Source organism: Leptodactylus fuscus, chromosome 3 (genome assembly GCF_031893055.1).
Source record: "Leptodactylus fuscus isolate aLepFus1 chromosome 3, aLepFus1.hap2, whole genome shotgun sequence".
Classification (NCBI taxonomy): Eukaryota; Metazoa; Chordata; class Amphibia; order Anura; family Leptodactylidae; genus Leptodactylus; species Leptodactylus fuscus.
In genome coordinates this window covers 170,837,618-170,909,706 of record NC_134267.1, presented here as the reverse complement: position 1 = coordinate 170,909,706, position 72,089 = coordinate 170,837,618, and the positions used below count along the sequence as shown (strand labels likewise).

Sequence of the window (72,089 nt, the reverse complement as noted above, 5' to 3'; positions counted from 1 at the left end):
AACAGAAGCTGAACTTCTACAGGTGACCACCACTAACGTCTTTAGTTAGTTTGATTATAGAGGTTGTATTATGCAATGGATTGTGGACCTGCTGTGCCAATTAACCCCGTTACTCCGGGCTACTCCTGAGGGCGTTGTATGAGAGACCACCAGGTCATTACTTCTAAGACTAGTCCCATTCTAGGTGGCATTTGACCCAAAAGACCTTAGAGATGCTGGTGCAAAGCAGCAGAAAGTCAGTCAAGGAATAGTTGAATTCAGTCAAGTAAAGAATGATGGAATCCGGTCCTAGGTCGGGGAAAGGCAGCAGAGATGCAGAGTCGTAAACAGACAAAGGATCAGGGCAGGCAACTCAGATTCACAAGTAGAGTACAGGCAGAGGTCATACACCGGTAGCAGAATAGGATGAAAAATGGAGTCAAAGAACAGGCCAAGGTCCGTAACCCCAATCAAAAAGTAAATCTAGAACAAAACCCTTGTAGAAATTTAGAACACCAGCTCCAATATTCCTTGGGTGCTATGGTGAGAGCTAAGTGGATATAAAAAGACTTACTGGGATAGTTTGGAAGGACCCACAGGTTTGCACGTAACCCCCAACTTGCTGAGAGGGAGGTTGCGCCTGTCCTAAGGACTGCACAGGAGCAACAGCATAGAGAATCAGAATTGTATGGTGTGAACCAGAGGTATACCCATGACTGAGTATACAGCGAGAGAAGGTACGCTTGTAAATGCAGAGTGCCAGTGTTGCACTACATTTTCACAGACTGACCTAAAATTCCCATCTCTACTTTTTTTTGTTATAGTAAGCCAGTAATAATCACATCTGATGGAAATTACACTCTGCAAGACCCACCGTATTGACTTACAATGGCGTCTATTTTGGGTTCTATTATGGAATCCACCGTTTTGAAGAAACAGTAAAACACTACATGCCACACAGTACTTGCCATGAATTCTGAAACAGTTGTTCAGTTCATGTAACTGTTGGCGAATTGAATAGTTGTTTGAATAAACGTTACAAAATTGTGAGTGGCTTCTCTAACAATATGGGTCCGTTCACACGGAGGAAAATGGTGAGGAATTTGGTGTGGAATTTTAGCGCTGAAAAAAAAGCCTTCCATTAGCGGAAAAAGGAACCCATTGAAGTCAACGGGAGGCTTTTTTTGCAGCACCAAAATTCCACACCAAATTCCTCACCATGTTCCTCCGTGTGAATGGACCCTATGTGAGGGCCTTAAAGAGATCCTGTCCTTGCCTCCACCATTTACAACTCTTCGTTTATTTCCACTGATTCTGGCACGGTTGTAATTTTTTCTCTAGCTTTCACCATTCCTAAGCAACCTATGCTTATTTTCATGACACATATGCTAGTTAGTTTCTCCTCTTCAGCTTGGGACCACCCACTTGACAGTAGAGAGCCTAATCTGTATACTGGGTGTTGAAACTAATTGTATGGGCTGTTCAGTATATGTGCCAGAATCAGTGGGGGCACCTATTTAATTATGTATAACATATAACGTGTAAAGGTGACATTGTATGTGTTCTTAATTTATTTTGGGACCTATTTATGTAAAAAAGACAGTTCTGGAGGACTCTGGGTCATCCCGAAGTGCTTAGCTGCGTAATATGACATTTTTTCACCTTGCTTTGGCTACATAGAGCGCAAAGTATAAAGTGGTGTTTTTTTTGTAACTGTTCCATGGTACTTGGATATACAGATGTAGAAATATTTAACCCTGCAGCTCTGCTATCACTTTCTGACTAGTGGGGGTTGTTCCTCTGCGGACCCCTCCAATATTGAGAATTATAGGGTCACAGCCCTGCTTTAGTGCTTTATTACCTTCATTACAGTGTGGCTCCATTCAGTTTGGTGAACAGGAGTGCCACTGTGCAGGAAGAAAACTTAGAAAGGAAAAAAGTGCCCCCCCCCCAATCAGAAAGTGGCAATATTGGAATACCCCTTTATTTTCTGCTGCACCAACATATTCTGCTGCTCTGTACTTTCAGCCCCAAGTTGTCCACCACAATGTAACATTCACATATCAGACACAGGCAGAACAAAATCCATACAAATGTTTCCCCTGCTTGGAACAACCCCAAACTTACTGGCATGCTATCGATAGTGGCATTTATTTCTATGGGGGGATGGAGGGCTGACAGTCTCCCTCTAGTGTGCACTCCTATAAAGGTATTTTAAGGGGATTCTTGTAAGCGAATCATACTTTGATTCCTTTTTGATATGGCAAAACGAAATGAAAAAGGTTGCATGACAAAGTTGCTTCAAGGTTAAGTCAATGCCTAAGAAGACATCTGGTTGCCTGCACGTGATGATGGTTATGTAACCGTCTCTCGATAAAAAGCGTATTTCAGCAGGATCCACCATTAATATAGTGCGATGATTGCAGATGCTGAAATGAGAACATTTTTTTTAAATGTTGGAACCCAGACAGACCCTGTCCCTGTTATGGCCCATTCTGTCTTTACGTGGGGCCGGTCTGGCATTACAAAACATGACAAGCATTCTGTTCCACATTTTCAGGAAAGCTTTTGAATTACCGATCGGCTTGCACAATGTACTGAAAAACAGATGACTTTCAAATAATATCTTTTCAGCAGATGCTTTCATGTAAAGAAAGGCCGTCATCTCATTCAGGCTTTCCACACTGTAATCATTTGTCTATAATCTTTCTTATGAGAAAAAGCCCCTTGAATGAGAATTTCATTATCTGAATATTTGCACGTGTTTCTTATCACATCAGGAGCAGGATTTTTTTTCATTATTTTCTAAAGGTATTTTGTGAGTATTCCAGGACATGTGAGTGATGTGAATGTAATAGTGATTGGTGTTTCGAGAACAATGCCTTATTTATGTATTTCCCACTAAAGAACGCTGGTGACTTAATTCATTTTTCACCCAAATTCCTTCTTGACTTCACAATAGGTCTAAGGATATATAGTCCCTATGACTAACACTATACTACAATCACATATCTGTAATAATTTATTAAAACAATGGCTTTGAGCACTATATCACTAATACTTGGCAGACAATGCAGCTCTTTTCAACTGGAATGTATTGTGTCGTATCCAGAAGCAGCAGCCATATATACAGTGTATAAATATGTATGTCAGGAAGAAAGATATTGTGATTTCTAAGAGTACATTGCATGTGTGGATAACATGAAATATGTATATGGGGTTACATAAGGTAAATCTATGAAGATATGTGCTTTAATCCTTACATTCTTCACTGGTTCAGTCATAGGAATATCTTGAAAACATCAAATTAGAATTATGTAGTCAATTTTGTGGTTTGCTTATGATGTGTGGAGAGACGGGATAAGCAGAAGCTCTACTCTGTGTATAATGCAGCAAGGATGAAAAAATGAAGCCATCTGCATTGCATACTAGACTACTGCGCGAACACTAGACAATGCACGACTACCGGAGATGCACAGATTGTCTCCTACTGCTTCAGTAATAATAGTCCTTTATTCTATTACTGATAGGACCCAATAAGTAACAGGTTATCGGTCATTCTGGGGTATAGGACAATGAGACAGAAGTGTATTATAATAACATCAATGGATATGGCAGTACTTTGACTTCATCATAGCTTAAAGGTCTACACAAACCAACAGTTACTCATCTAATCAATATTTTATGGCTAAATTATTTCTTATTATGGTCTAGTGGCACAAAAGGCCATGTCAGAAAATGTGTATTACGTGGTGGCTACACAGCCCCATACACAGCAAGCTGTGATGCACTTTATGACACCTTTCTATTGCCAGATAACCTTTACAACTATTTGTACTATAGTATCTCTTCTGTGGGATCACACCAGACAGGATAGCCTTTGTACCCGACATTCATCATTGTAGATACTTACCAATCGGTAATCATGTCACTACGTGGCACGCTGGGATGCACTTTGTATTGGCATCTTTCTATAGCCAAATAACCTTTTCAGCTATTTGTACTATAGTGTGTCTTCTGTGGGATCGCACCAGACAGGATAGCCTTGCATCCACCATTTGTCACTGCAGGTACATACCAATACATAATCTGAAAATGTGTATTACATGTCACAATGTGGCACCTGGATTGTTCTGACACCTTTTTATAGCCATTCAACTTTTTCAGCAATTTCTGCTACAGTAGCTTTGCTGTGGCATCACACATATGGTCTAACCTTTGTACCCCTTATACATCATTTTAGGTACTTACCAATACATACCAGGAGCATCCAACAAGAGCTGCGGTTTTTAAAATGTTCTCACCCTGTTTTTTAGCCACAACAATTTGGTGCTTGTTAAAATTGTTCAAATCCTCAGGCTTGCCCATTTTTCTTGCTTCTAGCACATCATCTTCAAGGACTGACTGTTCACTTGTTGCTTTAACAGGTTTTATTGTCACAAAATAGTCAATGTTACCCCCTTCACCTGTCAGCAAATTTAAATATATATATATATATATATATATATATATATATATATATATATATTTGTTGTAAAAGGATAGAACATTGTATGGTTATGTGATGTGTTCACTTGTATGGGACATATCTTGACTTACATTAGAAAGGCTGAACAGTTGCACCAGACCAGAGACCCAGATTGTTACTCCTATGACTAAAATTGAGCTTAGATATACATATCATGGTTGATATACTTACTACTAGGATCCTATGGTGTGATGAAAATGCAATACTTTATGTGTAATTATAATATTCATGTAATCTTAAAGTAATGACACATTGTGAGATTAAAGATTTCTGCAGGAATTAATGTAAACCTGTCAAGTGACTTATATTGCTTTGTCTGATAGAACAGTACAATAGACGGAGAGAAGCTGAGCTGTGTCATATATAGTTTTATAGGAGTCAAAATCCGAGTAAATCATGACAGGACTGGACTCCTAGCAAGACAGTAAGAGTCCTGCTTACCCCACCTACAAATAGTGATTGACAGCCTTGCCCTGGACGCACTGACACAGTGGAAGGTGTCAATCATCTGCTGTGGGCAGGGTAAGTAGGACTCTCACTTTCTCCTCTCTGAGTCCTTTCAGGATTTACTCTGCTTTTAATTTAGAAATCCTGCTTAAAATCATATAAATCTGGCAGCACGTTGTCTCAGTGGCTAGCATTGTAGCGTTGGAGTCCTGGGTTTGAATCCTGCCAAGGACAATATCTGCAGTTTGTATGTTCTCCCCGTGTTTGCATGGGTTTCCTCCCACACTCCAAAGACATACTCATAAGGGGAAAAACAAAATCATATAAACCTATACATCCCCGAGCTCAGATTCTCCTGCTCTCAGATGGGCAGAATAAATCATCTGACAGGTTTGCTTTAAAAGTTCAGTGTAGAACCTGGACTTCAGTAGTGGTTATTCTGCCTGCTGCATGTTACAGAGGGGTAGAAAGCAGCACAGCTTTGTTCCAGTGGACATCAGCCTCGCCTCTAGACATGCCAGGCAGAATATCTTGGCTCCCGACAGGTGCCGCTTACTTTGGCATAAACCCTTGGCTATCACTATTAACACTGCCTGCCTACTGTTTAGACATCAGAGCAAGCAGTCAGTTTTTGTTCTTTTTCTTCCACGTAGAAGCAATTTGTAATCTGATTGTGTAATTATAGAATTGGACCCATTAATTATAACGGTTTTCTTTTCTCCAGATTTACAACAACAGTTGGAAACAGTAAGAACGGATTTCCATAATGTAACTAAAGAAATGCAACACCACAAGGATATTTCCATGTAAGCGGCTTTGCTTTCTTTTCCTAAACAAACACATCATATGACAATTTAGCACAACCGCTTCTCTCTGTTTGTGACAGGAGAGGGACGACCCCCTTAATAATATGTTGCAGCTGACTCGGAGATATCCGTTGCTTATGAAAGAAATAGCAGATGACATTGACAAAGGTCTGCAACGGTTACTTAGGGAATGTATCGAATACACTTTGTCATTTAACCCTTTCTACATATTATGCGATAGGGACTCCCTTGAGCCTGCTTTTGTTACAGGAAACTACAATACTAACATAACATCATTCAGCTCTCTTAAAGGGCCACTAACCACACATTTATAAAGCTCATAGAAGAAAATCCTTTAAAAGAGCTACAAATACTGTTTATAAGTATGTGATTGTTTTTGGTGATGATAAAGTATTGATTGTGAAGTAGTTGTTTCTATGGTTTTTTGTTAGTAATCCTTTGGGAAAAGATAACAAATATATAATAATATATTGGGGCAGATTTATTAAGACTGGTGTATCGTGCGCCAGTCTTAACAAAGGCCCCAACTAGCGTAGAGAAAGAAAGATTTGTGAATCTTCAGAAATCAGTCAGACACCCCTTCACCAGAATGGAATCTAAGACACCTAGGAGCTGATGTAGATTTCCATTATAGCTCAAACCGAAGGTGTGATTCTAGCTTTAACGGTTTTGCTGTACCTGCTGTTTAGATGCTTTTTTTTAATGCAGTTTTGTGGCCAGTATCAGGAGTGGGAGTCTATCACCAACAAAATAAGCCGATTATTTGCTGTTGTAGTGACTTTTAGTGGCATAATGAACATACCTTTCTTGTGTCAAAGTGCTACACTATTCCCGAGAAAATTAACTTTAACCCATATCAGAATGAGCTGTTTGAGTATGACCAAATTTGCTAAAATTTGTTTTCTCCTTTGACCAACACACAATGAGTAGGGTTGAGCCGATCTTGACTTTTCAGGATCGATTTTGAAATCCGATTTCCGATCATTTTTCATTCGAACCCGATCTCGATCCCAATTCCGATCCCAATGCAAGTCAATGAGATTTTTTTTACTAATCGTAGATCGGATTTTAAAAACAATCCTATTCCGTATACAGCATGGAATCTAACAAATGAACGCTTTAGTTGTTAGAATCCACGCTGTGTAGTGATTTTTTTTTTTAATCACTAAGTAGCCAGAGAATTTTTTTTCATCCTCTGGCTACTTAGTTCCTCCTGGTGTCCACTTACCTGCAGAGATGGCTGGTCCGGTGCCCGGTGTTCTCGTTCTTCTTCGCCTCGCTGCCCCCGTCTCCCAGGTTAGTGTTAAAGAGCTAGGAAGAAGGTGGAGCTTGTTGCTTAAGAGAGTGTGGGCGGGTACAAGGTGGGGAGACGTGACGTTTCCCCTCCCAGCATCCGCCCACACTCTCCTAACCCGCCCACACTCTCCTAACCTGGGAGGCGGGGGCAACGAGGCGAAGAAGAACAAGAACACCGGGCACTGGACCAGCCATCTCTGCAGGTAAGTAGCTACTAGAGATGTTAGCTACACTCACCGGCCACTTTATTAGGTACACCTGTCCAACTGCTCGTTAACACTTAATTTCTAATCAGCCAATCACATGGCGGCAACTCAGTGCATTTAGGCATGTAGACATGGTCAAGACAATCTCCTGCAGTTCAAACCGAGCATCAGTATGGGGAAGAAAGGTGATTTGAGTGCCTTTGAACGTGGCATGGTTGTTGGTGCCAGAAGGGCTGGTCTGAGTATATCAGAAACTGCTGATCTACTGGGATTTTCACGCACAACCATCTCTAGGGTTTACAGAGAATGGTCCGAAAAAGAAAAAACATCCAGTGAGCAGCAGTTCTGTGGGCGGAAATGCGTTGTTGATGCCAGAGGTCAGAGGAGAATGGCCAGACTGGTTCGAGCTGATAGAAAGGCAACAGTGACTCAAATAGCCACCCGTTACAACCAAGGTAGCCAGAAGAGCATCTCTGAACACACAGTACGTCGAACTTTGAGGCAGATGGGCTACAGCAGCAGAAGACCACACCGGGTGCCACTCCTTTCAGCTAAGAACAGGAAACTGAGGCTACAATTTGCACAAGCTCATCGAAATTGGACAATTGAAGATTGGAAAAATGTTGCCTGGTCTGATGAGTCTCGATTTCTGCTGCGACATTCGGATGGTAGGGTCAGAATTTGGCGTCAACAACATGAAAGCATGGATCCATCCTGCCTTGTATCAACGGTTCAGGCTGGTGGTGGTGGTGTCATGGTGTGGGGAATATTTTCTTGGCACTCTTTGGGCCCCTTGGTACCAATTGAGCATCGTTGCAACGCCAAAGCCTACCTGAGTATTGTTGCTGACCATGTCCATCCCTTTATGACCACAATGTACCCAACATCTGATGGCTACTTTCAGCAGGATAATGCAATGCCATGTCATAAAGCTGGAATCATCTCAGACTGGTTTCTTGAACATGACAATGAGTTCACTGTACTCCAATGGCCTCCACAGTCACCAGATCTCAATCCAATAGAGCATCTTTGGGATGTGGTGGAACGGGAGATTCGCATCATGGATGTGCAGCCGACAAATCTGCGGCAACTGTGTGATGCCATCATGTCAATATGGACCAAAATCTCTGAGGAATGGTTCCAGCACCTTGTTGAATCTATGCCACGAAGAATTGAGGCAGTTCTGAAGGCAAAAGGGGGTTGAACCCGTTACTAGCATGGTGTACCTAATAAAGAGGCCGGTGAGTGTAGTCTTCCATTAGAATGAATGGACGCAGCTGGCGCATAGGGGGTTAAGGCTGTGTCCCAGCTGCTTCCATTCATTCCTATGGAACCGCAACAGAGCCTTCACACTGAGTATACACTCCGCTCAGAATGAGCGGAGCGTATACTCAGTGTGAAGGCTAACATTGTTAGCTTTTCTCACAATGCTTGGCCAGTAGCAAAGCATTGTGGGAAATAATCACCGATCTCGATCCCACCTAAAAAGATCGTGTTCGGAATTCCGATCGCGATCGTGAACTTTTCTCGATCGCCGGTCGAAATCCGATCTTTTCCGAACACGATAGCTCAACCCTAACAATGGGATCTGTCAATCTGACAGGGGGCTGCATGGATGGCCACTACAGATGAAATCTGAAAGACATAGCCCCATCCTGGAAGCACCCAACAGCTAATTTCATAATGATTCATAGTTGATTTTCCTGGAAACATTGTTTCACTTAGATACAAGAAAGGTATGTTTACTATGTTACTAACTGTCCCTATCACAGCATATCAGTGGTTCAGAATCTATTGAATGGTTGTAGGCTTCCTTTAGAATAGTTATGCAAGAGTAAAGACCCAATCCCGTACCTGAACTTGAGGTCTAGCACATCCCCATACACAGGGGCATAACTTGAGGGGGTGCAGAGGGTGCAGTCGCACCAGGGCCCAGGTGCCATAGGGGGCCCATAAGCACTGTATTGAGATTGTAGCTTTCATCTGGCCCATAAGCCAAGGAGACTCACAGTTTACCCTAACCACACTAAGGTTTATTAAATTTAGGACCCATAACCATCACTATCAAGAATTTAGTGTAGGGATGAGGTAGGGTGCCCCAGACAAAAGATTGCACTGGCACCCACAAAACTTTGGTTACGCCACTGTGGGAGTTCTGATCTGGTTCTCACATGACCAAGAGCTTCCATTGTATTGATGTGATGAGTGAGTTCTGACTATAAGGCTAAGTTGAATAGTAAAGCCAGTCACCTTCTCTGTCATGGCGTATATAGAAAAAGGGCTTAGATACTGAATTAAGCTTTAGAGCCAGGCCCTATTCATCATGGATGGAAAGAGGACACTCTAGATTACAGGATCTGGTGCCAGAACTACATGTGAACTGTAGATGAAAGAGTCGATGTGTTACTGGGTCAAACCTTATTTCTGTATACCAATGGCACATGTGAAAGCACTCATAGTGTAAATTGGCAACATCTTTATCTTTACATGAGGCAAAAATTGCTTTGGGTCACATGTTAGTGTGACCATCGACTTTTTTGCAATATGCTGAGCTTTTCAGAGATGCTTGCAAAGTGTTTCCTTTGTGCATTTCTCAGTAGGCTTGTCTCTCAAGTCCACAAGTAGAAGATTGAATGCATGACAACCTGCAAATATTGTGAATGCATAGCAACGCCTCATTTGGAATGCTGATAAAATGACATTCTCTCATGAACACTTTAATCACTGGATTCTGATAACTTTTTAATGAAAGGCATTAAGTTCACATCCCAGGATGCTGGAGAGACTTTACGCATTAATACGGCAGATTTTATTCCCCTATTTCCTTGAGTGTTGCTGAAGGATTGCATACAGATTAAGAATATACTGTATGTGCCCACATACTAAATCATTGCGAACAAGACTTGCATTCATTTTGGGAATTATGAAACAAACATTTTTTTTTTCTTTTTAATATCTGGTAGCCTACTGGTAGACTACTGAAATGAGTACTAGATAAAGGTGAGGAAAATCTACTTTCCTGCCTGCATGATTTGTGCGGGCAGCACACGGCAAGCACACGGACCTCATTATAGTCTATGGGATCCATGTGCTTTTACTGCACAGCGCTTGGAGTTGTGTTTGGTTTACGTTTGGGGGGTCCCCATGCGGACTCCCCCAGATGGAATACCAACGCAGATGTGTACGAGGGGTAAGGCACCACTGTCAGGATATGAGTACTTTAATAAAATTTGTGTGTTTTCTGGTGGGGTTTGGTTGGGGATTTGGGCCAGTGTTCTGTGGCTCTCTGGTGGTTTTCTTGCCACTGGGCTATTCATTTTGGTGTTGAGTATCTGCCTTTAGTGTACACTTGAGGTTTTTTTGATTTGAGCCTCAGGTGTTTGTCATACTCATCATCCTATCAGATTATTCCTCGGTCTGCATAAGGCAGAGGGCTGGCTTCAGTCTTCACCGGTTTTCGTTGTGACCAACCTGAATTCGTGGCTTAGTGAGGAGGAGTTATTTGTGGAAGTTACACAGTTGTAGGAGCCGATTTGGAAGTGGTGTGAGTGTTGCCTTGTGTGAGAGTCTGGCTTTTCCCTCAACACTTCTACTCAACCCCTGTCCTATATTTTTTGGTTGCCTGACACTGTCTTGGGATTAGAGAGGTTTTGTTTTGGGTTCCAGGTTTATTTTTGCCCCTGTCTTGTGTTTTCCCTTTCCTCACTATTCCACTGCTCCTCTCCTCATACTCCTGTTGTGTGTTTATGTTTGTGTTGCATGTTTGTTTTCCAGCACGTCCCGCCCTAGTTGTTTCTTTACCAGCTACACCTGTTCTTCGCTAGGGGTGACCACCTTTAGTATCCCCAGTCCCTAGCCTCTTTTAGCTCTCTCCCTACCTATCGGTTAGGTCTTCACGTTTAGAGAACAAGAAGTTGTCGGGGCCAAGCTTAGCTTGGGAACAGCCGACCAACATCCTCAGGCAGGGCCTAGTCAGCTGTTGTAGCGCCAGGGAGAGTTTCCTTCCCCTTTTCCTTAGAGGTGCATGCTGCATTCCATATTCTGTTGCTTGGGCATAAACACAATCATGACAATCATTTAGCGAAATACAGCTAAAAAACACTGCGGAAATGCATTGCCTTTTTTTTTAAGCTGTGTTCTTTATTACGTTTTTGCTGTGTTTGCCTCTGCAGACCTTCTGCTCATGTTATACGTATATGGAAAAAGGTGGCATTTCCGCAGGTATGATCGACATGCTGTAATTTTCAAAAAGCGTGCGTTTTTGATAACTTAGCTTTTCCACTGCAGATTTTTTTCTACAGCGTATGGATGGGAATATCCAGACTCCTATATACTTTGCGGGTACTGTAAAACTCAATGTTTTTTTTTTTTTCCGCTGTGACAAAAATGCTGCAGCCTACAACTAATATCATCTGCCTTGGTAACTGTCGCAACCTGGTAAATCCCTAATCCAAATGATGACGATCAGCCATTTTCAGTCAACTAGCCAAACTTCTATATATAAGATGGGAGGAGAATAGGATTGGACGTGTTGGATTTCAACATGTCTGATCCTTTTTTTTTTCCTCCTCAGAGGAGACAAGCTGCCATAGGTTTCTGGCAGTGCTTTTATGCCTCTTCCCTGATCGATGCTGAGCACACTTGTGTAATAGGGGTCAGAAGGAGTAGCTATGGCTTCAAAAACCATTCAGTTAACAGCTTTATAAAACGTAGTATTGTATCTTTGCCATATTGTTATTTTGTCGCGTGCAGTTTCTTGGGAGGAGGTTTTGCTATTTTGTGCATTATTAACATCCACTTACTACTAAAAATCATCATGTCAATGCCTAACTATAAAACAGCCAAAATGAAGGGGTCTGAATAATACCTCCAAATGTAAAACAAATGTTAGAATATGGTTTTAACAGGAAATTTGGCTAGTGTATTTTTTCCATTTCTTCGGGTAAAGGCTGTCAAGGCTGGATATGTAGTAGTGACAACATCCTAAAACTGAACAGGAATGAGGGGCCATGCACATGAATGGGCTAGAACTGAACAAATGTGCAATGTAGTAAGTGACATCACTTGACATTTAGAAACAATGATTTTAGTATAAATGTAACTATATTATTTTTAGAATATTTATATGTAGATTTGCTACTCTATGTGCTGATAAATATACTGTCTGTGATGATATGGATATAATATTAGCCTCTGGTACATGGTGCCAGCCAAATAACTTTAAATCTTGATAAAATTGGTGTCTCAATTTTGACTCCTGATATTCTGCATTATTGAAAAGCCATAAAATAAAATGCTATTGTTAAAGAGTTAGAACCTTTAAGAAATACGTTATGACTTTGATTTAAGCAAAGGGGGGATTTCTTATTTCTTCTAATTCTAGCTTTCTTAGATTCTAGACTGATTTGTATTTCTTTGTTAGGTCTGTTACCTGATTTAATATTCATTGGTATGTTAATGTGAAGGAATGTAACTGTATATATTATGTATCTGTTACAAAAAATGGCTTGTATATGTGAATACAAGCCAGGACAATCTAGAGAAACTCTATTCATATGGTCTCCAGGAGTCAAAATCAACATGATGGAGAACACCGGGAGCAGCGCAGGGAAATCACAGATAATTTCTTGACTGCTTTGGTTTTGTAAATTGCAGGAGAAAAAAAATACTGCAAAAAAACCATCCCTAGTAATAGATTCCAACCCCGTGATTTTCTTAAGGTTATCTGGGGATACTTGGTAAAAAAGCACAGAACAAAGTCTACAGTTACAGGAATAAGAAGCATGTTGTATTTCAAGTAAAAGTAACCACTAGGCCAGGTTGGCTGCATTCTTTATTGTAATGAGTGCTGACAATCTGTGCAGTGATCCCCTCTACAGGGCCTTCAATGATCTTAGGTTGGAGATAGGGGCAAACATGCATCAGGTCCTCTTGCCCATGGCAGTTAGGAGTGTGATTATGTGATCCTGCACCTGAAGGGGGCACCATGTTAATCTTTAAATCGCACCTATGTATCCGTTGGTGGATCATAATGGTTCTTTAACTTTAGTTTAAAGTGGTTGTCTAGTTTAGAAATCAATCAATAGAGGATTCAGAATCTTTATCTTTTAACCAAATGAGTATAGAGAGGTTACAAAGAGCGCCTCTTTTCTTCTGCATTACATGGGTAGTATATATTCTTATTACTTCCTGTGGTAGTACTGCAGGGAATACAATACTTACTACCAAGCAATGTAGGTAGTAAGGGGGGCAGAGATGGGGGACATGAATCTGGGGGAAGAGATGGAGGGGAGATGAATCTGGGGGCAGAGATGGGAGGGACATGAATCTGGGGGCAGAGATGTAGAGGACATGAATCTGGGATTAAGCCTTGTAATGCTGCTAAATAAAGGTAAATGTAATACAGAATTGGTATGTCGCAAAATAAAGTAGTTTTAAAATGGCGGGGGGGGGGGGGGACACTTAGGCTATATGGGGCCCCAAAATTCCTGATGGCGGCCCTGGTTCCTAGGGTCCACCAGTAAAATTCATTCTAGGCTCCCAATGTACTGCTACATGCAAATGTTACATGATACCCACTCATAAAGGCCTTAAACTTCACTAGCACTCATTTTGCTTAGCCTTGCTTTGGTGTGTTTTGTTTTCTGTAGGCCCTGTCAATGGCCTGCTGAATGTCTCCTGCCTTGTACTAGGACTTTCTTCATTACATGAACCAGACATAATTCTCACACAGTTCCAGATCTCAGACATTATTCTTATAATACTAGACTGGCTAGGTTGTTAAATAGCCTATCTAGTTTAATAAGTGGCTGCTTAGGAAAATGCAGATCTATCTGTAGGCAGCTTGTGACAGAGTAGGAAGAGTTGAACAGACTGATGTTTAGTTTTTTGAGGAAAGATTCAGTGTAACCTGTTTATTGAAATTTCTGATCTTTCTATATACTAAGAAGTAGTCCAAGGTGGTCCAAGGAGACGGTCCAATCAATGATTGACAGCTATCTCGGTATACACAGTATTAAAGAGGAGTTTTAAGCCACGGATAGGAACGCCTCCTTGACTTCTTAACATAGATCCGAGATTTCTAAGAGTAAATGAAAAGTTATATAGATTTTTTTTTTTGTCTTGAAAACCAACACATCAATCTGCTCAGCTTCTTCTGCTCTAACAGATTGGACATTTTATATTACAGGTTCACTTTAACTACCGATCTGTATGTAGTACAATGAGTGCAGATGGTGGAGCGCTAGAGCCAGATTTCATTCGGATATCGCAGTCCCAGTATTTGAATACTGTTGAATATGGTAAATTTAGGAAGGTGTTTGAAAACCAGCACAGTAGCTGTAATGGCAGCCATATTGATTCTTACCCAGATTTCCTAATAGATACCTTAAGGGCACTCCCTGTTTGGCCCACATATTGTGTCTTGGAAGTATAGCACTTTGCCATGTAAATCTAAAGTATAACAATTACTGTCATCTTGCATACAGTATGTGGTATTCTTCATGGAGGAAAAGAAGATGTAAGTTCACATGACTTAGAAATCCAATGGCCACACTGTCAGTAACCAGGTTTTAGTTTAGTTTTTTCCCTGTTCTACAAAAACAAGCTCAGTGACAATAATGTACCCAGAATTGGTGCTTTTCTAGGACACCTTGTTCCCTGGGATAAGATAGCATTCATAGCTGGACCCTGCTAAAGAACGGGCGAAAAAGGTATAAATTAATGTAAGTTATGTCATGATATTATTTACTAAATGCTGTCCCTATTGCTTAGCCTCTGTTTCCCTCATTAACAAGATCTTCCTAAAGGAACAAGGCCGCTGTGCTGCCTTCTCTAACATGGAAAATGGGCATCTTCTTGCTTGCAAGTGTCCACGTGACCCTGCTGATTCCTTCATAAATGTCTTTAAATCCATGCAATTCCTCCTGAGGCAAACCCATTCACTGTATTGAGTTTTATCAATCACATGTCTAGGGTGACATGAGATCACCAACAGTAAAGAATTGCCCGCAGACTCCTTTTTATAACAGGCAACAACATCCTGCTTTTAGATCCCATCAAAGTGATGTCTAAAAAAGTAATTTTACAAGGATCAAAATTGGCTGTGAAAGTGAGAGTCATGATGTTAGAGTTAATGTATGGCACATATTCAAAAAAACTTTCAATGTCACTACAAAAAAGTATGAAATAATTTATGACCCTCCCAAACTATCTTATAGATGTAAAGAAAGGATTGCTAGGAGACCAAGTATATAATTCGCTGCACCTGCACATGTATTTGACTGCAAATCAGTAAAATTTCACCACCTAGACATCCCCATTATTGCCCCATTGGCTGCAAATAATATAATCATTAAAGGGGCTCTATCAGCAAAATCATGCTGATAGAGCCCCACATATGCGTGAATAGCCTTTAAAAAGGCTATTCAGGCACCGCTAAAGTTATATTAAACTACCCAAAAGTTTTAAAATAATACCCTAAAAAAGAATGTGATCTACGTACCCATCGTGCACTGCGCGCGGGCATTCAGGGTCCGCCTTCTTCTTCATCCACGCCTCCTCTTCCTGCGATGTCCTCGGGTCCCGTCTTCCTCCGGCGCTCGTGAACTGACATTGCTAAAAAAAAAAAAAAAAATGACCTGGGCGCATGCGCAGTAGCATGCTGCTTCTACTACGGCTACTGCGCATGCGTCCAGGCCATTTTTTTTTAGCAATGTCAGTTCGCGAGCGCCGGAGGAAGACAGGACCCGAGGACATCGCAGGAAGAGGAGGTGTGGATGAAGAAGACGGCAGACCCTGAATGCCCGCCTGCCGTGCACGATGGGTAAGTAGATCACATTCTTTTTTAGGGTATTATTTTAAAACTGGGGGGTAGTTTAATATAACTTTACCGGTGCCTGAATAGCCTTTTTAAAGGCTATTCACGCATATGTGGGGCTGAGGCAGCCCCGCCTGCCAGTGTCCGTAGATGACTCTCAGCCTGCGATGTGAAGAAGCAGACACCGGGGATCCCTGGGCAGCCACAGAACGCCGCTGTCTTGCTCTCGCGATCCGCCCGGCCACGCCCACAGACACGCCCATCCCGCCCACAAGCCCGCCCCACCCACAGGCCCGCCCTGGCCCCGCCGTAGTAGATCTTTTGCCTTGGTCAGCTAAAAAGTAGCTCACACACTGAAAAAGTGTGAGCACCCCTGCATTATACCTATAAGAAACATGCTGTATAATTGACATGCTGCGATTTCCAAAACTGCAATGTGCGAATCCCATACCCTTCACAGGGACTGTAAAATGCCGCATTTTTTGCCGGAGTGTTTACGCCATGTGAGGCCCCGGCCTACGTCAGGAAGATGAACTTGAGCAGTTACCAGCTCTTTTCAAGAGTTATAGCTGCAAACCTTCCTAAATATCGGATTTACTTATATGCCAAATTTAGGGTCAAATGGTTCAGAATTTTGGATGCCTGTAGAGGAGAAACAGACATACTTTATACTATAGATGGGGGATATAAAGTTACAATCTGTGCAACTGTTCTCATCTGCTCCGAGTACTACATCCAAGCATTATTGAGGTGAATGTTAGACGTGATATAACTTTGTGAATTGCCTAGAGAAATAAATCTTATATTCTGTATATATTGTTCTGCGGCCCCAGATGACTCTCTATAGGATCACCATAAGCTGTTAGTATAAATATATGGACTTCACCATGGCAACTGACAGGAGATAGACAGTGTTACAGCAGGCCTTTGCCTTGTAGTTATTTGCATGCCTCTTCCCATGTGTGCTGTCATTCCCTTCCTGGTCAACAAGTGATTAAAACCAATATTTGTTAGTTCTAGATACATCGCTCTGTTTAACCCCTTACAAGTCTATGTGGAAAATCTCCTGGTGGAAATAAACAAAGTGAACAAAATGTACTGAAAGGTGAACTCTAATTTGTTCCACAGGGAAGAGCGAATAATTGAGCTGGAGTCGGCAATTACTGATATTTCTTACTAGGACGTTCTTGGCTTGTTATCTGGGCTTAGTTGTTGTGTAGACTCACCGTATATGAAGCAGAGAAGCAAAGAATTGAGTGAACATTGTTTTCGGCTTCCTTTATACACACGTGTGTGCGCGTATATACACGCACACACACACACACACACTACCTGTACAGTGTTTTAAAAAAAAAAAAAAAAAATTGTAAAAGAATGCCATGAGTTTCAAGCATTTTTTTCCTCGCAAATTTGTTTGCATTGAGATATTCTGACACCCGGGGTTTTTAGATATTTCTGTGTACATAGCTGTTTAAGGGCTTTTTTGGGGGGCAAGACATATTTTTTTGTTATAACATTTTGGGAAATGTATAATTTTTATGTGTAATCGAGTTTTATTAAGGATTTTAGATAACAGGGAAAGGGGAAGATAAACCAAGGAAAACAAAATGTAACAAGGCAAAAGGCACGCAGACCTTGCAAGATAACAATGAGGCAAGGGGGAGCCTCCTGTCATGTTCAAGAAAAGATACATTAATTACACTGTAAGGCCTGAAATACAGAAACATGGCCATATAGCAGGGAGGGAGGAAAGAATGGACCAGGAACGAACACAGAGAAAGAACAAACGAAATAACCGATAAGGGAACAAAGACCAGGAAGACATAAAAGGAAAGACGGCAGGAGGGGGCCACACAGTGGCTCAGTGGTTAGCACTGCAGCCCTGCAGCGCTGGAGTCCCTGGTTCGAATCCAACCAAGGGCAAAAAAATAAAAACATCTGCAAGGAGTTTGTATGTTCTCCCCGTGTTTGCATGGATATCCATCCCATACCTGAAAGACATACTGATAGGGGAAAAATGTACATTGTTAACCCTATATGTAGGGCTCACAATCTACATAAAAAAATTAAAAAAGGAAAGACAGGAGGGAAGACCAAGACCTACGGGAGGAAATAGCAAGATCCTCCCCTCAGAAACAAAAGGAAAAAAATCCGATGACTCCTGAAACAGCACCCAGGGCCGCCAGATACCGTCAAACTTGGAGGGATCTGGTGTGTCCTGGGATTCCATTTTCCTTATGAGGAAAAGCTCCTGCAGGAATTCGACCAGGGAAGGCGGAGTAGTGCTGCGCCAATGCCTGGGGATGACGGCCCTGGCGGCTGTGAGAAAGTGTCGCAGGGGGTCCCTCTTTATAGCAGAGATCTGGGGGACGCGGAAACAACCTGACCACGCCCTGGAATACAAGGAAATTTATGATTTTTAGATCAATTTTTATTCCTTTTTTGGGGAAGTGAGGTGGTAAATAAAAATTCTGATTCAGACATTTTGATTGTTTTCATGCTACGGCATTCACCATATGGGATAAATAATTTTATATTTTAAAACTTTGAAAATTTTCAAGTTTAGCCATAAACCCTAGGCAAAGGCAAGCAAAACTCAATAGTAATCTAGCATTGGCAGGCATGGGAGCTTTCAGAAGGCCCCAGACTGTGATGATGATGATGGAAGAGTTCCCACAGTCTCCCCATTGAAGAACTGTTTCATTATCAGTACAATAAAAATACTCATGCAGACACAAAAAGTTACTAGGGCTCTGCTATCCCTAAGAGCATTACTGCTATATCTGATATATAGTTAGGAAAATTTAGGTTCTTAGCACACATGTCAATCAAATTGTGGGAACTCATTTGACAACAAAAAGGTGACTGGTTTAGATGGGATCCTACACCACAAAGACCCACTTCTCTTTGGGTTTAGGTCTCCAAACGAATTTTGGGAAAGTGGTTTTCAGCTATATTATGTTGTTAGCACAAACATTCTTGCGTAGATAGATGGAATGCAAAACAAAAATGGAGTCAGCCACATCCCCATTCATACAATGCAACAAAAAAAAAAATTAGCACTGTCAGACAATTTAAAATATACAAATTAAGGAATGTGGAAGCCAAAGCATCATGATCAAATGGGTACAAGCTTCCAAGGATATACCAGTCCTCTATACATTACCAGCTGCTAGTTTTTGCCTTTCTACTATTGTCTTGAGAGGTGGCCACATCCCTTCTGGACTTGCACCCAGCTTTGGTATTAGTGTTGTGCTAATAAAAATTTGTTTAAATCTATCTATCTATCTATCTATCTATCTATCTATCTATCTATATTAGACATAAATACATTTAAATATATATATGTATATACAGTCCTATGAAAAAGTTTGGGCACCCCTATTAATCTTAATCATTTTAAGTTCTAAATATTTTGGTATTTGCAACAGCCATTTCAGTTTGATATATCTAATAACTGATGGACACAGTAATATTTCAGGATTGAAATGAGGTTTATTGTACTAACAGAAAATGTGCAATATGCATTAAACCAAAATTTGACCGGTGCAAAAGTATGGGCACCTCAACAGAAAAGTGACATTAATATTTAGTAGATCCTCCTTTTGCAAAGATAACAGCCTCTAGTCGCTTCCTGTAGCTTTTAATCAGTTCCTGGATCCTGGATAAAGGTATTTTGGACAAACAATTCAAGTTCAGTTAAGTTAGATGGTCGCCGAGCATGGACAGCCCGCTTCAAATCATCCCACAGATGTTCAATGATATTCAGGTCTGGGGACTGGGATGGCCATTCCAGAACATTGTAATTGTTCCTCTGCATGAATGCCTGAGTTGATTTGGAGCGGTGTTTTGGATCATTGTCTTGCTGAAATATCCATCCCCGGCGTAACTTCAACTTCGTCACTGATTCTTGAACATTATTCTCAAGAATCTGCTGATACTGAGTGGAATCCATGCGACCCTCAACTTTAACAAGATTCCCGGTGTCGGCATTGGCCACACAGCCCCAAAGCATGATGGAACCTCCACCAAATTTTACAGTGGGTAGCAAGTGTTTTTCTTGGAATGCTGTTTCTTTTTGGACGCCATGCATAACGCCTTTTTTTTATAACCAAACAACTCAATCTTTGTTTCCAAAATGAAGTTGGCTTCTCCAAATGTGCTTTTGCATACCTCAGGCAACTCTATTTGTGGCGTACGTGCAAAAACGGCTTCTTTCTCATCACTCTCCCATACAGCTTCTCCTTGTGCAAAGTGCGCTGTATTGTTACCGATGCACAGTGACACCATCTGCAGCAAGATGATGCTGCAGCTCTTTGGAGGTGGTCTGTGGATTGTCCTTGACTGTTCTCACCATTCTTCTTCTCTGCCTTTCTGATATTTTTCTTGGCCTGCCACTTCTGGGCTTAACAAGAACTGTCCCTGTGGTCTTCCATTTCCTTACTATGTTCCTCACAGTGGAAACTGACAGGTTAAATCTCTGAGACAACGTTTTGTATCCTTCCCCTGAACAACTATGTTGAACAATCTTTGTTTTCAGATCATTTGAGAGCGGGCTGTCCATGTTCGGCGACCATCAAACTTAACTGAACTTGAATTGTTTTGTAGAAAGAAATGGTCCAAAATACCTTCATCCAGGATCCAGGAACTGATTAAAAGCTACAGGAAGCGACTAGAGGCTGTTATCTTTGCAAAAGGAGGATCTACTAAATATTAATGTCACTTTTCTGTTGAGGTGCCCATATTTTTGCACCGGTCAAATTTTGGTTTAATGCATATTGCGCATTTTCTGTTAGTACAATAAACCTCATTTCAATCCTGAAATATTACTGTGTCCATCAGTTATTAGATATATCAAACTGAAATGGCTGTTGCAAATACCAAAATATTTAGAACTAAAAATGATTAAGATTAATAGGGGTGCCCAAACTTTTTCATAGGACTGTATATATATATATATATATATATATATATATATATATATATATATATGTATGTATATAGTATCTGTTTGTCTAACTTTCTAGGTTTTCTTAAAGACAACCTATCATCTTTCCTGCCTTGTCTATTTTACTAAATAATTGTATTCTCCATAATATAACAATTCTAAAGCGGCTTTCCCTGTAACTCTACATCGTGCCTCTGTTATTCCTCCTAGAAGTTTAAGGATAAATTGAGAATTGAGTGTTACTGTTAGGGGGCATGCCCGTACCCACTGCTATACTGGGTAAGGACACACCCCTTTAAATATAGTAACACCCAGTTGTCATTTCATTAATACATTTCAAACAGGAATAAGACAGGAACAGCGCAATGCAGATTTATTTGTCCATCAGTTATTAGATATATCAAACTGAAATGGCTGTTGCAAACACCAAAATATTTAGAACTAAAAATGATTAAGATTAATAGGGGTGCCCAAACTTTTTCATAGGACTATATATATATATATATATATATATATATATATATATATATATATATATACACTCACCGGCCACTTTATTAGGTACACCTGTCCAACTGCTCGTTAACACTTAATTTCTAATCAGCCAATCACATGGCGGCAACTCAGTGCATTTAGGCATGTAGACATGGTCAAGACAATCTCCTGCAGTTCAAACCGAGCATCAGTATGGGGAAGAAAGGTGATTTGAGTGCCTTTGAACGTGGCATGGTTGTTGGTGCCAGAAGGGCTGGTCTGAGTATTTCAGAAACTGCTGATCTACTGGGATTTTCACGCACAACCATCTCTAGGGTTTACAGAGAATGGTCCGAAAAAGAAAAAACATCCAGTGAGCGGCAGTTCTGTGGGCGGAAATGCGTTGTTGATGCCAGAGGTCAGAGGAGAATGGCCAGACTGGTTCGAGCTGATAGAAAGGCAACAGTGACTCAAATAGCCACTCGTTACAACCAAGGTAGCCAGAAGAGCATCTCTGAACGCACAGTACGTCGAACTTTGAGGCAGATGGGCTACAGCAACAGAAGACCACACCGGGTGCCACTCCTTTCAGCTAAGAACAGGAAACTGAGGCTACAATTTGCACAAGCTCATCGAAATTGGACAATTGAAGATTGGAAAAACGTTGCCTGGTCTGATGAGTCTCGATTTCTGCTGCGACATTCGGATGGTAGGGTCAGAATTTGGCGTCAACAACATGAAAGCATGGATCCATCCTGCCTTGTATCAACGGTTCCGGCTGGTGGTGGTGGTGTCATGGTGTGGGGAATATTTTCTTGGCACTCTTTGGGCCCCTTGGTACCAATTGAGCATTGTTGCAACGCCAAAGCCTACCTGAGTATTGTTGCTGACCATGTCCATCCCTTTATGACCACAATGTACCCAACATCTGATGGCTACTTTCAGCAGGATAATGCAATGCCATGTCATAAAGCTGGAATCATCTCAGACTGGTTTCTTGAACATGACAATGAGTTCACTGTACTCCAATGGCCTCCACAGTCACCAGATCTCAATCCAATAGAGCATCTTTGGGATGTGGTGGAACGGGAGATTCGCATCATGGATGTGCAGCCGACAAATCTGCGACAACTGTGTGATGCCATCATGTCAATATGGACCAAAATCTCTGAGGAATGCTTCCAGCACCTTGTTGAATCTATGCCACGAAGAATTGAGGCAGTTCTGAAGGCAAAAGGGGGTCCAACCCGTTACTAGCATGGTGTACCTAATAAAGTGGCCGGTGAGTGTATATATATATATATATATATATATATATATATATATATATATATATATTAAAATAGTGATATGTTTATGTGACAGAGGGTCCTTTGGGGCCCCTGAGGGTCCAAGGCCTGGCAGTGACTGCTTCCGCTGCACCCTCTGTAGCTACTCCCCTCCAGAAAGCTGGGTTACAGATAAGAGTGCCTGATTGTTAGTGGTGCCTTTTCTATTCCCAGAATACCTGGCAAGATTATAGTTCCCGCACTGCCAGAGGATTGCCTCATTTATGACAAACTGCCATATATTTTAGGCATCATTTACACTAGTAAACTGGTAAACAATCATTTCCATCTACTATACAATGCCAGACACTACAGTGGGTTGGAATAGGCCAAAGGACTGTCAACAAAGTAGTAAGTAGGTGGTCAGAACAAGCTGCTTACTGTTGTATAGTGCTGAAATATATTGGATTGCACGCACACAGTAATAGGTCTACATTGTGCCCATGACTGATATTTTCTGGCTGCTCTTACACTTACAGCTCACAATGTAGTCAGCTGTGGGGAAAACACAGCTATGTCTGATTTCTACTATAAGCCTTGAGAGATATTCAGGAATATATGGCTCATGTTCAGATTTCATCGATGAAATCATGGCTCGTATTATGTTATGTGTTGTGACAATATTCTACAGTCATCTATTGGATTACGACCAGTATAATCGCTCCATTCTTCCTGCATCTTTATGAATGAGTACTAGTGTGCCTGTGACTTATATGGGCTTTTGCTTACATTGATATGTGCATGTGAGGAATACGTGTCTGCTATATTTAGGCTCAGTGAAGTGTGATGATGTGACCATCAGTCATAGTATACTGTAGTTGTGAGTCACATCTTCTGTCAGTAATGACTTGTTCACGAATACGGTATTCTAGCCCCAGTATTCTCATAAGGACGATTATAGTGGGTATCTTTCCTGTAACTACCCATGTAAAAAAAAAATTTGAAGGAAGGCATTAGTGATCATCGTATAGTGCTAATGTACCTTTCATGATAACTATTCTGATTGTATCATTAGAATGTGTATGTAGTGTATTTGCTTGAGACGTAGCTAAAGACTCGATAGGCTTGAAATAAGTGTTACAGCATCTGCATATACACTTTATTCAATGTACTATAATGCATGTGTTTCAAGTCTTTTCATGTGAGTTTTTTGGGACTTTGTTTTTTAACATTTTGTAGACTTTTGTAGAGAATTAAATAATTTGAGTAATGAAAACCGTCTAAAGGAAAAGCCAATCACATTGCATCGTTTATTTTGCAAGAGCACTATGAGAAATAAAAGCTGTGCTGTGATTGGTTACTGTGAACAATAAAGCCTGTTTTCTTTTAGACATCTTCATGAGTATCTCCCATGTGTGAAACCGGTGTAACAAGGCAAAAGTTAAGTGGGCTAAGCAGAAAGACAGTAGGGCAAATTTTTTTATTATGGTTATGGCTCAAGCCTTGTGTAAAAACACTAAAACCGGTGCATTTTTGTGCATCTAGTTGGAAAGTGGGGTTTAAATCTAATATTCTACCTTTTATTGAAGCGCTAATTCAGTACTTGCACATATAACATACCTTCCAATTGACCTCTAAAATACGCAAATTCTTTGATTTTCATCCACATACTAGAGCAGATAAACAATAAAGTAGTAGTTTTTATTCACGATTGCAGTGGAAAGTGGTTCGTTCATTTCTATGGGCCCAGACACACAGCCGCATTTTTACGGCCTTGTGACCTTGCCATATCTAAGGACCGCAAATTATGAAGCATCCTATTTTTGGCCACATTTGCGACACAGGCCAGTGTAAGGAATCATACAGGATCCGTGATTGCAGATGACATACTGATGCAATGCAGATATGTCTATGTGCAGATTGCAGATCAATATTTGTGGACCGTAAATCCACTACAGTCTTGTACAGGAGGCCTAAGAGTATCCTTCTGTACAGAAATTGATTCACATATTTGATCACCTTCAGAGATGCAGACAAAGGTCCTAGTCACTTGAGATCTTGAATGGTCAACAGGAAGACAAGTTGGTGGTTTGGGAGCTTGATTCTTCATGCCAGGGTCCCTTCTATTTTCTCAACATAAGATAGCACTAATATAGGAGAAGTCTTGAATATTAAAATTCCCTTTCCACTTTCCTCTACCTGGTGGAAAAGAAACAATTATTTATGTTTCTAATTATACGATCGCAAGCAATGGCCGTAATAAATCTTTCTGTGTAATTACCATATTCATTGTAAAGACAGCAGTAGATCTGGGTCACTGTGCAGCTGCATGCCGCTCTCTGTGAAATGTTCCACTTACCTTGATTGTGAGAGTGATATAAATATACTCCTTTTTATACAGGAGCCATACCCGCTTATGCTAGTTGTTATCATGCTACATATTGTAAATATCTTTTCTAGTTTTAGAACATTAGTGAAGTATTCTATGCGGCCCCATAAATGTCATATATAGAGGCAGCATTATTTACTGCTACAAGGAAATCCTCTAATCTTACCATTTAAAGCACAGACAGAAGTACCGTATATACTGTATATAATGTATAAGATGCCCATAAACCATTGTGTTAATGTGCCTACATTAGTGATCTCCCACAGTAACGCCCATAACCAGAGTTTCGGGGTGAGAGATGTATACAGGGCTGCAATAACCATTAAAGAGGTTGTCTGGGGTTAAGATTTTTATGGCCTATCCTCAGGATAGACCATACTGGACCAATCAGATGTATGGAGCCACTTCTGGTGCCCACCCTATATACTATACAAGACTGGTAGCATTAAGCTCTGCCCCTGTATAATGGCAAAGTGCATTCACTGCAGCTGTTTGAAGTCAGTGGGAACGGTGTCTGGCCGCTATACAGGGCACAGAGCTTTCTGTATAGCTTGATAGGTCCAGTGGTTGGCTATTGCCCCCCCCCCCCCTCCATTCAGGTTTTTATGGCCTACCCTGAGGAAGGGGGGCAGCACAGAAATTTTCCATTGCTGGATTTACAGTGATGCTGACGTTGAACCAGGGTCCACAAGAAGAGTCTCACAGGGGCCCACACGGTGGCTCAGTGGTTAGCACTGCAGCCTTGCAGTGCTGGAGTCCTCGGTTCAAATACCTGCCAAGGGCAAAAAAACATCTGCAAGGAGTTTGTATGTTCTCCCCGTGTTTGCGTGGATTTCCATCCCATACTCCGAAAAAAAAAGTTATACTGATAGGGAGAAAAAATGTACATTGTGTGCTCTATGTGGGGCTCACAATCTTAAAAAAAAAAAAAAAGAGTCTCACAATAAATGAAAATATTACATAGATCGGCTGAATGCCTTATCTTTACAATGTGTAGAAGCAGATGTGTCATGTAACAATAGTTTTGAGCACCTCAAAAGGAATTTGTGATTAACAAAAAGTAGAAGAAATTTTATCCTGATAAAAATAAAGTGGAAGTACAAAAAAATGACATTTTATTTGATTTATTATTTTCTATCATTTGAATTATATATAAAGTGGGTGAGATAAGTATTGAACACGTCACCAATATCTATCAGGAATTAGAAAGCAATTCTACCACTTAGTGAGAAATAATATCAGCTGGTTCAACTTATGGCGTAAAAAGGGGTCTCATTACTAAGAAGAAGCATCCCATAATGGATAAAACCAATGAGCTCCCTCAAGAGTCAAGACCTTCACAGTGTTACAAAACTTACTAATGGCATTGGTTACAGGAAAATTTCCAAACTACTGAAGTTTCCCATGAGCACTGTTGTTGGGATCATAATCCGGAAGTGGAAAGAACATAATTTCACCATAAACCGACCATGACCAGATTTCATACAGAGAAGTGAAAAGAATTATCAGAACAGTTGTCCAACTCAACTGAACACCCAAGAATAATCCATTTTCACAAATCCCTCAAAGACTTGAGTCTATTGAGTTTACTCCATAGTTTTTATTGACTTTATTGTGTTATACAAGAAGCTACTAAACTCTTTGAACACCATAGTTTTATAGAATTTATTTAATTTCATAACATCTCTTTTTTATTATAGAGTTAAAACTGAAAAAGCAAATGACCTCCAAAATAGACTTCAGAGAGTGGAGTTTGATAAAGAAGCCATAATATTGAGGTAATTCTATATGAATATAAGGATTTTCCAGAACTGATGACCTATTCTTTGGAAAGGTGATCAATTGAAGATTTATGGGGGGTCAGATACCAGGAATCCTTGTAGATCAGCTGTTTGAAGCAACAACCTGAGTGTAGCTCCTGCTTCACAGGGTAAGTGACATCAGGTTATTTGGTCACGTGGTTTGCTTGCACTTAGTCTAAGTTGGGCCAAGCTGTAATACCAATCATAGCCACTACAATTGTATAGCACTGTGCTTGATAAGTACTGAAGAGGTTGCATTTGAATGTTGCAGCCTCTTCAAAAAGCTAATTGGCCAGGGGCTCCAATGTCAGGTCCTTGCTGATCTTTAATTGATGACCTACCCTAAAAATAAGTAAGCAGTTACATAGCCTGGAAAACCCTGTAACATTAGAAATAAGGGAGGCTTAATTAAAACCTGGATACAAGCCAAATCAATATAAGTCATATACAGAAATATTCAGTTAAAACACTCTTGGCTATATTACAGCTCTGACTGAAGAAATAGTTCCACGATACGTCACATTTTATGTTACATAGGTGTGCGACATATCTAATTCATATGTTGAAATTTGTCTCTCCATCAATGAGATAGTCGTTTATTTCACAATATGTAAATAGGCAATCTTGAGCACCAAGGGCAGCTCCGTTGCTTCAAACTGCTATGTCCCACACTGTTTTACTACACCCTTCTCCCCCCTTCCCTTCATTGAGTGATGGGGTCAGGCATGATTTCAGTTTAGCTCCCTAGCCCTAGGGAGGGACGAAGGAGGGTGCTCCTGAGCAGTGTGAGACGTGGCAGTTTGGAGCAACAGGTGGTGCTCCAGATTTCTCATTTGCATTTTATTTGTGTGTGACTAATGGTTCACCCTGGTGACAGACTCCCTTTAAGGTGGCCATACAATTTCAATAGCTTTTAGCAAAGTGACAGTACGGCTGAAATCTATTTCTTTGACGTCTAAAATGTATGACTGGCCTTAGGCTCTTCACATCTTCGATAAGCGTCAAGTTTTGACTGATCCGTTTTTTTTGACCTATCAGTTTTTTGACTGATGCAAATTGAAGCTTTCTGTTTCTATCTTGTCAGTTTTTTGCCTGAAAGAAAACTGCAGCTTACGTGCTTTGCTTTACTGCAAAGGAATGGACACCTGATGAAAAGCACTTTCATTTTTTTTCACCCTTGAATGGTATGATGGGTGCAAACGGAAGGCCTCAGTTTGCATCTGTTAGCATGAGCCAAAAAGTGATTAGTCAAAAGAGTGACTCAGTCAAGATCTGAAGCTGCTACATATGTGAACAGTGTCTAAAATATTCTAATCCTGGATGGATCTGTATAAACAGGTTTGCATTTAACACTTTTTGCACTTACATTGGTGTACTCGGGTTCTTAATAATGCTACAAGATTGTAATAATTTTGTTAAAAGTTGTTTTATTGACCGCTCAAAACTTTATTTTGCAGTAGTAATGAATATTGGGGTATATATGTTCCCATTCCAGTATCTCAGTGGCATCACGACCGTATAAATAATATAATAATACATTTATATAGCACCAACGTATTTTGTAGCATTTTACAAATCATAGGGTTCATGTACAGACAAAATGAGACATTACAGAATAATCAATTCACACAATAGGAGTGAGATGCTTGCTGAAAAGAGCTTACAATCTGTGGCGTAGAAAAGGGGGCACAAGAGGTAGAAGTGCTCATACAGTGAGGGTTAATTTTGGGAGAGTAGGTGCACAAGTGTTTAGATTAGGAAATGTGATATCACTGCCTGAAGAGATGTGTTTTTAGATGCATAAACTGTATAAATTGGGAGTTAATCTGATGTCCTGGGGAAGAGCATTCCAGAGAACTGGTGCAACTCAAGAGACGTTTTGGAAATGAGTGGGAAATTCTGATTGTAGAGGAAGTCAGTCTTAAGTCATTGGTAGAACAGCAATCACGTGTAGGATGATACGGCAGAGATAAGGGAGGGAATGTAGGGAAGGTATAGCACCATGTTTTGCGAGTGGGGCTGATAAGTTTATATTACTTTCTATAATGGACAGGAAACCAGTGCAGTGACTGACACAGACCGGAGGCATCGCTGTAGCGTCTAGACTGATAGATAATTCTGTCCGCTGCATTCAGAATAGATTGTAGAGGGGAAAGTTTAGTGAGGGGAAGACCGATTAGTAGGAAGTTCTAATAAAACCTAATCGGATAGAACAAAATGGCTAGTGATTGCAGGTGGTATGCGTTTATGTCATTCCTTTAATTTTCTCTCCATTTCTCTTTAATCTTTTAGGCTTACAAAGGATCTAAGAGAGAACAATGAGGTAGTGACAGATTCTCAACAGAAGTGCAAGCAGTTACAGGAAGAGATCACAGAAAAGAGAAGGACAGAAGAAAATTACAGAAAAAGAATGCACCATTTGGAAAATGAACTAAGAACAATGAAAGAAATTTTAAAGCAATCTGAAGAAGAAGTAGTTAATATGAAACAGGAAAGGTGCTTACTGCTATAATATAAGGTCATTTCTAGCACCGTGCCAAAACACAGCTTAATAGATAACACTTGTATACTCCTGCTATCTATCCTAGCATCTACTGTAAAGGGAATTTCTCATTACAAAATCTAGCACTGGTAAACCGAAGCCAGAGGCTGGTAATCTGATTTCCTGGGACGTGTCAGCAATGACTGGCTGTATATCCTGATGACTAGCGATTTACATACTTATTATAAATATGCTTCATATTTATAGGGATTGCATGGGGTTGTTTTTTTTTTTTTTTTTTACACAATTTCTGGATTTCACATTATTTTAAATGGCGTTCCCACTTAAAAGCAGCTTGTCTGTGGATATACCATAAATGCCTAATGTGGGAATACTCCTTCAGGCCGGGGCCCCACATGGTCTAAATGCTGCAATTTGTCCACGGCAGAAATGCCGCGGAAAAGATCATGGAGTTTTGCAGTCAGAGCAAAGTGGATGGGATTCTAGCAAATCCCATGCCCACGTTGCAGTAAAACGTTGCGTTACGAATAGAGATGAGCGAACACTAAAATGTTCGAGGTTCGAAATTCGATTCGAACACCCGCTCAATGTTCGTGTGTTCGAACGGGTTTCGAACCCCATTATAGTCTATGGGGAACAGATACTCGTTAAGGGGGAAACCCAAATCCGTGTCTGGAGGGTCACCAAGTCCACTATGACACCCCAGGAAATGATGCCAACACCTCTGGAATGACACTGGGACAGCAGGGGAAGCATGTCTGGGGGCATCTAACACACCAAAGACCCTCTATTACCCCAACATCACAGCCTAACAACTACACACTTTACACACTCAATACCACCTCTCTGACAGTAGGGAAACACCTTGAAACATGTGTATTTGGCACTTGCAGTGAGGAGAGCTTGTCACCAGCAGTGAATTTGGCCCTTGTAGTAAGTTGAGGTTGGCACCAACATTTGTTTTGAAAATCAGGGTGGATTGAGCCTCTAACCAGCAGAGTTTGGGCAAATTCATGGTGGAGGGAGCCTCTAAACACCCCAGTTTGGGCAAATTCATGGTGGAGGGAGCCTCTAAAAACCCCAGTTTGGACCAATTCATGGTGGAGGGAGCCTCTAACCAGCCCAGTGTGGGCAAATTCATGGTGGAGGGAGCCTCTAAAAAACCCAGTTTGGACCAATTCATGGTGGAGGGAGCCTCTAACCAGCCCAGTTTGGGCAAATTCATGGTGGAGGGAGCCTCTAAAAAACCCAGTTTGGACCAATTCATGGTGGAGGGAGCCTCTAACCAGCCCAGTTTGGGCAAATTCATGGTGGAGGGAGCCTCTAAAAAACCCAGTTTGGACCAATTCATGGTGGAGGGAGCCTCTAACCAGCCCAGTTTGGGCAAATTCATGGTGGAGGGAGCCTCTAAACAGCCCAGTTTGGGCAAATTCATGGTGGAGGGAGCCTCTAAACAGCCCAGTTTGGGCAAATTCATGGTGGAGGGAGCCTCTAACCAGCCCAGTTTGGACCAATTAATGGTGGAGGGAGCCTCTAACCAGCCCAGTTTGGGCAAATTCATGGTGGAGGGAGCCTCTAAACAGCCCAGTTTGGACCAATTCATGGTGGAGGGAGCCTCTAAAAAACCCAGTTTGGACCAATTCATGGTGGAGGGAGCCTCTAAACAGCCCAGTTTGGGCAAATTCATGGTGGAGGGAGCCTCTAAGCAGCCCAGTTTGGACCAATTCATGGTGGAGGGAGCCTCTAACCAGCCCAGTTTGGGCAAATTCATGGTGGAGGGAGCCTCTAAACAGCCCAGTTTGGACCAATTCATGGTGGAGGGAGCCTCTAAAAAACCCAGTTTGGACCAATTCATGGTGGAGGGAGCCTCTAAACAGCCCAGTTTGGGCAAATTCATGGTGGAGGGAGCCTCTAACCAGCCCAGTTTGGACCAATTCATGGTGGAGGGAGCCTCTAAACAGCCAAGTTTTGGGAAATTCATGGTGGAGGGAGCCTCTAACCAGCCCAGTTTGGACCAATTCATGGTGGAGGGAGCCTCTAAACAGCCCAGTTTGGGCAAATTCATGGTGGAGGGAGCCTCTAAAAAACCCAGTTTGGACCAATTCATGGTGCAGGGAGCCTCTAACCAGCCCAGTTTGGACCAATTAATGGTGGAGGGAGCCTCTAAACAGCCAAGTTTGGACCAATTCATGGTGGAGGGAGCCTCTAAAAACCCCAGTTTGGACCAATTCATGGTGGAGGGAGCCTCTAACCAGCCCAGTTTGGGCAAATTCATGGTGGAGGGAGCCTCTAACCAGCCCAGTTTGGACCAATTAATGGTGGAGGGAGCCTCTAAACAGCCAAGTTTGGACCAATTCATGGTGGAGGGAGCCTCTAAAAACCCCAGTTTGGACCAATTCATGGTGGAGGGAGCCTCTAACCAGCCCAGTTTGGGCAAATTAATGGTGGAGGGAGCCTCTAACCAGCCCAGTTTGGGCAAATTCATGGTGGAGGGAGCCTCTAAACAGCCCAGTTTGGACCAATTCATGTTGGAGGGAGCCTCTAAAAAACCCAGTTTGGACCAATTCATGGTGGAGGGAGCCTCTAAACAGCCCAGTTTGGGCAAATTCATGGTGGAGGGAGCCTCTAACCAGCCCAGTTTGGACCAATTCATGGTGGAGGGAGCCTCTAACCAGCCCAGTTTGGGCAAATTCATGGTGGAGGGAGCCTCTAAACAGCCCAGTTTGGACCAATTCATGGTGGAGGGAGCCTCTAAAAAACCCAGTTTGGACCAATTCATGGTGGAGGGAGCCTCTAAACAGCCCAGTTTGGGCAAATTCATGGTGGAGGGAGCCTCTAACCAGCCCAGTTTGGACCAATTCATGGTGGAGGGAGCCTCTAAACAGCCAAGTTTTGGGAAATTCATGGTGGAGGGAGCCTCTAACCAGCCCAGTTTGGACCAATTCATGGTGGAGGGAGCCTCTAAACAGCCCAGTTTGGGCAAATTCATGGTGGAGGGAGCCTCTAACCAGCCCAGTTTGGACCAATTAATGGTGGAGGGAGCCTCTATACAGCCAAGTTTGGACCAATTCATGGTGGAGGGAGCCTCTAAAAACCCCAGTTTGGACCAATTCATGGTGGAGGGAGCCTCTAACCAGCCCAGTTTGGGCAAATTCATGGTGGAGGGAGCCTCTAAACAGCCCAGTTTGGGCACATTCATGGTGGAGGGAGCCTCTAACCAGCCCAGTTTGAACCAATTAATGGTGGAGGGAGCCGCTAAACAGCCCAGTTTGGACCAATTCATGGTGGAGGGAGCCTCTAAAAACCCCAGTTTGGACCAATTCATGGTGGAGGGAGCCTCTAAAAAACCCAGTTTGGACCGATTCATGGTGGAGGGAGCCTCTAACCAGCCCAGTTTGGACCAATTAATGGTGGAGGGAGCCTCTAAACAGCCAAGTTTGGACCAATTCATGGTGGAGGGAGCCTCTAAAAACCCCAGTTTGGACCAATTCATGGTGGAGGGAGCCTCTAACCAGCCCAGTTTGGGCAAATTCATGGTGGAGGGAGCCTCTAAACAGCCCAGTTTGGACCAATTCATGGTGGAGGGAGCCTCTAACCAGCCCAGTTTGGGCAAATTCATGGTGGAGGGAGCCTCTAAAAAACCCAGTTTGGACCAATTCATGGTGGAGGGAGCCTCTAACCAGCCCAGTTTGGGCAAATTCATGGTGGAGGGAGCCTCTAAACAGCCCAGTTTGGGCAAATTCATGGTGGAGGGAGCCTCTAAACAGCCCAGTTTGGGCAAATTCATGGTGGAGGGAGCCTCTAACCAGCCCAGTTTGGACCAATTAATGGTGGAGGGAGCCTCTAACCAGCCCAGTTTGGGCAAATTCATGGTGGAGGGAGCCTCTAAACAGCCCAGTTTGGACCAATTCATGGTGGAGGGAGCCTCTAAAAAACCCAGTTTGGACCAATTCATGGTGGAGGGAGCCTCTAAACAGCCCAGTTTGGGCAAATTCATGGTGGAGGGAGCCTCTAAGCAGCCCAGTTTGGACCAATTCATGGTGGAGGGAGCCTCTAACCAGCCCAGTTTGGGCAAATTCATGGTGGAGGGAGCCTCTAAACAGCCCAGTTTGGACCAATTCATGGTGGAGGGAGCCTCTAAAAAACCCAGTTTGGACCAATTCATGGTGGAGGGAGCCTCTAAACAGCCCAGTTTGGGCAAATTCATGGTGGAGGGAGCCTCTAACCAGCCCAGTTTGGACCAATTCATGGTGGAGGGAGCCTCTAAACAGCCAAGTTTTGGGAAATTCATGGTGGAGGGAGCCTCTAACCAGCCCAGTTTGGACCAATTCATGGTGGAGGGAGCCTCTAAACAGCCCAGTTTGGGCAAATTCATGGTGGAGGGAGCCTCTAAAAAACCCAGTTTGGACCAATTCATGGTGGAGGGAGCCTCTAACCAGCCCAGTTTGGACCAATTAATGGTGGAGGGAGCCTCTAAACAGCCAAGTTTGGACCAATTCATGGTGGAGGGAGCCTCTAAAAACCCCAGTTTGGACCAATTCATGGTGGAGGGAGCCTCTAACCAGCCCAGTTTGGGCAAATTCATGGTGGAGGGAGCCTCTAACCAGCCCAATTTGGACCAATTAATGGTGGAGGGAGCCTCTAAACAGCCAAGTTTGGACCAATTCATGGTGGAGGGAGCCTCTAAAAACCCCAGTTTGGACCAATTCATGGTGGAGGGAGCCTCTAACCAGCCCAGTTTGGGCAAATTAATGGTGGAGGGAGCCTCTAACCAGCCCAGTTTGGGCAAATTCATGGTGGAGGGAGCCTCTAAACAGCCCAGTTTGGACCAATTCATGGTGGAGGGAGCCTCTAAAAAACCCAGTTTGGACCAATTCATGGTGGAGGGAGCCTCTAAACAGCCCAGTTTGGGCAAATTCATGGTGGAGGGAGCCTCTAACCAGCCCAGTTTGGACCAATTCATGGTGGAGGGAGCCTCTAACCAGCCCAGTTTGGGCAAATTCATGGTGGAGGGAGCCTCTAAACAGCCCAGTTTGGACCAATTCATGGTGGAGGGAGCCTCTAAAAAACCCAGTTTGGACCAATTCATGGTGGAGGGAGCCTCTAAACAGCCCAGTTTGGGCAAATTCATGGTGGAGGGAGCCTCTAACCAGCCCAGTTTGGACCAATTCATGGTGGAGGGAGCCTCTAAACAGCCAAGTTTTGGGAAATTCATGGTGGAGGGAGCCTCTAACCAGCCCAGTTTGGACCAATTCATGGTGGAGGGAGCCTCTAAACAGCCCAGTTTGGGCAAATTCATGGTGGAGGGAGCCTCTAACCAGCCCAGTTTGGACCAATTAATGGTGGAGGGAGCCTCTAAACAGCCAAGTTTGGACCAATTCATGGTGGAGGGAGCCTCTAAAAACCCCAGTTTGGACCAATTCATGGTGGAGGGAGCCTCTAACCAGCCCAGTTTGGGCAAATTCATGGTGGAGGGAGCCTCTAAACAGCCCAGTTTGGGCACATTCATGGTGGAGGGAGCCTCTAACCAGCCCAGTTTGAACCAATTAATGGTGGAGGGAGCCGCTAAACAGCCCAGTTTGGACCAATTCATGGTGGAGGGAGCCTCTAAAAACCCCAGTTTGGACCAATTCATGGTGGAGGGAGCCTCTAAAAAACCCAGTTTGGACCGATTCATGGTGGAGGGAGCCTCTAACCAGCCCAGTTTGGACCAATTAATGGTGGAGGGAGCCTCTAAACAGCCAAGTTTGGACCAATTCATGGTGGAGGGAGCCTCTAAAAACCCCAGTTTGGACCAATTCATGGTGGAGGGAGCCTCTAACCAGCCCAGTTTGGGCAAATTCATGGTGGAGGGAGCCTCTAAACAGCCCAGTTTGGACCAATTCATGGTGGAGGGAGCCTCTAACCAGCCCAGTTTGGGCAAATTCATGGTGGAGGGAGCCTCTAAAAAACCCAGTTTGGACCAATTCATGGTGGAGGGAGCCTCTAACCAGCCCAGTTTGGGCAAATTCATGGTGGAGGGAGCCTCTAAACAGCCCAGTTTGGACCAATTCATGGTGGAGGGAGCCTCTAAAAAACCCAGTTTGGACCAATTAATGGTGGAGGGAGCCTCTAACCAGCCCAGTTTGGGCAAATTCATGGTGGAGGGAGCCTCTAAACAGCCCAGTTTGGACCAATTCATGGTGGAGGGAGCCTCTAAAAAACCCAGTTTGGACCAATTCATGGTGGAGGGAGCCTCTAAACAGCCCAGTTTGGGCAAATTCATGGTGGAGGGAGCCTCTAACCAGCCCAGTTTGGACCAATTCATGGTGGAGGGAGCCTCTAACCAGCCCAGTTTGGGCAAATTCATGGTGGAGGGAGCCTCTAAACAGCCCAGTTTGGACCAATTCATGGTGGAGGGAGCCTCTAAAAAACCCAGTTTGGACCAATTCATGGTGGAGGGAGCCTCTAAACAGCCCAGTTTGGGCAAATTCATGGTGGAGGGAGCCTCTAAAAAACCCAGTTTGGACCAATTCATGGTGGAGGGAGCCTCTAACCAGCCCAGTTTGGGCAAATTCATGGTGGAGGGAGCCTCTAAACAGCCCAGTTTGGGCAAATTCATGGTGGAGGGAGCCTCTAACCAGCCCAGTTTGGACCAATTAATGGTGGAGGGAGCCGCTAAACAGCCCAGTTTGGGCAAATTCATGGTGGAGGGAGCCTCTAAACAGCCCAGTTTGGACCAATTCATGGTGGAGGGAGCCTCTAAAAAACCCAGTTTGGACCAATTCATGGTGGAGGGAGCCTCTAAACAGCCCAGTTTGGGCAAATTCATGGTGGAGGGAGCCTCTAACCAGCAGAGTTGTGGGAAAGCAGGGTGGAGGGAGCCTCTAACCAGCAGAGTTGGTGGAAATCAGGGTGGAGGGAGCCTCTAACCAGCAGAGTTGGGGGAAATCATGTTGGAGGGAGCCTAGTATTAGCAGAATTGTGCAACGCTTATGGTGGATGAGTATGAGGATGCGGAGGAATTGGAGAGGTTGAGTACAGACATGGAGTTTCATGTTGGGGTGCTTTACACAGGTGGGCACAAAAATGAAGGCTCTATCCAGTGGTGGTTCATTTTTATCAAAGTGAGCCGGTCGGCACTCTCAGCTGACAGACGGGTGCGCTTGTCAGTGATGACGCCACCGGCTGCACTGAACACTCTCTCAGATAGGACGCTGGCGGCAGGACAGGACAGCACCTCCAAGGCATATAGGGCAAGTTCAAGCCACAGGTCCAACTTCGACACCCAATACGTGTAGGGCGCAGAGGGGTCGGAGAGGACAGGGCTGTGGTCGGAAAGGTATTCCCGCAACATGCGCCTATACTTCTCACGCCTGGTGACACTAGGACCCTCCGTGGCGGCACTTTGGCGAGGGGGTGCCATCAAGGTGTCCCAGACCTTAGACAGTGTGCCCCTCGTTTGTGTGGACCGGTGAGAACTTGGTTGCCTACTGGAGGAACTGCCCTCCCTGCCGCCAACGTCACATGCTGGAAACATCTCCATCATATTCTGCACCAATTGCCTGTGGCAAGCATTGATGCGATTGGCCCTCCCCTCTACCGGAATAAAAGACGAGATGTTGTTTTTATACCGGGGGTCAAGGATAGCAAAGATCCAGTACTGGTTGTCCTCCATGATTTTGACAATACGCTTGTCGGTTGTAAAGCACCCCAACATGAACTCAGCCATGTCTGCCACAGTGTTAGTTGGCATGACTCCTCTGGCCCCACCGGAAAGTTCAATCTCCATTTCCTCCTCATCCTCCATGTCTACCCATCCGCGCTGCAACAATGGGACGATTCGAAGTTGCCCGGAAGCCTCCTGTATCACCATCACATCATCGGACAACTCTTCTTCCTCCTCCTCCTCCTCCTCCATTAAACGCAGTGAAGCGGACAGATGTGTGGACCTACTCTCCAGCTGTGACGGATCGGATGCTATCCCTAACTCCTCTGTGTGATCTGAGTTATCCCTGATGTCAATCAGGGATTCTCTCAGAACACACAAGAGCGGGATTGTAAGGCTCACCATCGCATCCTCAGAGCTCACCCTCCTTGTGGACTCCTCAAAGACCCGTAGGATGTCACAAAGGTCTCTCATCCATGGCCACTCATGGATGTGAAACTGAGGCAGCTGACTTTGTGGCACCCTAGGGTTTTGTAGCTGGTATTCCATCAAAGGTCTCTGCTGCTCAACCACTCTATTCAACATCTGAAACGTTGAGTTCCAGCGTGTGGGGACGTCGCACAAAAGCCGGTGTTGTGGCACATGCAGGCGTTGCTGGAGAGATTTTAAGCTAGCAGCGGCTACTGTCGACTTGCGAAAGTGGGCGCACATGCGCCGCACTTTCACCAGTAGCTCTGGAACATTGGGGTAGCTCTTTAGGAAACGTTGCACCACTAGGTTGAAGACGTGGGCCAGGCATGGAACATGTTGGAGTCCGGCAAGCTCCAGAGCTGCTACCAGGTTCCGGCCGTTATCACAAACGACCATGCCTGGGCCCAGGTGCAGCGGCTCAAACCATATTGCCGTCTCATCGAGGAGGGCATCCCTCACCTCGGAGGCAGTGTGCTGTCTGTCCCCCAAGCTGATCAGCTTCAGCACAGCCTGCTGACGTCTACCAACGCCAGTGCTGCAACGTTTCCAACTCGTAGCTGGGGTCAATCTAACAGCGGAGGAGGAGGCGGTGGCGGAGGAGGAGGCGGTGGCGGAGGAGGAGGCGGTAGAGGAGGAGGAGGAGGGGGGTGTTCTTCTCGTGTCCCTGCCAGGAATGTTAGGCGGGGAGACGAGGTACACCGGGCCAGTTTGGGAAGCAGTCCCAGCCTCAACTACATTCACCCAGTGTGCCGTCAGTGAAATGTAGCGTCCCTGTCCGCATGCACTTGTCCACGCGTCGGTGGTCAAGTGGACCTTTGTGCAAAGCGCGGAACTAAGGGCCCGCCTGATGTTGAGTGACACGTGCTGGTGCAAGGCGGGGACGGCACACCGGGAGAAGTAGTGACGGCTAGGGACGGCATAGCGAGGTGCCGCAGTTGCCATCAGGTCCAGGAAGGCGGGAGTTTCAACAAGCCGGAACGCCAACATCTCCTGGGCCAGCAGTTTAGCGATGTTGGCGTTCAAGGCTTGCGCGTGTGGGTGGTTAGCAGTGTATTTCTGCCGCCGCTCCAATGTCTGAGAGATGGTGGGTTGTTGTAAAGAAACGCCTGATGGTGCCTTTGATGGTGCAGGAGAAGGAGATAAGACAGGACCAGGGGAGGATGAGGTAGAAGTCAACAAAGTGGCGGAGGCAGATGAAGTGGTGTCCTGGCTCGTCCTCTGGAGTGCATCGCCAGCACAGTCAGCAGTGGCAGTGGCAGAGGCAGAGGCAGTGGCAGAGGCAGTGGCAGTGGCGTGAACGGCAGGCGGCCTTTGTCCTGCCGTTGCTGCCTGCCACTGATTCCAGTGCTTGGATTCCAAATGACGGCGCATTGAAGTGGTGGACAGGTTGCTCTTCTCAGAGCCCCTAATCAATTTCGAGAGGCAAATTGTGCAGACAACACTATATCTGTCCTCGGCGCATTCCTTGAAAAAACTCCACACCTTCGAGAAACGTGCCCTCGAGGTGGGAGTTTTTCGGGGCTGGGTACGAACTGGAACATCTTGGGAGATTCCGGGTGTGGCCTGGCTTCGCCTAAGCTGCTGACCTCTGCCTCTGCCTCTAGCTACCCTTTTTGGTGCTGCACCTGCCTCAACATCCACACTACTTTCCCCGCTTGACATCCCCCCTGTCCAGGTCGGGTCAGTGTCCTCATCATCCACCACTTCCTCTTCCAACTCCTGTCTCATCTCCTCCTCCCGCACAATGCGCCGGTCAACTGGATGCCCTGACGGCAACTGCGTCACATCATCGTCGATGAGGGTGGGTTGCTGGTCATCCACCACCAAATCGAACGGAGATGGAGGAGACTCTAGTGTTTGAGCATCTGGACACAGATGCTCCTCTGTTAGGTTCGTGGAATCGTGACGTGGAGAGGCAGGTTGAGGGACAATGAAAGGAGCGGAGAACAGCTCTGGGGAGCAGGGACAGTTTGGGTTATTGTTCTGTAAAGCTTCGGAATTTTGGGAGGAAGGAAGACAAGACTGTTGGGTAATAGGAGGAGAGGAGGCAGAGTCTGACTGGCTGCTGGACAATGTGCTGTAAGCGTTCTCTGACAGCCATTGCAAGACCTGTTCCTGGTTCTCGGGCCTACTAAGGTTTGTACCCTGCAGTTTAGTTAATGTGGCAAGCAACCCTGGCACTGTGGAGTGGCGCAATGCTTGCTGCCCCACAGGAGTAGGCACGGGACGCCCTGTGGCTTCACTGCTACCTTGCTCCCCAGAACCATTCCCCCGACCTCGCCCACGGCCTCGTCCACGTCCCTTTCCGGGAGCCTTGCGCATTTTGAATTCCTAGTTAGAAATTGGCACTGTATACCAGTAGTAAAAATTGTGGGTGCACGTAACCCCAATATATTCTTTGAATTCCCAGTCAGACACTGGCACTATATGGCAGTAGCAAGAAATGAGGGTATTTATAACCCCAATATATTCTTTGAATTCCCAGTCAGACAATGGCACTGTATACCAGTAGTAAAAATTGTGGGTGCACGTAACCCCAATATATTCTTTGAATTACCAGTCAGACACTGGCACTATATGGCAGTAGCAAGAAATGAGGGTATTTGTATTCCCAATATATTCTTTGAATTCCCAGTCAGACACTGGCACTATATGGCAGTAGCAAGAAATGAGGGTATTTGTATTCCCAATATATTCTTTGAATTCCCAGTCAGACAATGGCACTGTATACCAGTAGTAAAAATTGTGGGTGCACGTAACCCCAATATATTCTTTGAATTACCAGTCAGAAACTGGCACTATATGGCAGTAGCAAGAAATGAGGGTATTTATAACCCCAATATATTCTTTGAATTCCCAGTCAGACAATGGCACTGTATACCAGTAGTAAAAATTGTGGGTGCACGTAACCCCAATATATTCTTTGAATTCCCAGTCAGACACTGGCACTATATGGCAGTAGCAAGAAATGAGGGTATTTGTATTCCCAATATATTCTTTGAATTCCCAGTCAGACAATGGCACTGTATACCAGTAGTAAAAATTGTGGGTGCACGTAACCCCAATATATTCTTTGAATTCCCAGTCAGACACTGGCACTATATGGCAGTAGCAAGAAATGAGGGTATTTGTATTCCCAATATATTCTTTGAATTCCCAGTCAGACAATGGCACTGTATACCAGTAGTAAAAATTGTGGGTGCACGTAACCCCAATATATTCTTTGAATTACCAGTCAGACACTGGCACTATATGGCAGTAGCAAGAAATGAGGGTATTTGTATTCCCAATATATTCTTTGAATTCCCAGTCAGACAATGGCACTGTATACCAGTAGTAAAAATTGTGGGTGCACGTAACCCCAATATATTCTTTGAATTCCCAGTCAGACACTGGCACTATATGGCAGTAGCAAGAAATGAGGGTATTTGTATTCCCAATATATTCTTTGAATTCCCAGTCAGACAATGGCACTGTATACCAGTAGTAAAAATTGTGGGTGCACGTAACCCCAATATATTCTTTGAATTACCAGTCAGAAACTGGCACTATATGGCAGTAGCAAGAAATGAGGGTATTTGTATTCCCAATATATTCTTTGAATTCCCAGTCAGACAATGGCACTGTATACCAGTAGTAAAAATTGTGGGTGCACGTAACCCCAATATATTCTTTGAATTACCAGTCAGAAACTGGCACTATATGGCAGTAGCAAGAAATGAGGGTATTTATAACCCCAATATATTCTTTGAATTCCCAGTCAGACAATGGCACTGTATACCAGTAGTAAAAATTGTGGGTGCACGTAACCCCAATATATTCTTTGAATTACCAGTCAGAAACTGGCACTATATGGCAGTAGCAAGAAATGAGGGTATTTGTATTCCCAATATATTCTTTGAATTCCCAGTCAGACAATGGCACTGTATACCAGTAGTAAAAATTGTGGGTGCACGTAACCCCAATATATTCTTTGAATTACCAGTCAGACACTGGCACTATATGGCAGTAGCAAGAAATGAGGGTATTTGTATTCCCAATATATTCTTTGAATTCCCAGTCAGACAATGGCACTGTATACCAGTAGTAAAAATTGTGGGTGCACGTAACCCCAATATATTCTTTGAATTACCAGTCAGACACTGGCACTATATGGCAGTAGCAAGAAATGAGGGTATTTGTATTCCCAATATATTCTTTGAATTCCCAGTCAGACAATGGCACTGTATACCAGTAGTAAAAATTGTGGGTGCACGTAACCCCAATATATTCTTTGAATTCCCAGTCAGACACTGGCACTATATGGCAGTAGCAAGAAATGAGGGTATTTGTATTCCCAATATATTCTTTGAATTCCCAGTCAGACAATGGCACTGTATACCAGTAGTAAAAATTGTGGGTGTATATAGCCCCAATTCTATTGCTAGGGGACTTGCAGGGTATTTCTGGGGTGAAGGTGGGGGGGCACACCGTTGGAACGGGTATCGGGGTATATATCGGGTATACGGGAATACACTGACAGTGTATTCCATTCAGGATCCTGGGAAAGCTGGGTTGCGGCGATTGAGCCCGTCAGTGCCACGTTACACTGACAAGCTTCTCCCTGGAATTTAGCTCTTATAAGAGCTGTTGGTTGTCTTCTCCTTCCTATCCTAGCCTGTCCCTGCCTACCCAGAATCTAAGCCCTAGCTAGCTGGACGGAAACCTCCGTCCTCGGTGAATTGCAAGCTCAGAATGACGCGAACCTGGGCGGCGCTGTTCTTTTAAATTAGAGGTCACATGTTTTCGGCAGCCAATGGGTTTTGCCTACTTTTCTCAACGTCACCGGTGTCGTAGTTCCTGTCCCACCTACCCTGCGCTGTTATTGGAGCAAAAAAGGCGCCAGGGAAGGTGGGAGGGGAATCGAGTAATGGCGCACTTTACCACGCGGTGTTCGATTCGATTCGAACATGCCGAACAGCCTAATATCCGATCGAACATGAGTTCGATAGAACACTGTTCGCTCATCTCTAGTTACGAACACATGGCGAATTCCAAAACGGAACGGTTTTGGAAATTGCAGCTTGTTAATTATACCTACAGAAATGCCATCGGTTTCCCCATAGGTATAATTGAAACAGTAAATCTGCAGAGGAAATCTCTTTCTGTCTAAAGTGCTGCGGGAGGAACTACGATACGTTGTCGCCGCGGTTTTTCCTGCAGCTATTTTTGCTGCAGGACGCCACGTGGGACCTTAGCCTAAAGGTTAAAGGGATTCTATCATTAAATTGTTATTTTTTTCTCACTCACACGTAGAAATAGCCTTAAGAAAGGCTATTCTTCTCCTACTTTTTGATGTCTTCTCCATGCTGCCATTCAGTACAAATCCTGGTTTTCTTTGTTATGCAAACGAGTATAAAAAATGGCCGTGGGCATGTGCAGTTGGCTCTGCTCGATGGCAGAGCTGACTGCGCATGCGTAGAAATTTAAAGCCAGCACCGGATGAAGATGCGGAAAGGGGCGTTTCATACGAAGATAGAGGCAGTGCTGGAGATTTCTCTCACAGCATTGGGGACGACGCCAGTGCTGTTTGAGTGCAGGGGACTGCCCCTAGTGCTGCGAGAGAACTCATTTGCATACCAAAGAAAACCAGGATTTCTACCGAACGGTGGCGTGGAGAAGACATCTAAAGGTAGGAGAAGAATAGCCATTCTTAAGGCTTTTCCTACGCGTTAGTGAGAAAAAATAGCAATTTAATGATAGGATCCCATTAAGTAATTGTAAAAGCAGAGACATTATTCCCTTTAAATTATGTACTCTAATCTAGAGATGAGCGAACAGTGTTCTATCGAACTCATGTTCGATCGGATATTAGGCTGTTCGGCATGTTCGAATCGAATCGAACACCGCGTGGTAAAGTGCGCCATTACTCGATTCCCCTCCCACCTTCCCTGGCGCCTTTTTTGCTCCAATAACAGCGCTGGGTAGGTGGGACAGGAACTACGACACCGGTGACGTTGAAAAAAGTAGGCAAAACCCATTGGCTGCCGAAAACATGTGACCTCTAATTTAAAAGAACAGCGACGCCCAGCTTCGCGTCATTCTGAGCTTGCAATTCACCGAGGACGGAGGTTTCCGTCCAGCTAGCTAGGGCTTAGATTCTGGGTAGGCAGGGACAGGCTAGGATAGGAAGGAGAAGACAACCAACAGCTCTTGTAAGAGCTAAATTCCAGGGAGAAGCTTGTCAGTGTAACGTGGCACTGACGGGCTCAATCGCCGCAACCCAGCTTTCCCAGGATCCTGAATGGAATACACTGTCAGTGTATTCCCGTATACCCGATATATACCCCGATACCCGTTCCAACGGTGTGCCCCCCCACCTTCACCCCAGAAATACCCTGCAAGTCCCCTAGCAATAGAATTGGGGCTATATACACCCACAATTTTTACTACTGGTATACAGTGCCATTGTCTGACTGGGAATTCAAAGAATATATTGGGAATACAAATACCCTCATTTCTTGCTACTGCCATATAGTGCCAGTTTCTGACTGGTAATTCAAAGAATATATTGGGGTTACGTGCACCCACAATTTTTACTACTGGTATACAGTGCCATTGTCTGACTGGGAATTCAAAGAATATATTGGGAATACAAATACCCTCATTTCTTGCTACTGCCATATAGTGCCAGTGTCTGACTGGGAATTCAAAGAATATATTGGGGTTACGTGCACCCACAATTTTTACTACTGGTATACAGTGCCATTGTCTGACTGGGAATTCAAAGAGTATATTGGGAATACAAATACCCTCATTTCTTGCTACTGCCATATAGTGCCAGTTTCTGACTGGGAATTCAAAGAATATATTGGGGTTACGTGCACCCACAATTTTTACTACTGGTATACAGTGCCATTGTCTGACTGGGAATTCAAAGAATATATTGGGGTTATAAATACCCTCATTTCTTGCTACTGCCATATAGTGCCAGTTTCTGACTGGTAATTCAAAGAATATATTGGGGTTACGTGCACCCACAATTTTTACTACTGGTATACAGTGCCATTGTCTGACTGGGAATTCAAAGAGTATATTGGGAATACAAATACCCTCATTTCTTGCTACTGCCATATAGTGCCAGTGTCTGACTGGGAATTCAAAGAATATATTGGGGTTACGTGCACCCACAATTTTTACTACTGGTATACAGTGCCATTGTCTGACTGGGAATTCAAAGAGTATATTGGGAATACAAATACCCTCATTTCTTGCTACTGCCATATAGTGCCAGTTTCTGACTGGGAATTCAAAGAATATATTGGGGTTACGTGCACCCACAATTTTTACTACTGGTATACAGTGCCATTGTCTGACTGGGAATTCAAAGAGTATATTGGGAATACAAATACCCTCATTTCTTGCTACTGCCATATAGTGCCAGTTTCTGACTGGGAATTCAAAGAATATATTGGGGTTACGTGCACCCACAATTTTTACTACTGGTATACAGTGCCATTGTCTGACTGGGAATTCAAAGAGTATATTGGGAATACAAATACCCTCATTTCTTGCTACTGCCATATAGTGCCAGTTTCTGACTGGGAATTCAAAGAATATATTGGGGTTACGTGCACCCACAATTTTTACTACTGGTATACAGTGCCATTGTCTGACTGGGAATTCAAAGAATATATTGGGGTTATAAATACCCTCATTTCTTGCTACTGCCATATAGTGCCAGTTTCTGACTGGGAATTCAAAGAATATATTGGGGTTACGTGCACCCACAATTTTTACTACTGGTATACAGTGCCATTGTCTGACTGGGAATTCAAAGAATATATTGGGGTTATAAATACCCTCATTTCTTGCTACTGCCATATAGTGCCAGTTTCTGACTGGTAATTCAAAGAATATATTGGGGTTACGTGCACCCACAATTTTTACTACTGGTATACAGTGCCATTGTCTGACTGGGAATTCAAAGAGTATATTGGGAATACAAATACCCTCATTTCTTGCTACTGCCATATAGTGCCAGTGTCTGACTGGGAATTCAAAGAATATATTGGGGTTACGTGCACCCACAATTTTTACTACTGGTATACAGTGCCATTGTCTGACTGGGAATTCAAAGAGTATATTGGGAATACAAATACCCTCATTTCTTGCTACTGCCATATAGTGCCAGTTTCTGACTGGGAATTCAAAGAATATATTGGGGTTACGTGCACCCACAATTTTTACTACTGGTATACAGTGCCATTGTCTGACTGGGAATTCAAAGAGTATATTGGGAATACAAATACCCTCATTTCTTGCTACTGCCATATAGTGCCAGTTTCTGACTGGGAATTCAAAGAATATATTGGGGTTACGTGCACCCACAATTTTTACTACTGGTATACAGTGCCATTGTCTGACTGGGAATTCAAAGAATATATTGGGGTTATAAATACCCTCATTTCTTGCTACTGCCATATAGTGCCAGTTTCTGACTGGGAATTCAAAGAATATATTGGGGTTACGTGCACCCACAATTTTTACTACTGGTATACAGTGCCATTGTCTGACTGGGAATTCAAAGAATATATTGGGGTTATAAATACCCTCATTTCTTGCTACTGCCATATAGTGCCAGTTTCTGACTGGGAATTCAAAGAATATATTGGGGTTACGTGCACCCACAATTTTTACTACTGGTATACAGTGCCATTGTCTGACTGGGAATTCAAAGAATATATTGGGGTTATAAATACCCTCATTTCTTGCTACTGCCATATAGTGCCAGTTTCTGACTGGTAATTCAAAGAATATATTGGGGTTACGTGCACCCACAATTTTTACTACTGGTATACAGTGCCATTGTCTGACTGGGAATTCAAAGAATATATTGGGAATACAAATACCCTCATTTCTTGCTACTGCCATATAGTGCCAGTGTCTGACTGGGAATTCAAAGAATATATTGGGGTTACGTGCACCCACAATTTTTACTACTGGTATACAGTGCCATTGTCTGACTGGGAATTCAAAGAATATATTGGGAATACAAATACCCTCATTTCTTGCTACTGCCATATAGTGCCAGTGTCTGACTGGGAATTCAAAGAATATATTGGGGTTACGTGCACCCACAATTTTTACTACTGGTATACAGTGCCATTGTCTGACTGGGAATTCAAAGAGTATATTGGGAATACAAATACCCTCATTTCTTGCTACTGCCATATAGTGCCAGTTTCTGACTGGGAATTCAAAGAATATATTGGGGTTACGTGCACCCACAATTTTTACTACTGGTATACAGTGCCATTGTCTGACTGGGAATTCAAAGAATATATTGGGGTTATAAATACCCTCATTTCTTGCTACTGCCATATAGTGCCAGTTTCTGACTGGTAATTCAAAGAATATATTGGGGTTACGTGCACCCACAATTTTTACTACTGGTATACAGTGCCATTGTCTGACTGGGAATTCAAAGAGTATATTGGGAATACAAATACCCTCATTTCTTGCTACTGCCATATAGTGCCAGTTTCTGACTGGGAATTCAAAGAATATATTGGGGTTACGTGCACCCACAATTTTTACTACTGGTATACAGTGCCAATTTCTAACTAGGAATTCAAAATGCGCAAGGCTCCCGGAAAGGGACGTGGACGAGGCCGTGGGCGAGGTCGGGGGAATGGTTCTGGGGAGCAAGGTAGCAGTGAAGCCACAGGGCGTCCCGTGCCTACTCCTGTGGGGCAGCAAGCATTGCGCCACTCCACAGTGCCAGGGTTGCTTGCCACATTAACTAAACTGCAGGGTACAAACCTTAGTAGGCCCGAGAACCAGGAACAGGTCTTGCAATGGCTGTCAGAGAACGCTTACAGCACATTGTCCAGCAGCCAGTCAGACTCTGCCTCCTCTCCTCCTATTACCCAACAGTCTTGTCTTCCTTCCTCCCAAAATTCCGAAGCTTTACAGAACAATAACCCAAACTGTCCCTGCTCCCCAGAGCTGTTCTCCGCTCCTTTCATTGTCCCTCAACCTGCCTCTCCACGTCACGATTCCACGAACCTAACAGAGGAGCATCTGTATCCAGATGCTCAAACACTAGAGTCTCCTCCATCTCCGTTCGATTTGGTGGTGGATGACCAGCAACCCACCCTCATCGACGATGATGTGACGCAGTTGCCGTCAGGGCATCCAGTTGACCGGCGCATTGTGCGGGAGGAGGAGATGAGACAGGAGTTGGAAGAGGAAGTGGTGGATGATGAGGACACTGACCCGACCTGGACAGGGGGGATGTCAAGCGGGGAAAGTAGTGTGGATGTTGAGGCAGGTGCAGCACCAAAAAGGGTAGCTAGAGGCAGAGGCAGAGGTCAGCAGCTTAGGCGAAGCCAGGCCACACCCGGAATCTCCCAAGATGTTCCAGTTCGTACCCAGCCCCGAAAAACTCCCACCTCGAGGGCACGTTTCTCGAAGGTGTGGAGTTTTTTCAAGGAATGCGCCGAGGACAGATATAGTGTTGTCTGCACAATTTGCCTCTCGAAATTGATTAGGGGCTCTGAGAAGAGCAACCTGTCCACCACTTCAATGCGCCGTCATTTGGAATCCAAGCACTGGAATCAGTGGCAGGCAGCAACGGCAGGACAAAGGCCGACTGCCGTTCACGCCACTGCCACTGCCTCTGCCTCTGCCTCTGCCACTGCCACTGCTGACTGTGCTGGCGATGCACTCCAGAGGACGAGCCAGGACACCACTTCATCTGCCTCCGCCACTTTGTTGACTTCTACCTCATCCTCCCCTGGTCCTGTCTTATCTCCTTCTCCTGCACCATCAAAGGCACCATCAGGCGTTTCTTTACAACAACCCACCATCTCTCAGACATTGGAGCGGCGGCAGAAATACACTGCTAACCACCCACACGCGCAAGCCTTGAACGCCAACATCGCTAAACTGCTGGCCCAGGAGATGTTGGCGTTCCGGCTTGTTGAAACTCCCGCCTTCCTGGACCTGATGGCAACTGCGGCACCTCGCTATGCCGTCCCTAGCCGTCACTACTTCTCCCGGTGTGCCGTCCCCGCCTTGCACCAGCACGTGTCACTCAACATCAGGCGGGCCCTTAGTTCCGCGCTTTGCACAAAGGTCCACTTGACCACCGACGCGTGGACAAGTGCATGCGGACAGGGACGCTACATTTCACTGACGGCACACTGGGTGAATGTAGTTGAGGCTGGGACTGCTTCCCAAACTGGCCCGGTGTACCTCGTCTCCCCGCCTAACATTCCTGGCAGGGACACGAGAAGAACACCCCCCTCCTCCTCCTCCTCCTCTACCGCCTCCTCCTCCGCCACCGCCTCCTCCTCCGCCACCGCCTCCTCCTCCGCTGTTAGATTGACCCCAGCTACGAGTTGGAAACGTTGCAGCACTGGCGTTGGTAGACGTCAGCAGGCTGTGCTGAAGCTGATCAGCTTGGGGGACAGACAGCACACTGCCTCCGAGGTGAGGGATGCCCTCCTCGATGAGACGGCAATATGGTTTGAGCCGCTGCACCTGGGCCCAGGCATGGTCGTTTGTGATAACGGCCGGAACCTGGTAGCAGCTCTGGAGCTTGCCGGACTCCAACATGTTCCATGCCTGGCCCACGTCTTCAACCTAGTGGTGCAACGTTTCCTAAAGAGCTACCCCAATGTTCCAGAGCTACTGGTGAAAGTGCGGCGCATGTGCGCCCACTTTCGCAAGTCGACAGTAGCCGCTGCTAGCTTAAAATCTCTCCAGCAACGCCTGCATGTGCCACAACACCGGCTTTTGTGCGACGTCCCCACACGCTGGAACTCAACGTTTCAGATGTTGAATAGAGTGGTTGAGCAGCAGAGACCTTTGATGGAATACCAGCTACAAAACCCTAGGGTGCCACAAAGTCAGCTGCCTCAGTTTCACATCCATGAGTGGCCATGGATGAGAGACCTTTGTGACATCCTACGGGTCTTTGAGGAGTCCACAAGGAGGGTGAGCTCTGAGGATGCGATGGTGAGCCTTACAATCCCGCTCTTGTGTGTTCTGAGAGAATCCCTGATTGACATCAGGGATAACTCAGATCACACAGAGGAGTTAGGGATAGCATCCGATCCGTCACAGCTGGAGAGTAGGTCCACACATCTGTCCGCTTCACTGCGTTTAATGGAGGAGGAGGAGGAGGAGGAGGAGGAAGAAGAGTTGTCCGATGATGTGATGGTGATACAGGAGGCTTCCGGGCAACTTCGAATCGTCCCATTGTTGCAGCGCGGATGGGTAGACATGGAGGATGAGGAGGAAATGGAGATTGAACTTTCCGGTGGGGCCAGAGGAGTCATGCCAACTAACACTGTGGCAGACATGGCTGAGTTCATGTTGGGGTGCTTTACAACCGACAAGCGTATTGTCAAAATCATGGAGGACAACCAGTACTGGATCTTTGCTATCCTTGACCCCCGGTATAAAAACAACATCTCGTCTTTTATTCCGGTAGAGGGGAGGGCCAATCGCATCAATGCTTGCCACAGGCAATTGGTGCAGAATATGATGGAGATGTTTCCAGCATGTGACGTTGGCGGCAGGGAGGGCAGTTCCTCCAGTAGGCAACCAAGTTCTCACCGGTCCACACAAACGAGGGGCACACTGTCTAAGGTCTGGGACACCTTGATGGCACCCCCTCGCCAAAGTGCCGCCACGGAGGGTCCTAGTGTCACCAGGCGTGAGAAGTATAGGCGCATGTTGCGGGAATACCTTTCCGACCACAGCCCTGTCCTCTCCGACCCCTCTGCGCCCTACACGTATTGGGTGTCGAAGTTGGACCTGTGGCTTGAACTTGCCCTATATGCCTTGGAGGTGCTGTCCTGTCCTGCCGCCAGCGTCCTATCTGAGAGGGTGTTCAGTGCAGCCGGTGGCATCATCACTGACAAGCGCACCCGTCTGTCAGCTGAGAGTGCCGACCGGCTCACTTTGATAAAAATGAACCACCACTGGGTAGAGCCGTCATTTTTGTGCCCACCTGTGTAAAGCACCCCAACATGAAACTCCATGTCTGTACTCAACCTCTCCAATTCCTCCGCATCCTCATACTCATCCACCATAAGCGTTGCACAATTCTGCTAATACTAGGCTCCCTCCACCCTGATTTCCCCCAACTCTGCTGGTTAGAGGCTCCCTCCACCATGAATTTGCCCAAACTGGGCTGTTTAGAGGCTCCCTCCACCATGAATTGGTCCAAACTGGGGTGGTTAGAGGCTCCCTCCACCATGAATTGGTCCAAACTGGGGTGGTTAGAGGCTCCCTCCACCATTAATTGGTCCAAACTGGGCTGGTTAGAGGCTCCCTCCACAATTAATTGGTCCAAACTGGGCTAATTAGAGGCTCCCTCCACCATGAATTGGTCCAAACTGGGTTTTTTAGAGGCTCCCTCCACCATTAATTGGTCCAAACTGGGCTGGTTAGAGGCTCCCTCCACAATTAATTGGTCCAAACTGGGCTAATTAGAGGCTCCCTCCACCATGAATTGGTCCAAACTGGGTTTTTTAGAGGCTCCCTCCACCATTAATTGGTCCAAACTGGGCTGGTTAGAGGCTCCCTCCACAATTAATTGGTCCAAACTGGGCTAATTAGAGGCTCCCTCCACCATGAATTGGTCCAAACTGGGTTTTTTAGAGGCTCCCTCCACCATGAATTTGCCCAAACTGGGCTGTTTAGAGGCTCCCTCCACCATGAATTGGTCCAAACTGGGCTGGTTAGAGGCTCCCTCCACCATGAATTTCCCAAAACTTGGCTGTTTAGAGGCTCCCTCCACCATGAATTTGCCCAAACTGGGCTGTTTAGAGGCTCCCTCCACCATTAATTGGTCCAAACTGGGCTGGTTAGAGGCTCCCTCCACCATGAATTTGCCCAAACTGGGGTGGTTAGAGGCTCCCTCCACCATTAATTGGTCCAAACTGGGCTGGTTAGAGGCTCCCTCCACCATGAATTTCCCAAAACTTGGCTGTTTAGAGGCTCCCTCCACCATTAATTGGTCCAAACTGGGCTGGTTAGAGGCTCCCTCCACCATGAATTTGCCCAAACTGGGCTGTTTAGAGGCTCCCTCCACCATTAATTGGTCCAAACTGGGCTGGTTAGAGGCTCCCTCCACCATGAATTTGCCCAAACTGGGCTGTTTAGAGGCTCCCTCCACCATGAATTGGTCCAAACTGGGGTGGTTAGAGGCTCCCTCCACCATGAATTGGTCCAAACTGGGGTGGTTAGAGGCTCCCTCCACCATTAATTGGTCCAAACTGGGCTGGTTAGAGGCTCCCTCCACAATTAATTGGTCCAAACTGGGCTAATTAGAGGCTCCCTCCACCATGAATTGGTCCAAACTGGGTTTTTTAGAGGCTCCCTCCACCATTAATTGGTCCAAACTGGGCTGGTTAGAGGCTCCCTCCACAATTAATTGGTCCAAACTGGGCTAATTAGAGGCTCCCTCCACCATGAATTGGTCCAAACTGGGTTTTTTAGAGGCTCCCTCCACCATGAATTTGCCCAAACTGGGCTGTTTAGAGGCTCCCTCCACCATGAATTGGTCCAAACTGGGCTGGTTAGAGGCTCCCTCCACCATGAATTTCCCAAAACTTGGCTGTTTAGAGGCTCCCTCCACCATTAATTGGTCCAAACTGGGCTGGTTAGAGGCTCCCTCCACCATTAATTGGTCCAAACTGGGCTGGTTAGAGGCTCCCTCCACCATTAATTGGTCCAAACTGGGCTGGTTAGAGGCTCCCTCCACCATGAATTTCCCAAAACTTGGCTGTTTAGAGGCTCCCTCCACCATTAATTGGTCCAAACTGGGCTGGTTAGAGGCTCCCTCCACCATGAATTTGCCCAAACTGGGCTGTTTAGAGGCTCCCTCCACCATGAATTGGTCCAAACTGGGCTGGTTAGAGGCTCCCTCCACCATGAATTTCCCAAAACTTGGCTGTTTAGAGGCTCCCTCCACCATGAATTGGTCCAAACTGGGCTGGTTAGAGGCTCCCTCCACCATGAATTGGTCCAAACTGGGGTGGTTAGAGGCTCCCTCCACCATTAATTGGTCCAAACTGGGCTGGTTAGAGGCTCCCTCCACCATTAATTGGTCCAAACTGGGCTGGTTAGAGGCTCCCTCCACCATGAATTTGCCCAAACTGGGGTGGTTAGAGGCTCCCTCCACCATTAATTGGTCCAAACTGGGCTGGTTAGAGGCTCCCTCCACAATTAATTGGTCCAAACTGGGCTAATTAGAGGCTCCCTCCACCATGAATTGGTCCAAACTGGGTTTTTTAGAGGCTCCCTCCACCATGAATTTGCCCAAACTGGGCTGTTTAGAGGCTCCCTCCACCATGAATTGGTCCAAACTGGGCTGGTTAGAGGCTCCCTCCACCATGAATTTCCCAAAACTTGGCTGTTTAGAGGCTCCCTCCACCATTAATTGGTCCAAACTGGGCTGGTTAGAGGCTCCCTCCACCATTAATTGGTCCAAACTGGGCTGGTTAGAGGCTCCCTCCACCATTAATTGGTCCAAACTGGGCTGGTTAGAGGCTCCCTCCACCATTAATTGGTCCAAACTGGGCTGTTTAGAGGCTCCCTCCACCATTAATTGGTCCAAACTGGGCTGGTTAGAGGCTCCCTCCACCATGAATTTGCCCAAACTGGGCTGTTTAGAGGCTCCCTCCACCATGAATTGGTCCAAACTGGGCTGGTTAGAGGCTCCCTCCACCATGAATTTCCCAAAACTTGGCTGTTTAGAGGCTCCCTCCACCATTAATTGGTCCAAACTGGGCTGGTTAGAGGCTCCCTCCACCATGAATTGGTCCAAACTGGGGTTTTTAGAGGCTCCCTCCACCATGAATTGGTCCAAACTGGGGTTTTTAGAGTCTCCCTCCACCATGAATTGGTCCAAACTGGGGTTTTTAGAGTCTCCCTCCACCATGAATTGGTCCAAACTGGGGTTTTTAGAGGCTCCCTCCACCATGAATTTGCCCAAACTCTGCTGGTTAGAGGCTCAATCCACCCTGATTTTCAAAACAAATGTTGGTGCCAACCTCAACTTACTACAAGGGCCAAATTCACTGCTGGTGACAAGCTCTCCTCACTGCAAGTGCCAAATACACATGTTTCAAGGTGTTTTCCTACTGTCAGAGAGGTGGTATTGAGTGTGTAAAGTGTGTAGTTGTTAGGCTGTGATGTTGGGGTAATAGAGGGTCTTTGGTGTGTTAGATGCCCCCAGACATGCTTCCCCTGCTGTCCCAGTGTCATTCCAGAGGTGTTGGCATCATTTCCTGGGGTGTCATAGTGGACTTGGTGACCCTCCAGACACGGATTTGGGTTTCCCCCTTAACGAGTATCTGTTCCCCATAGACTATAATGGGGTTCGAAACCCGTTCGAACACACGAACATTGAGCGGCTGTTCGAATCGAATTTCGAACCTCGAACATTTTAGTGTTCGCTCATCTCTACTCTAATCCTATCATATATGTGAAGACTTCTAATTTATTTTAATTTAGGAATTTATCAATTTTATGGCAATTTAGGAAATGGAGGTTCATCCATACTGAAATTGGTATCGCTGCCCAAAATAATATAATTGTTCCTGTTTATTGTTAGCCACCATGTCGTTTTCAGGAGATCTGACGGTTACAAATAATGTTTTCTACAGACTCACTCCTGTACTATAAGTCTGAGGACTTAGTAACTTAGATGAATTGCCACCACATAATATTTTGCTTTCAACTGGCTTTGTCTTTTAGAGAGGTACAGATTGTGTCCTATCAGAACAGAATTGAAGAGCTACAGGAAGCACTGAAACAAAGGATCCTGAGTCAGGACAGCTGGGAAACAAAGGTAACAGCCCTCTAATACAGGTATATGAGTGCTATGATGTATGCTTGTCATATTTCAGGCTGCCTGTCCTCTCATATAGGGGTATGAGTGTCATGGTATATACTGCAGAAGAGCGCTATACTTGTCATATCTCAGGCTGCCCTGTTTAGCTGATATTCTCAGTACTAGAAGTTTCTAGGGCATCACCATGATCCCTTCTCTGATAGATAAACATACTTTAGCATTTGCATGGCAAGAGAGCGGAACAGGTCAAATATACAAGGAAGAGGCCATTGTAAAGTTCAAATTTCCATAAGGCGAGTGATTACTAGCACAGCCAATGCAAAGGTTATATTCCTATCACTTAAGGACTCAAGGAGGGGAATCTAGTGAAAGCTTTAATATTTTTTCTCATTAGCTTGTTGAGTCAAGCAAGGATTTAAAAAAACAAAGCAATATTAGCCCCCATACACATGAGAAATGGACATGTAATGACTTGCAAGAACTGACTATTCGCTTTCTGCCTAATATATCCCCTTTTTAGAACAATAGGATGGAGTGAGGACATTCACACGATGGACTTGATACAACTGATGAGTTTGTTGGGTCAAAAAAAAAAAAAACTGTTTATACTATTTAAGCCAGAAAACTGATAAAATATAAGTAACACACTGATAGAATATATACATTTTTAATGTAGCTTTAAGCTCTATTCACATGAATGTGGTTCACAGCCATGTGACTGCTTTTTTTTTTGTTTTGTTTTTTAATGGCCATCACACGGATTGAACACCTGAATGTGAATGGTGCTAGTCACATGGACAATTTTTGCTTATTTTCGCAGAACCCTCAATAGACTGAAATCTACGAGAGGTCTGTGAAATGGGGGACTCATGGATGGATGCAGCATGTCCCTTTTTTGTGGCAGTTTTGTTCATCAGTTGTCTGAATAGAGCCTTAGCCTCTTCTTTTAAAGTCTGACCTTATACTGAAAATTCAGTTCTAGCTAAAATGTCTACAGTCCTCAAAAAAGCCCCAAATCTGGTAATATGTTTTAGGGAATAGACACATGTTGAGGTTTTCTTTTTAAAATTTTGTTCTGTAAATATCAGTGACACCCCACGTATCTCATCCTTAGACTGGATTTGTAAATCTCATCCACATACTGCAAAACAAACTCCAGCACAAAGTAACTTTATCTATGAGTCAACCTGCAGCATGTCAGTTATTGCAATGCAAAGATAAAAATCTAGGGGCAAGAGAAGTTTCTAGCAAAAAACGCCCGATTATGGGTGGCTTTTATCCTAGACATTTACCGAGTATATAACATTGCTGAATCCCCTGTGTATTGTACTGCATAGCATAAGTGTTTGGTCTGCAATGATGATCTGTCATGTTGCTTGAGCGATCCTTGTACATACAATTCCATGGACAATTGATTGGTCATATTCTGGACCATTAAACTATTATGTGTATGGGGAGCTGTAGAAATCTTAACATGGCTGCAAGCGACAAGGGTCATCCTGCCACTGCTTTGCTCTGCTATCCGATCACTTCTACTCCTGATACTAATTTCCTAATTTACAAGCATAGAATAGTCAATGTTGACGCTAAGGTTTACCAAAAATCCTATCCTTGTCTGTAGATGATATAAATAATTGGCCATTATAATTTGGCACTGTAGATAATCTGTCTTTGTCTCTTCCCAGCTCGGCTGTACAATGGTTGCTGCACCTGGTACACTTGTTGTTTGCATTTGGGAATACTTCATGTTAGAACACAAATTACTGGACAAAGAATTAGTGATGTCCTTCATTGCTCATTGCACAAAGTAATTCCAGGCTCAATTGTTTGCAGTCACCTGCCCTAGAGGACAATGACTGTTTAGTCCCTTATCGGAAATCACACAATCTCCTGTCTATGTGCACTGCTACATGACAAGGTTTATTGCTAATTGCATTTGAGTTGCATATATATATATATATATATATATATATATATATATATATATATACATTTTTTTTTTGTTAGTAGGGAGCAAGTAAACATAGGGAAAATGTGTTAATGCGTGCTTACACCATGATTTTTACTGAGGACAGCATGTAGTTTTAATATCCGTCATGAGCAGCACATTTCTCCAATGTCAGTAAGTCAGAAGTTTTCAGTATAATGGCTGTTAGCATAGATGTGAGATATATAGTAACATCTGCTACCTATTACTGCAATTAAATACTGCAAGCAGTTTGTCGGTACAACAGTGCTTTGTAAACCCCATGTAGCGAAATGCAGCAAAAAACCCAGCATTTTTTCCTGCAGCGTTTTTCATAGCATTTTCCCGGAGGTTTCCTCCGTGGACTTTCTTCCCCTATTACACCTATATGGAAAACACTAGTGTTTTTGTAGGTATAATTGACATTTTGCGATTTTGAAAAACGTGGGCAATTTTTGAAAACACTTTTCTTCTGCAGATTTTTTTTTTTTGTCAGATGTGAATGGGATTAGTCAGAATCCCATCCACTTTGCAGGTACTGTAAAACAGAGTTATTTGTTGTGGCAAAAACACTGTGTTTTCGCAATGTGGGGCTTCAGCCAGAAGACCTTTCACTACATCCACCAACTCTTTGCAACTTTCAATACTGTATGTACTGTTCCACTGATTCCGCTACAGTTACAATTTTTTCTCTAGCCCTCACGACCCAAGGAGTATTGGTAGTTTCAGCACCCAATATGCTAATCAGGTTCATAGAGCTAAATATAATATAAGACCACGCAAGTTTCCATATATACACTCATCAGCAATAATGTTAAACCTACCTTGCTAATATTGTGTAGGGCACCCTTGTACTACCAAAACGGTTCTACTCTGCTATAGCTTGAACTCCACAAGATCTCTCAGGGCTATCTAAGGCGGCATGGATCAGAACTGTTTATCTTATACATCCTACACATTGACCGGATGGCCATGTAGGGAATACCAGAGCCAACATCATAAACTCTTTGTCATAATTCCATCTTGAACAATTTCTGCAGTGTGGCAGGATCAGTATTTTGCTGAAAGTGGCCATGAAGGTGTGAAAGTGGCCTGCAATGTTATTTAGGAACGTGACATATGTCAAAGTAACATCCACATGAATGCCACACTGCAGAAAAATCTTGCCCAGAGCATCATACTTCCTCTGCCAGCTTACCTTCTCCCAGACATGAATCCTGGAACTATACCCTCTCCAGGTAAGCAACACAAGTACTAGGTCACATGATGTAAAAGAAACTGTTATTTTTGCAACCAGCCCATCTTCTTGTATTGCTTCATGGTCCATTTTTCATGCTAAATTCCCATTGTCGATGCTTTTAGCGGTGGGCACTAGAGATGAGCAAACACTGTTCGGATCAGCCGATCCGAACAGCACGCACCCATAGAAATGAATGGAAGCACCTGTGACGCTGACTTTGCCGGCGGCTGGCCGGCGTCACAGGTGCTTCCATTCATTTCTATGGGAGTGTGCTGTTTGGATCGGCTGATCCGAACAGTGTTCGCTCATCTCTAGTGGGCACGGGTCAGCAATGGGCATTGTGATTGTTCTGTGATTACACAGCCTTTTTATACTGAAGCCAGCATTACTTTTTCATCAATTGTGTTAGAGTAGCTATTCTGCGGGATCGGACCAGATGGTCTAGTCTTCACTTATCACATAGATCAATAAGCCTTGGGTGCCTATGCTTCCTTGGACTACTTTTGGTACGTACTTACCTATTTATACCAGGTACACTTTATTAGAACTGCCCTTTTGGAGATGCTCGGACCCAGTGGCCCTTGTGAAAGACTCTCAAATTCTTACACTTGCCCCTTTCTCCTCCTTCCAACACATGACCTGCAAGAACTCACAGTTCACTTTCTATCTAATATATCCCACCACTTGATAGGTGCAGTTGTCACAATATGATATGACCAAGGTTATCCACTTCATCTTTCAGCGGTCTTAAGGCTATGACTGATCGTTGTATATTTGAGCAACTAGCCAAGGTTTCTCACTCATAATATTGAGAACACATCTCTACTATGGTATTAATAATGCAAACTACATTTTGTACATTATTAATGTTTGAGACGCATTATCCCTGCCTTGTCTGTTATCACGAGAAAAACACAATGTTTGTTCAGCTTTCTAAACATACTTGTTTTTCCTCTTTTTTTTCTGCCGAAAGAAGATTCACTGCATGACACCGCACATTCAGCTTCAAATTGTGTTGAAATGAAGGAGAGTTTATAAATATAATGTTGAAGTTTGTGTATTATATATGTTGTGTAAAAGCAGGGTAATACCAGTAAGCCACGTTCACTCTGGATTATGCAATATTGTTCTAATATAAAATATTACAAGAATATTTTAGAGACAGTGATCACAATACCAGACAACCAATTATTATTTAGTTCTCTCATAAACTTTTAGATTTCCATCATTTGCCTTGCTGGTAACACTGTTTTTTTACTCCCTTCAATTTTTTTCTGGCTTTCACATCATGCACATTGCTATATTGTGATATTTGTTACACAGATCTGTAATACAGCACCCACCGAACTGTATGGGATCATACTTTACCTTCACGTGCCACCAGTTTTATATGGAGGTTCTTTCTCATAGATTTATGTACAATCCATAAGAAAAAAAATTGTGCATGTTCCAGCACTTGCAGTGGGTGCACCATATGGCGGCATACAGACTGCTTATAGTTCTATAATATGGAATTGAAGAAGTTTTACCTGCTACCTTACCTTACTTGACATTGTTCTTTCTTGAGTGCTTAACTTGGCAAGTAAATTATACAAAACCTCTCTTACCCTTTGTTCACATCTGCGTTCAGTATTCCATTCGGGGAGTCTGCATGGGGACCCCCTGAACGGAATACTGAATGCAAATGCGGTGTGCAGTAAAAGCACACGGACCCCATAGACTATAATGGGGTCCAAGTGCTGGCCACGTGCTGCCCGCACATAGATTGTGAGCTACTTTCTCCTGCGGAGATCTGGCAGCAAGCACACGGACCCCATTATAGTCTATGGGGTCTGTGTGCTTTCACTGGCACACCTCTTGCACTTGCATTCGGTATTCCATTTGGGAAGGGGGGGGGGTCCTCGTGTGGATTTGCCAGGACGGAATACAAATGCAGATGTGAACGAGGCCTTAGGATAAGACCCCAGGCAGTGAATCACTGCCAAAAAACACTGTGGAAAAGAGAGTGGCAGAAACTCATTGCATTTTTTTCCGCAGCATTTTTCATAGAAAGTTCAGTGAGTTTTCATCTGTGGATGCTCTGCTCCTATTATACCAATATGAAAAACACTAGCATTTCCATAGGTATAACTGATATGCTACGTTTTACAAAAACACAAGCGTTTTTAAATTCACAGCTTTTCCGCTGCGGATATTGTTTTGCAATGTGTGGATGGGATTTCCATTCAAGGATGATTCTTTACATCCAGCACTGTATAGTAGTAAGAATTTTCACTAATGTCCTAAATGGCAGAAAGGGTTATATTATAGGAGCTCTTCCTAGCTGTTAGGGTTGTGTGAATGTAGATCTGGACTATAATATAATATGGAACTATAGTGAATATGAGATCTGGTGACTGAGATAAACTGTGCCATGAAATAATTGACAGCCATAGTTTAATGCTAGTTTGTGCCATGTCTTTCTGTTTGAAGTTGCAGAATGAATTGGAAAATCAACAACAAAACTATTTCCTAAAGCTTGAGGAAACTAAGAAACAGCTTAGTGAAGAAGCAAATATCGAGCTGGAGATTGAGAGACAAAAATATGAGGAAATGTTAAAGAATTTTCAAAACAAGAACGAGGAATTAGAAAGAAAGGTAAGGCAAATGTTTGAGGCCAGGGGAACCCAGCAATGATATACAATACAGTGTCTATATGATTTCTGTATCTGGGCTACGATTCCAGTTATTGAGATAAAGTCAATTTTACACAGTCGTGAGAAAAATGACATCTGATCTTAAGATGGTATAAAATGAGGTACATACAACCTCTGATGAACAACATATAACAGATGTTTCATTATCTATTTAACAAAGATGAAGCCAAAATGGAAAAGCCATATGTGAAAAACTAAGTACACCCTATGAATCAATATCTCATAGAACCACCTGTAGCAGCAATAACTTGAAGTAATGGTTTTCTGTATGACTTTAGCAGTCTCCCACATTGTTCTGGCCCAGTCTTCTTTACAATATTGCTCCAGTTCATTCAGGCCTAAGGACATTATGATCTGGATGTGGACTGGACTATTACAACATCTCCATTATTTTCTTTTTCAGCCACTCTGTTTTATATTTACTGCTGTGTTTGGGATCAGTGTCCTGTTGCATGACCTAGTTTTGGCTCAGCTTTAGCTATTGGATAGATGGCCTCACATTTAACTCATCTCAATACCTGAATGACTGCAAGGTACAGTGCCACGGTCCTGTGGCTACAAAACAAGCCCAAATAATCGCCCCTTTACCACTGTGCTTCACATTTGGCAGGAGGGGCTTGTGCGACTGTGTTTGGTTCTTGCCTGACATGCCGCTGTGCATTCTGGTCAGACATCTTCACTTTGGTCTTGTCTGTCCAAAAGACAGTGTTCCATAAGTCTTATGATTTGCTCAAGCACAACTTTGCAAACTTAAGCCATGCTGCTGTGTTCTCTTAAGAAAGAAGAGGGTTACTTCTGGTAACCAATCCATAGAAATCATACTTGTTCATTCTTATACTAATTGTAGCGTCTTAGATGTACTCTTGGGCTTTGTCTGACCTTGGAGTCTATTCCTGGGAAGATTGTCAACTATCTCGAATATTTTCTACTTGGGAATAATCTTTCTTAGTGCAGTATGGTGAAGTTTTTAGAAATGGCCTTAAAACCCTTCCCAGATTGATGGACCACAGTAGTTTAATATGAAAGAAACTTGCCCATGAGATATGTATTGTACATAACATCAAGTGTAAAAGTGCTAGAAATATGTCACCTCAGTAATGTACAAATATCTGGAACCGTTTTAACTGTTACAGAAATAAATGTCCTAGATAGTGTAAAACTAAAACGCTGAAAACTGTGATGGAATATTATGTATTCAGCCTAGTTTTGTGCTGGTTAGACTGAACATCTGTTTGTTACCTAATATAAGTGAGAGGAAGTAATAAGTGTAGCGCAAGGAAGATGAAGGCCTCAGGTAAATTCAGATGTGAAGATTGCTGAAGAGTCGACTGAACACATGCACAAGCTTACAGCTCATTAATCTGCTGAGACTGATGTGAGGTTGATGCTGTCCAGTTCCTGTGTCATTTCTCTGCATTTCCCAATGTGATTCGGGTTTTTACACCTGCACTGACATAAGGTTCTTAAACAGTGTCTGTAAAGGGATTGCTCCAGAAGGACAACCCCCATCGCTAAAAGTAGCTCCCGATGAAGAGCTGATGCTGACACATCCTACATATTTCTTCTGTATCGCTGAAATGTAATCTTACCTGGCGCCCCCTGAAATCCATTTTAGTTTGACCTCCATCCAAACCAATCAAGTGGTGTTTTGTCCTTTGACCATCTTCTTACACTTGATTTATAGATTGAACACGTATACAAACTTGCATTATATATCTAATATTGGGTTACAGCCGTAATAAACCAGAGCTGCATTCATAGTTCTGCTTGTTATTGGTAACAGTCAGCAAACATCTTGTCAAATTCATCTCTAACATTTTAAGCAAGCTGTACATTTTTAATAGGACTGTGTAACCCCAGTAGTAGTGAATACAACTTATTGTGGAAGGCCTGAAGTGCAGGATCATACATTTTAATGCAGCTGTCAGGGAAGGCTAATATAAAATACATATTCACTAATACTTACCTGCATCCTTCCCTCGCTACAGCTGTTCTGTACACAAACAATGTAGCTGAGGTGACTGCCAGACCAGCACAGGGACAGGGTGAGAATGCAGGTAAGTATCAGTGCATATTTATTTTATATTTATTTTTCCATAATATTTTTGATCTCAGACAACATCTGGGGCCACAAATGACCCTCAGTTAGGGCTTGTACAAGGAGTAGTCACACTTATGTATGCTCTTTGACACCACTGTATTTGAGGCTGATGTTTGCAATAAAAATTACTTGCCAAACTATACATAAACCATACATGAATGTACATTACTATAAACCTATACAAGATACTAAACTTTGGAATTGCACCAAGAGAGATTTCTAGTGCACAGGAGTAGCTTTGTGAGGGTCAGTGGGAGAAGTCAGATGTGTGACTGTTGCTTCCAGATTTTTCATAGTACGCACCCATGGCGTCAGCTGCATTCAACTGGTGCACATAAGTCTGCATAGGGACTATATACATGGAACAATAGGATATATTTAATCAAAACTATTGGGAATGTTGCTTTATCTTTCTTGAATTTACATTGTACCAATAAATAAATGTAAAGATATAGCATATGGCTGGCCACTGCAACAAAACAGACTCCTGACTGCACTGGAGATTTACCTGCAATTATTGCCCAAAAAGTCCAGAGTCCTTTTATCTGGAGCAGTGGCGTAACTAGGAATGGCGGGGCCCCGTGGCGAACTTTTGACATAGGGGCCTCCCCCAACCGACACCGACGCTGAAAACCTCGACCGACCCCCTCCTCCGCACTCTATTATGTCCCTTAGTAAGCCCTGCACACAGTATTATGTCCATTAGTGGCCCCTGCACACAGTATTATCCCCCATAGTGGCCCCTGCACACAGTATTATGCACCATTGTGGCCACTGCATACAGTATTACGTCCCTTAGTGGCCCTGCACACAGTATTATGTCCCATAATGGCCCCTGCACACAGTATTATACCCAATAGTGGCCCCTGCATACAGTATTATGTCCCCATAGTGGCCCCTGCACACAGTATTATGTCCAGGATCGGCAAGTAAATAGGGCCCATAACGGCCAATTTAAACAAAAAACAAAACCGCAGCGGTAGCGGCTGTCACTGGGCTCCCTAATGGCCCGGGCCCTGTGGCAGTCGCCTCCGCTGCCTCTATGGTAGTTATGCCCCTGATCTGGAGGCATTGTACAATCCGAGAAGGTTGGCAAGTATATACAGAGGATATATTGTATGCATGACACAAGCATAATATTTTGCTTCTGGGTTAGATTGTATTATAGCACGTATAGTAAATATGATAAATGCCAGCCAAATCTCATACAAAATAAAAAAGGCACATAGAAATATGGATATGTTCCAGTGGAAACATGGTGACGCAGACTCACAGTTGCATATGTTCTTATTGCCTACTGACGTAAACAGCTTGTGAATCCAGTCCTGAAAAGAAGAGTCAATTGACTGCAAAGGAGTCATGAAAATATAATGATACAGCATCACTGCCCATATTAGAAGTCTCGATTCTTTTTTGTGTTATATGGATGCACTCCTTCAGTTTTTGCCTTTGGCAGCTAGTATAACTCAGCTCCTTTGTGAAAAAGGTTTGTTACTGAATATGCAGCTATGGTCTCCCCTGAGGTAGGGATTATAGCCAGGACTTATACTGACCTGAAGACATCTCCTGACCTTCTGCCACAAGATTCCCACCGCCTAGTTTACACGTTGATATACTGGTCTTGACATGTGAAGTCAGTGTGTGCTCTCACTACTTCATCATCAGCGTGTCAAATATAGTGAGAAATGGAAGATAAAAGTATTTAAGACCTTGTTTGTGTCAAAATGAGATCTGTTTCGAAGTTTTCCAGATGAAGTGGGTTCTTGGCATATCATGCTGTTCCTTGAATGGAGCAGAACAGACCTTGTCCTGTTTTTTAAATTTGCAAAATTTGACAATGTGAATAGTTTCTGCAGCCATCATGTGTTACTTTACATGCAGTTCCATTGGAAAATGGCTGCAACATTGGTGTATTCTTTGTGCTTGCCTTGTTCCCTGCGATGTAGCTAAAGTCTCCTGGGTTCCCGTGTAAAAGTTCAGCTTGTCCCCTTTCCTTTCCTGTGTAACTATTCTTAATGTTGGCCAACCATGGCTCACATGTAAAGTTTTGCAGATTTACTGGTACTTTTCCGAGTTTCAGCTGTGATTGGAAATCGTACAGATATGCCACTGTCTGATGATGTTGATCTTGTAGTTCATTCCTCCGATGTTTCTAGCTTATGTCATGGCTTTTATCCCTATAATTTTGGATAACAAATGTGTATATAAAATTAATCTATCACCCCATGTTAATTGTGTTTGCCAACATTTCCAACACTAGATAATGATGGCTGAATCTGGACCAGTATATGGGTATATCCCAACTCTTCCACCTATGGCAAATGTTGGAAGAAACAAGGTTTGGGTATATTGAACCTTAATAGTCAGGATCCAACGCTACATCTATGACAATAAATGAGAAGCTTGAGTAGTTAATTTTATGTAACCACTATATCCTTTTGTAATAAAGCTACAATGTGCCATTTTCTGCAACCCCGTTCCTCCTGATTTTCCTGCCTGACAATCCTCTTTTTATTTTAGACTTTGAAAGAAGTCTTTAGATGAGGAAATTCAGTCGAGCCTTTGTGACTCACTTCTATGTCTAGATTATATTAAGGAGATTAGTAATATTTGTCTGCAGTGTTCATACAAAGATTTTCCAAAAACAGTCACTAATACGGGCAATAATAAGCGGATGGTTAACCTCAGCCATAAGTTCAGGTGTTATAGCTTTAGCTTGCATGTCTGTAATCTAAGTTTATATAACTATATAGTCTAATAATCTAGTGAATCCATGCCTACGGTTTCCTGTTCCTATGCTGCATCACGTATTCATTTGCAGTACTATTCACTAGTAGTAGCCACTATTCACCTTTAATCTTGTCAAGGCCTTTCAATAATAAAATAAATGAGTTCAGGAGGCTGCGAATTGATCCAGAGGGAAATACAGCCCTGGTTTGTATAGGAAGATTAAAAGGCTAAGAAGTGCCCATAATTGTAATTTTCTGTATAAATCGTGAGGAAATGTTCGCTTGAAAAATGTTTCCCCAAAAGTCTTCATTAAACATAGGTCTTTGAGCTGTCTTTGTCTGACAAGGTGTTAGAAATTGGTTTCTTTTTCTTCCTGATTTACTTGTTTCCAGACAGTATTCAGTCTACAAGTCATCTGTCAGTGCCGCACCTCCCATGAGGCGACCTGAAGCGACTGCTTCAGGCGGCGCCATGCCAGGGCTCTGGGGAGGGCGGCATTTTTGCTTACTTAAGCCAGTCCAGGACAAGCTGTCCTGGACTGGCTTAGCGTCACCGTCACCGAGCGGTGGATTGGGGAGGCCGCTGGAGCAGTGCTGCTCCAGCGGCCTCCCCTCACGCTCAGGCAGAGAGCAGGTCCTCTCCCTGCCTGCTCTCTGCCTGCTAACGCCGCTCTGCCACACCCCCTTCGCTCCGCTCCACCCCCGTTCGCTCCGCCCCCTCCGCTCCGCCCCCTCCTCCCGGTGGGGGGGGGGGGGTAGCGGCTTTCTGTTATACCTTATGGTATACCCTAACACTGTTAGATTCGGAGTAAATGTTTATAGGGCACACATACAATAAGTAAATAAATAATATAAGTGCCTTAAACAATATGGGACACGTCAGAAAAGGAAATGTACATTTGAACCCAAGTATATACAGACATTATCTGAGACAAATCATCCATTATGAAGACTGGTGACCACATGACTAGGTATGGTAATGAAACAAGGTACTAAAGGTTGTCCATGGAAGCCATTGGGATTAAAATTCCGCTTTACCACTGCTGTCATATCTGCTGTTTACATGTTGTGGAGTTCATCAACCCAAAGGGGCTCTGGTTATAGAGATGGTAACCTCAAAAATCTGTGAATAATGCTTCTTATAGCCAAGAAGGAAAATCTATACATTCACAGGTTTAAGGGGTCCAGGAAACCTGCTTAGTATGGACATCTCAATCGTCACTTTAGTCTCTCTGGAATATACTGAGTTTACCAGAGCGGTAACATCACACTATGAAGGTTGGATGAGGAAGCAACTCGATAGATTTTTTTGCCCATGGTTCCTACCGTACTGCATACATCTGGTTGAGAGGGAAAGCTTGAATGTAACTAGACCAGGGTCTTATACACCTGGTTAGGATATTATGGCTATTCTCCTGTAATTTGTGGGAAATAAAACATTTGTGGGCTATAAGAAGCATTTTATTCTAGTGAGACACAGAAAAAGTCCTATCGAATTTTCTCCCCCACCCAGATACAAAGAGCAAAGGGCTTTACTGACTTATCCAGAAGTATTTTATATACTGTAGAATAGGAATATAAAGAGATCAGCAGCCATAAACCTTCAAAAAGGTCAATGTATTTGTCAGGAGGTTGCTAGTAAGATCAGTGGAAATGATGGTTTGCAGTTGGCCGCAACATAACCATGCAACTCCAGTACCTAGTGCGAGAGCCAACACAAGGGTGCCATGATATTCTAACCTGCTGGCAATGAGGGTCATAATGACGGTGACGGAAATATACAGTATAGTAAATTCTTCAGTAATTGAAAAACATCTTTTGTGTTAATTGATGCGTCTTTCTGAAAAGATTGGGGCCTGACACGTGACACCATTCAACACCATTTTGGTGCATATTTTTTGTTGAAAATGAAGCCAATTTGTTCTGTAAAAGTCTATGACTGAGGCCTCACGTTGCGGAAACTCAGTTTTTTTTTCTTGCAGATTTTGTTGCGCAAAGGAAATGCTAGCTTCTTTGCCCTCTGATATCAGCCTAAAACTATTCTGCTTTGTGATATGTACGCATATATGATAACAATACTACTTATATAGATTCAATTCACAACTGTAGCATTGTGGCACACGTGTGATTTGCAGCGGGGTCTAAGTGATTACTCCGCCATCTCTTCCTTATTTTTGGCTACTCTTATAATCAGCTTCCATGCTCTTCCAATGACCTGCTGCTCTGCAATTCTCTATTTGCGTGTCCATACTTGAGAACCCAATCATCAGTCTTGTTATTATCATTACTATGTCGTATTTTTCTCTGCAGGTTTTCCCATATCCACATTTATTACTCAGAACGTTCTATTCTAAATCCGTTTTATATTACTTCATGCTAGTCAATGTACTTTCTTCCTTTAGAATATAATCAATAAAATCTTAATGATAAGATTGATGTTCTTATTAATATTGTACCAGTATAAGTAATAAACCAATGTTATCATTAACCCCTTCTGGCCACAGGCATTTCTTCTTTCATTTTCATCCCCATCTCCCAGAAGCTATGCGTTTTTTATTTTTCCATTCACAGAGCTATATGAGGGCTTATTTTGTGTGGGACAAATTGTGCTTCATAATGGCAAGCTGGGGCCTCTTGATAAATCGGGTATGCCTTGTGCCTGTCAGGGCCTTTTATTAAGTGTTTGGTACGAAATCCAGTCTTAATAAATCTGCCCATAGTTTTGTGTTATACAATGGACAGAAGGCAGATGGCTAATAGAACTATCCTAAATCATTTGTTCAATATATCTCTAGCTGTCAGTAAACCAAAAGATAAATAGAAAGTGTCTCTTCAGTGTGCACATACCCCACGAGATATCGATTTCTACCATAATACAAGAGTGTAACCTACAAATTCCAACACCCTCTGTGCTATGTGGTCTTTACCGCCACATAGACAGCAGTGATATATATGTGGAAAGAATGTTACTACAAGTAAATGCAGTAACTTCCAATTGAGCTTTATGTCTGCAGGCACACAAGGTCGGCATCCTAACCCATCCATACACCCGAGGACTGGGAGCTGATACTGGATGACTTCATGCACATTTTTCACTTTGGTCAACTGCACAGTACACGTCTACATATCCACAGTATAAACCATCAATGATCTGTCTCCTAATATTTCTTTCTCTCGATTTTATTCTAATGTCTTACAGATACCTTCACTTGTATCCAAGGCATGTGATGATCTGCAGGCCGAGGTGAACATGCTGGGAAAGAAGTTACAGGAAGCTCAGATGAGACTTACTGAGAAAGATCAGGCTAAAGAATATGAGGTTGCAAACCTAAAGAGAATAGTTTCTGAGCTGGAACTTCGATTGAAAAGGGAACAAGACCACAACATATCCATATTGGAAGAAATGAGAAAAGAGTTCAACACAAAAGCTGAGAAACTGAAAGAAGTGAATGTAAAATGTGCAGAGCTGAGCCGCCATCTGCATCAGGCTACACAAGAGGTAGAGTGCTCATATCTCTGCTCCTAACCACACGCTTTGTGGTAGGTCCTGGAAGGATCCTTTAGTTTCCATGGTTGATGCATCTGTGATATCATATGCATCTGATCTATTTGACAGATGTGTGCATTCAGCATATAAAATGAAATGGAGATTTAAAGTGCAGATATTAAATGGGTTTTCACATGACATATGTTTTCTGCACTATAAGTGATGAATGTATGATCCTTGGTTGCAAATGTTGGGACTCAAACCAGTCACAAGTCTCGTCTCATGTGTGAATGGAGGAGTAGGAGTGATAGTGCTGTATCACTTCTGTATTCACTGCTGTGGGATTGATGGAGATAATCGAGCACAGCACAAGTCCCGTAGGAAATAGTGGAACTGTGGTTACAGTTCTTGTGATCGGTAATGGTCCTAATGGTTGGACCCCCAGTGTTCAAACATTTATAACCTATTCTGTGGTTAGATGATAAATGTTTCTTATGGAAATTTCTGTGACAGCTCCATTCATCTAAATGGAGCTTCCAGAAATTAATTTGTTTCCTACTAAAACAAACCTGGTAAATCAATTAAATATCTATATATGGAAAATTCTACAAAAGATCTATAACTGCATATGCCCTTATAGTGTAAATCATCTTATGCACACGGCTATATGGTAGAACTGTACACTGTATGGCCTGCTTTAAGTTCATACTCTAAGGCTAGGTTCAGACAGGAGTTTTTTGGACCGGATTTTGAGGAAGGTGGCCGCCTCTGAATCAGGTCCAAAAAAAACGGCTAGCCACGACTGGATGTCGGTACAGTGCATACAGTGCACCAGCATCCAGTCGTGGCATTCCCCTCCGAATTAGGCCCAAATGAACGGGCCTAGTCGGGAAGGAGTGTTGCGAGGCGTATGTCCGCCTGAAGAAAGGGCATGTCACTTCTTTTTTCCACAAGCGGGAACAAACTGCTCGTGGAAAAAGGAAATGAACGGTTCCCATTGATTTCAATGGGAGTTGGTTTTCTGAGGCAGATTCCATGTCAAGATACGACTCAGAAAACCACATCTGAACTCGGCTTAACACAAGAGAGCCCAACTATATACAACACAGTTGTGTTTTGTTTTTATAGGAGCAAAGTTATCCCTATATCCCCATATTACCTGACTCCATAAACTTACTAAATGATGGCACCATCTTTACCAGTAATAACTACAATGTAAGATAAAATAATGCAGCCTTTGGTCATACAGGCCCCATTAAGTCTGTTATAAAGCAAATCTGTGATATGGTAGTGCGATGGAGCAGGATGTTCTGCTGCCTCCGCACCTGGACAACTTGCAATTATTGAAGGGTCTATGATTTCTGCACTGTCCAGAAAATTGATAACGAGAATGTCCAGTCATCTGTTTCTAAAATAGTGCTGAAATGTAATGCTGTAAGTTAGGTATAAAATACAAGCATAAGCCTAGATCTGAGCAAAAGAGAACTACAGTAAAATGTACATTTTAGATTCTCTTTGTCAAAGCTTTACCTGGAAGAAGGAGAAACAGGTGGTTAATGCATTAGGACCTATACATATGTGTGACATACAAAGAAAATGCCTTGGCAGCAAGGGAGTAGCTATAGGAGGTACAGAACTAGCAGTCGCTACTGGGTCCTGGAGTCTCAGGTGGCCCAAAGACTTCTTTATAACATAAGAAGACACCATCATTTTAGATATAGCATATAGCAAGTGGGGACCCTCTTACATATTTTGCATTGGTGCCCAGAAGCTTCAAGTTAGACCTCTGCTCTGCAACAATGTGAAAGACTGATCTCATATGGGTATAGGTGAAGTTGGTTGCAAGATATGTGTCACATGGTATGGCATTCTTGAGAAAATATTTTTTTAAGACACCGCATATAAATTCCTTTAATATATTTTATGGTGGAGATTGGGAAATAATTTTTGCAATTTTTTTAAAATTTAAATTATACCCAATGTATCAATGATTCGAAATGGCATAAAAATGGAATAGAAGGAATACCCCACTTCGTTGATCCACTGCTGCTCCCCATTCTGAGGTGTACTAGGTCCCGCTGGTCTTTACATTTTGGTCCCATTGTTATGCACAGGCAGTGCCTTCTCTGCCAGTCACAGGGCAATGGGTGACCTACCTCACCCCGTGATTGAACAAGTAGGCGCTTCCTGGAAGCAGGTAGTAGAGATAAGGTGGGCCTGGAGATCATCAGAATGGGGTCAGTGGGAGATCAATGAGGTAAGTACTTAAGTTTTAAAATTGTAACCAATAGAAACCCCCCTTAAGTTTTAATTAGTGTTTGAAATAAATAGTTTGTCTTTTTAGATTGAATTCCTTAAGGAAACCGTGCGCATGGAGTGTGAAGAACGCTATGAGCTCACCGAGGCCTTGACACAGGCTAAGCAACAACTGCTGGAAATGAAAAGAGTGAGTGGAAACTTTCCCGCATCACAAAGGCCATTTACTCCAGAGAGGCTAACATCATCTCACATCATGGCTGGTACGCAGAAGAAACCTCCTCTATCTTTACCAACAAGTAATGGCACCAAGGTAATGAGCTTATCTGGATCATATGGGTCTAATAGTGCCACCAATTTCAACAAGCTGAGGCAGAGTAGTGGGAGTAGCTTACCCATGTTACAGTCACCACATCCTCCTAAAGAGAGGACATCTTCTCTGACTGATACACGGAATAAAATTACTGCAATTCTCAGGAGAAATTCTACTCGGCCTTAGCACAGACAAGGCTCATCTGAAGATTTACCTGAATCACTTGGAAAATTGTTATTCCTGAATTACCAGTGAACAGGAGAACAACTGAGTGCAGAAAGGTAGAATGTACCGATTTCTCCAAGAGATTGCTCCAGATGCAACAGTCTTCTACTCTGGATACGTCCCCATGGGGCATGCTTCATGGTACACATGTGGTTAGTTTTTACCCAATTTAAGGGTAATTCATATTTTTGGGTTTATATGTTATTGCCAAAATGAGAACATTGTGGGAAAATGTTATCATAAAGAATAGTCAAGTTGGGCCAGAACAATTAAAGGGGATGTCCAGGATTAGTAAAAGAAAATTTCGAAGAACAGTGTTGCTCTTGTCCATGGACTGTGAGGGGTACTGCTGCTTACCCCATTGACTTAGAGAGCCTATTTGCTTGATATTTCACCCATAAACCACCCTCAGTACCTTACGTGTTGCAGGACACTGCCTCTGTCCTCTGAAAATTACATTTTATTCTATTTTGAAATGATCTGTTTCAAGTTCATGGGGTGGAGAATTATCAGAACAAACCTATCTCCAAGCCCCAGCACATCCCCAATGCTGTAATTCCTGTGAAGGCCCCTATTGTGATGTTAGCAGGCAGGGGTGTTACTAAAGGTTTATT

At 43.5% G+C, this 72,089-nt stretch overlaps 1 protein-coding gene across 1 annotated transcript; it reads left to right on the top strand.

The window, feature by feature from the left end:
• The first annotated feature begins 26,649 nt into the window (after positions 1-26,649).
• LEKR1 (leucine, glutamate and lysine rich 1) lies at positions 26,650-71,512 on the top strand. Its single transcript, XM_075269563.1, has 7 exons — positions 26,650-26,672; positions 26,881-26,958; positions 29,275-29,478; positions 54,366-54,459; positions 60,141-60,305; positions 68,394-68,693; positions 71,026-71,512. The coding sequence occupies exons 1-7, from the start codon at positions 26,650-26,652 to the stop codon at positions 71,434-71,436; spliced, it is 1,275 nt and encodes a 424-aa protein (XP_075125664.1). The 3' UTR covers positions 71,437-71,512.
• Positions 71,513-72,089: the final 577 nt, after the last annotated feature.

What these genes read in the sequence shown, in the direction of transcription:
- LEKR1 (XM_075269563.1), top strand. Translation starts at nt 26,650, where the DNA reads ATGACCAGATTTCATACAGAGAA. An exon ending in ACCAGATTTCATACAGAGAA is followed by an intron (nt 26,673 to 26,880) that starts GTGAAAAGAATT and finishes TTTTTATTATAG; the next exon opens with AGTTAAAACTGAAAAAGCAA. An exon ending in AGGACAGCTGGGAAACAAAG is followed by an intron (nt 54,460 to 60,140) that starts GTAACAGCCCTC and finishes TTCTGTTTGAAG; the next exon opens with TTGCAGAATGAATTGGAAAA.